Raw genomic sequence first — 72,089 nt, 5'->3', positions numbered from 1 at the left:
AAGAAGAAGAAGAAGAAGAAGAAGCAGTAATGGGGGCCAGGAATGTCACTATGAATTTTTTTTTAATATAAGCCAACTAAAAACAACGGACCCTTGTGAAAATGAGGTTTAGTTATTGCTGCTAGTCATTTTAAAATAAAAATTGATAGGGTTAAAAATGTTGTAATTGTAGTAAATTAGAAGATTTAATCAGTCTTTGTATATACAAGGAAATAATAAATATTTGCTCCTATTTCCCAGGGTTGTTGAGAGAAGCACATGATTGTGAAGTGCTTAGCATGATGCCAGGCTTATGTGGGAATTCAATTGAACGTGGGTACTTTTCCTAATTGGCATGGAATGTTAAGAAATTTGCTGATATATTTCAGGAATTCAAATTATAACTGAAAAATCATAGACTAAACATTTAAAGCACTTCTGAAAACAGGCCTTTGAAATTCCTTAAAACAATTCTTAAGACCTAGAAAAGGGGCAGGTAGGTGGTGCAGTGGCTAAAGCACTGGCCCTGGATTCAGGAGGACCTGAGTTCAAATTTGACCTCAGATACTTCACATTTACTAGCTTTGTGACCCTGGGCAAGTCACTTTACCCTCACCGCCCTGCCCCCCACCAAAAGACCTAGAAAAACCTAGCATGTGATAAGCACTATATAAATTACTATTCTGTGAAAATACTAGGGATTATAAGATAAATGGATTTCTATGAATAGATGAATTTGAAATGCATTTGACCAAATTAATATCAGGTAGTATATTTTGTTTTAATAAATTAGAAAATAATAATAACTCACCATTGGGAGAAGAAAGCTGCCAAGTACCCTTCCAAGTTTTTTGGGTTTTGTTTGGTTTTGGGTTTTTGTTGTTGGTTTTTGTTTTTTGGGGCAATGAGGGTTAAGTGACTTGCCCAGGGTCACACAACTAGTAAGTGTCAAGTGTCTTGAGGCTGGATGTGAACTCAGGTCGTCCTGAATCCAGGGTCGGTGCTGTGCTACCTAGCTGTCCTCAAGTTCTTTGTTTTTAACAAAGATTTTAATAGCCCTTCTTGACTAGGTATTATGAAACTCTGAAGCACTGTTGTTTGAAGGAACTAAGACCTTTCCCAGCCAAAATGGAGAGATATATAGGTGAAGATTATTTGGAGAATCATGAAATTGTACCTTGAATCCAACTATTTACTCTGTGAGTGAACTTGTGTTATTGTATATAGATATCGCTCCTGACACTTTTTAAGACAATAGCATCCTGCCCCCTACAATGAGGCTTAGTCAAAAAAGTGGAAATAGCATTTAGAATAAGGCTAAACAGGTCTCCTAGGTCTGGGTTACTGAGGAAGGTAATTCACTCCTCCCCAGAGTGTGTCTATCACTAGGTATAGTTCTTAAGTGGGGGGGCCATTAAGCAAGGGTGGGTTGTCCAGGCACCACCCCAGGAGCAACTTGATGACTTGTCCAACTCATGTAGCTTTTAATCAGCTCGAATTTCAAGTCACATCTTCTGGTGATCATCTGTTGGTTTGCACCCACCCCTCTTTGAGAGTTTACAGGAAAAGATTATTATTATGCCCAAGACAGTCCTTGACCAAGGTCATTTTCTTATAAAAAAATGTTCTGTTATTAGTTTCTTAGCAGAATCTCATCCTCCTAAGGGGAAAATGAATTTTGAAAATTAATTTTGTTTATAAAAGATAAGAAGGAGAAAGATTGGATAATTATATATGCAAAAATGTAAATTCTTTGGTCTAGAGGTTACTAATTTGCTGTTCATATTAGTGCTATGAGGTTTGAGCTAGCTCTCCCTACTTGACCTTGTTATTATCATTGCAAACTTGTATTGTATTAAGATCTATTTTGTAAGAAATGTTAACAGAAAAGGAGATCTTTACAAATGACCTGAACCAGAGAAGCAAATGTGTTAGAAGCTGTTCTGAAGCCCTACCCATTCCAATGTGCCTAAGAGAACTCTCCAGAGGACCAGAGGACTTCATCAGTTTTAGAAACCCGGCAAGTGTATATGAGATGAGATGTCTGAACCTCCAGATATGATAAACTGATAAAATGGACAGAAGGGAATGGGTTACTGAGAAGGGGGTTGTGCCATTATCCTCTATAAGGTCTATTTGTCAAAGGGGACTGCCCCCAGTGGTTTCTGTCAATGCATCAGTCAATTTTTCTCCCTTTTCCCCTCACATGTTAACTTTTCCCTCTGATTTTGCATCACCCATAGAGGACTTCCCCCACTAGATTGTTTCTTTCTTTGGATTGAAGAGGGAAAATGACAGCTGATTAATTAGACCCCCACTTTATTCCAATCAGTATTAATCAGTTTGATATGATTCCATAGGGATAGTGATTATAAGTTCTGCATATACCAAGCCCAGCATGGCAGAGGTTACTCAGTGACATGGCAAGTCCCTCAGCTATTTTTGGTGCCCCTCATCCCTTGTCATCTCTCTATTGCCCAACATGGAGAGATGGCCATGAGCACGTGGCCAACAAATGGCCCTCTTTGCTGGCCTGTGGTTTTCCTGTCTACTGGCCCATTGACCCATGTGGATGTTTTGACATCTATTTATCAGCTCAGCCCATGGCTCTGCTTGTTGTAGGACCTCCTAAAAGGTCAAGATAGGTCTGTCAAGGTCTGCTCATCTGTCAATCAATGGGATTTTGCATTTTGTGTAGACCCTCCTGGGGAATCAAGGTTAAGATCTATCAACGAAATGAGACTCATTTTATTGTGCCTCTTCTGTATCATCTGGGCATCAAGCACTATAAAACTAAGGCAATGTAGGAAGGAGCATCTTAGATGATAAGGAAGATTTGAGGTCCACTGAATTAGAGGCAGATATAGACCCTTTAATAAAGTGCTATGGGCGGTGGGGAGCTAGGTGTCAAAGTGGATAAAGCACCAGCCCTGGATTCAGGAGGACCTAAGTTCAAATCTGGCCTCAGACACTTAACACTTACTAGCTGTGTGACCCTGGGCAAGTCACTTAACCCTCATTGCCCCCCAAAAAATAAAAATAAAAGAATAAAGTGCTATCGGCTCAGAGCTCTCCCTCAGTTTCTTTTATTATAGGTTGAACAATTTTGGACCCCACACTACTACAATTATTATCTCATTCAATCCTCACAACAAAGAAACTGAAGTAAACAGAAGTTAAGTGTCAAGGGTTACACAGCTAGTAAGTTTCTGAGGTTCAATTTGAATTCAGGTCTTCCTGACTCCAGACCCAGCACTCTATCCACTGTGTACCATGCTGCCCATAAAACTGGGGCACTTTGTCCGACAAATACACATAGAATCCTCGGGAAGAATGGGCTCAAACTCCAAGTAAAATGGTAGAGATTCATTTGTAGGATATATACGTGGCAAGGGCAACTCACAATCTCTGGTTCTTTGGGGCCTAGATGCCCATTCTGTCTTCACAAAGTCATCATACAGTTTCCCTTAGGTGCAGCATCTCTGCTGGGCTTGACTGGGTTCCCATCCCATCCCAGATTCTGCTTCTCTCCATCACCTGCTCTCTTTTCTGCTGACAGAGGTCTTATTCCTTGAAATTGTTTCAAGTCTTTTCGTATCCAGTTTATGTCCCTCCTGATGGGTGCAATGTCTCCTACTGGTCCAATAGCTCTGTTTTAAAGTTACATGGATAATGTGAGTGGGGTTGGTGAAAAGAGAGAAATCCTTCTCCTTCTCCGTCCCCTCCCCCCACATGAGTGCTTCCCTCTCAAGAGCCTCATTCTTCCCCCAATCCTGAATCCCATCTTGCAACTGCCTACAGGCTCAGCAACTTAGGCTCTTACTGGTCCTTGGAGGTGCCCTGTTTTCTGCTCCTTTTAATGTGCTCAAGTAACTTATTTCTATCTCATGAAGACAATGTCACAATTTTACAGTTAGCTTAATATCTTGTTACCATGTTAAAGCCTCATCTGATCTGTAAATAAACCCTATGACTTCATCCACTGGGTGGTACAATCACACGGCCCATCCCTCAAATGTAATTACATTTAGCTACTTAGGGCTGGGACTGTTGCTATTAACAACCTCTCTGTTGCTAGAGAGGGAAGAGAGAGAGTGCAAAGTCCAAGGTGTCTGCACCGCCATGGAAGATTTAAGGGTCTTTCCTACTGAGTAAGAAGCCATGAATAGGTTACACTGTTGAAGAAAGTACTGTATACGTGAGACCACCGATCCAGCATAGCCCAGAACTCTATTCTGGTCCCATTAATTTGGGATCTGAGGGAGCAAACAGTCACATCGTCCTGTGGAAAGAGAACTAAATTCTAGGGATACAGAAGGCCTGGGCTCTTTTCCCAGCCCCAACACTAACTTACTGTGTGTTCTTAAGTAAGTCATTTGTCCTATATGGGCTGGTTTCTTCCACATACAGTGAAGAGGGGACCTGACTAGGTAATCTTTAAGGTTCTTTCCAACTCCAGTGTCCAATGTTCAAAGGCTCTTTCTAGCTCCAAGGTCTGATGTTGTAAGGTCCTTTTAAATTCTAACTTTCTAGTTAAGTCAAGTCCCTTCCAGCTCTGGCGTTCTCTGTTCCAAGGTCCTTTCCAATACTAACTTTCCAGGTTGTAAAGTTCCTCTAGGCTCTGGCATTTCCTATCACAAGGACCTTCCAACGTGAACATTCCGTGCTCTGTGTTTTTTGTTGTTACTGTTTTGTTTTTGTTTTGATGTTAAGTCTCTACCAGCTCTCATGTTCTATGAATGTATTGTTTTCCTTCAGTAGGAATGGGGACTAAGAGCTCTTAAGGAGCTGAAGCCCAACAAATTCCACAATTGAGCTGAATGGAACATGTCCCTTATTCCACCACATCAGACAAGACCTAAATCAAAGTATTACCTCAGAGACAGACATGTAGACAAAGACACAAAAGACTGCCTGCTTTGAATTTAAAGATGGGCTATGGGGGCAGCTAGGTAGCACAGTGGATAAAGCACCAGCCTTGGATTCGGGAGTTCCTGAGTTCAAATCCGGCCTCAGACACTTGACACTTACTAGCTGTGTGACCCTGGGCAAGTCACTTAACCCCCATTACCATCTGAGAAGACCTCAGAAAAGCAGAGACACCAGGGACTGAAACAAGTTTTTCTGACCCCTTCTCTTAGAAGCAAAGTAGGGAGAGGGAGGAAATGGAGGAGAGGTTGGAGCAAATTCTCTCCGTAACCTGCAGGGTATAAAAAGAATATTGTAGGGGGGCAGCTAGGTGGCGCAGTGGATAAAGCACAGGCCCTGGATTCAGGAGGACCTGAGTTCAAATCCAGCCTCAGACACTTGACATAGCTGTGTGACCCTGGGCAAGTCACTTAACCCTCATTGCCCTGCAAAAACAAAACCAAACCAAACCAAACCAAAAAAGAATATTGTAAAACAATGTGCACAGATGAAGAAATGAAGAAATGTAAGTTACAATAAGAGAAATTTGATGCTAGTCACTAGGAAGACTTTCCAATCAATAGAAAATGGTTGGGTCATCGAAAGGGGAAAGAGACCCACATGCGCAAAAATATTTATAGCTTGCTATGTAGGTTTTTCTGATCGCAGTCTCAGATTTTTTTTAACTCATAGCCCCAGGGACTATTTTTTTTGTATATATATATATTTTGTATATATATATATTTTTGTATATATATAAAAGAACTGTGGAGTATAGATGCTGAATGAACCATACTATTTCTTTTGTTTTTGGTGCTGATGTTTTTCTATTTTGAGGTTTTTCATCATTGCTCTGATTTTTCTCTTATAACATGACTAATGCAGAAATATGTTTAATGTTATTATGTGTGTATGTATATATATATAAAACCTATAGTGGTGGTATTGAAGCATGGGAGGGACCCTTGCCCTGGTCATGTGACCAGTACATCTTCCCTTTAAGGAGCCCCATGGTTCCTTGATAACATTTTATCCCTGTTCTTTTGATCACTTCTTTGATTATATGTTGCAGTCGGCTCACACTCACCACACTCACCATGTACCTTTCCATCAGCCTCTGTAGGATATCATTTTTAATTCTCTGGAGACTATTGTATCTCATGTCTCAAAACCATACATCAACACAAGCAGAATGGTGGTTAAGATTATAAGTATATTCTTGTTCTGCCATTTCAGCCATGTCTGCCTCTTCATGGTCCTATTTGGGGTTTTCTTGGCAAAGATATTGGAGTGGTTTGCTATTTCTTTCTCCAGTTCATTTTACAGAAGAGGAACTAAGGAAAACAGGGTTAAGTGACTTATCCAGGGTCACACAACTAGTAAGTATCCGAGGCTCAGTGCTCTATATCACCTAGCTGCCCTGCATCACCAGCTGATGTTATAAGAATAGCTTTAACATGTAAATAATAATAATAAATACCATGGAGATGTGTTTGGTACCTGTAGGAAAGCAAAACACGTATCACTAGCTCTATCCTATCCCTCTAGTTTTGCTAGGTGAAATTCCCTGAGTGACTTGCAAAGCTCTAGGCTAGAAACCCAGCCATGATGGGAGTTGAAAGGAGTCAAACAATACACTGAGCTTAGAAAGTGGAAGCTCAGGTGGAAAGCAAAGGAGTTTAAAAAAAACAAACAAACACAAGATTAAGTTTGGCCTAAGACTGGTAGTAGGCAGCAATGGGTCTGACCCCCCCCCCCCCACACACACACACACACACAAAGCTGAAATAGTCCCTGGGGCTATGAGTTTAAAAAAATCTGAGACTGCGATCAGAAAAACCTACACAGCAAGTGAAATTCAGTAGAATACCAGTAGATGGCAGTGGAGAGTTATGAGATAGCTGCTCGGCGGTGGAAATCAACAGACGCTATCAATGGTTCCTTGGAGAATCAGCAATTGGCAGCATCAGAGGCAGAGGATTCTAGATGTGGCAGCCTTGGAGTATGAGTTGTCCTGGCTATATGTGTGTCCTACTAAATTTTCTTTTGTTCTCCGCTGTGCTCTTTTTTTTCTTCCTCCCTCCCTATCCCATCCTATAGAAGGCTACAACTAAACACTATATATGTGTGTTTAATTGTTTAGATATTGTTTAATTGTATACACACATATATACATACACACTGTATGTGTGTACATACATGAATACATGTACATATATACATATATGTAAAATCACACTGTACATATTTCTAAATTATGAGTTCTTTCTCTGGAACTGGATAGCATCTTCCTTTATAAGTCCAAGTCTTTCTATGTTTTTCTAAAATCATCCAGCTCATCATGTCTTACAGAAAGCACAGTGGTATTCCATCACAATGATATACCACAACATGTTTAGCCATTCTCCAATTGAGAGATATCTATCATTTTAACCAATCTGATAAGTGTATGATGGTATCTCAAAGTTGCATTAATTTGCATTTTCCTCATCAGTAATGATTGAGCATTTTTTCATATGACTATATATAGTTTTTATTTTTTCATTGAAAAACTGCCTGTTTGTATCCTTTGACCACTTATCAGTTGGGGAATGACTAGTATTCTTATAAATTTGACAAAGTTCTTTATGTATTTGAGAAATTAGACCTTTAAGGTATTGTCTTATGAACATTTTTTTTTCAGTTTTCTGTTTTCCTTCTAATCTTGGCTACATTGGTTTTATTTGTACAAGAACTTTTAATTTAATATAATTGAAATTGTCTATTTTAAATCTCACAACTTATTCGTAAATTGTTCTCCTATCCATGAGATAAGTGAGATGCTCCATGTTCTTCTAATTTTCTTATGCTATCTCCCTTTGTATCTAAGTCATATATCCTTTTTGACCCTATCTTGGTATGTGGTTTAAGATATTGGTCTATGCCATATTTCTGCCAAACTACTTTCCAGCTTTCCCAATGATTTTTACCAAATAATGATTCTTATCTCAAAAACTTAAATCTTTCTTTGTCAGACACAAGATTACCATAGTCCTTTACTACTGTGTACTATAAGTCTACTATATACTACTAATCTACCTTTCAATTTCTTCCAATACCAGATAGTTGTGCTATTTACTGCCTTACAATATAGTTTGAGGTGTGGAACTGCTGAACCAATGGCCTTTAAATTTTTTGTCATAAGTTTCTTTGAAATTTTTGACCTGCTCCACACATATTCCTTGCCTACATGTAGTTTCTCTTTCACCAGTGATGTGGGAGAATATATCTTTTTATAAAGACAGACCCAGAATTTTTCTTGGCATTTATTTTGCTATGCTATTTAATTAATGCATTTTGCTTAGGCCTCATTAGTTAGTCTAGTGAACATCAGTAGGCCCTTGTGAGCTGTAGTTTTATATAGATCCAGACCTAAAGTGTGCCTTGAACCCTGAGTGAGTTTTCAGGAGGCTCACATTTGAGGGGGAGATAGGCTACACAATAATAAGACCTCACATTTCTGTGGCACTTTAATATTTACCAAGAATTTACCTCATAGGAACCCCATGAGTTAAGTTGAAAAAATATTATATTGGTTTTATGATGGAGGAAAACTGCACCTCAGGGAAGAGGAAATGGCTTTCTCAAAATCATACAACCAAGCAAATGCCAGAGCCAAGATTGGAGCTCAAGTCTTCAAGGTCTCCTGTTTTTATACTTCCTTCCCTAGACTTGCAAGATATTGCTTGGGTATTCCTTCCCATACCAGAGGACCCCCAAATCCACCCCACTCACTTAAGGTATGTCCAGGAAGCAGAGCAAAAAGGCTGAGACACCTAACTTACTTCTTGTCAGTTACTTCTGTGGAAGGAAGTGTGGCCACATATGCAAATAGAAGGCTCTGTGCTAGTAACTGGAAGTGGAAGTATCTTCCTTACGTTTGGCCAAAGAAGAACAAATGGGATAATGGGCATAAAAGTGTTTTGTTAAATGCTTCATAGGTATGAAAACTAAAAGTGTCAATTGATAAAGGTAGAAATGAACACACAGATATTGGCACCATCACATACTAGTCCTGTGAACAGATGCAAGCACCAACCTTTATCCATTAGAGGAAGATACTCCTCCCCACAGGGTTCTGCTGAGAGGCATAACTGGGTAGGGATCAGAAAATGCATCTCCATGTTGTGTTAAGGTATCTCAAAGGGTAATTCCAACCTCCTTTCCCCTTAGTTACCCACATTTTCACGGATTACTGCTCATCACATCTTTGTAAGAACTCAATGGAAACTTACATTCTCCAGGAAACTGTTAAGTGTCAGAGCCAGGATCTGAACCTAGATTGTGACTATTTCCAAGTAGCCACACACACCTTCAGCTACATTTCAACATGAGCTTTAAGGAGGCAATGCCAGCTTTGCAGGCTGAAGCTGTTGTGAGGAAATCCCTATTGAAATGGGAGCTGTTAATAGTATTACCTATGAAAGGATTATCTCTGTGGGAGTTCCAGCCATGAAGTAGGCCAGAGGTGAAGTATTTTAGGGCAGAGGCCATGTCCCCTAAATATTACTATGCAGATGACCATCTACTCTACTGAAACATAGGGCCAGGTTCCTGAGCTAGTCCAGTTGAAGAGAAAGGGGAGGTGGGAGGCTGGAAGAAAGGAGACTTCTCCCAACCTGGACAAGAAGGAGCCACCTAAGCATCCTCTCTCCCAATGGTCATCACCCAACCATCCCACCCCTGCCTAGACCTGGAGGATTTCCATTTATAGGAGCAGATACTCAGGGCTCTGAACACTTGACTGAGTCTTTGGGAGAGAGGTTTTCCTCTGGCTACTCAATGCTGGATGCTGGAGTCCACAGGGCAAGGAGGAAGGGAGTGAAGGGTGATGGTGGGGTAAAGGCTGCTTGGGTATTACTAGTGACAGCTGTCTCTAGAAGGATCTGGGAGGAGTCTGGAAGGGCCTTCTAGAATAGGGATTAGGGGTAGTGATCCAGAGCCTCAAGGACAACTGAGCCTGATGCACAATCTTTCCCCCCTCCCAGGCCCCAAGCCTTCCTCTTTCCTCCTGCAGAGGCCAAACTGCTCTGGAGGAAGTATTGCTTGGGGCAGGGGAAACAGGGAAGGGGGATAGTAAAGATCATGGAACCTTAGAGTTGGAGGAAACCACGGTCCAGAGAAGGAAAGTGACTTGTAGCAGAGTTGAGATTCTTTTTTAACAAATAAAAAAGGCAGCTAGGTGGCGCAGTGGATAAAGCACTGGCCTTAGATTCAGGAGGACCTGAGTTCAAATCTGGCCTCAGACACTTGACACTTACTAGCTGTGTGACCCAGGGCAAGTCACTTAACCCCCATTGCCCTACCAAAAAAAAAAAAGCATATAATGAATTCCTGGGGGCAGCTAGGTGGTACAGTGGATAAATCACTGGCCCTGGATTCAGGACTACCTGAGTTCAAATCTGACATCAGATACTTGACACTTACTAGCTGTGTGACCCTGGGCAAGTCACTTAACCCTCATTGCCCCGCCAAAAACAACAACAAAAACAAAATCTAAAAGTATTTTATTATTTTCCAGCTACATATAAGGATAGTTTTCAACATTTGTTTTCATAGGATTTTTAGTTCCAAATTTTTCTCCCACCCTCCCTTCCCCCCTCCATCCCCAAGATAGAAAACAATCTGATAGAGGTTATATAGAGCTGAGATTTATTTTTAAAATAACTTTTCATTGATATCCTCTGTTTCTTACATAATCTTTACCTCTTCCCCTCCCAGAAAGTCATCCCATATGATAAATTGTATTTTGTAGAAAGGAAAAAAATCAGCACAACTGATCAATACACTGAAATGGTTCAAAACCATATGCAATGGGTGGCAGCTGGATGGCACAGTGGATAAAGCACTGGCCCTGGATTCAGGAGGACCTGAGTTCAAATCCACCCTCAGACCCTTGACACATTCTAGCTGTGTGACCCTGGGCAAGTCACTTAACCCTCATTGCCCCACCAAAAAATTTTTTTAAATTAAAAAAAAACCAAAACCATATGCAATGTATAACACTTGTGAACTTCCAATCTCCATGAAGGGGTAGGTTGGGGCCTCTCATATTTCCATTTAAATCCTGCTTGATCTTTGTAATTTTGTTACATTCACTTTTGACTTTTTGGTGTGTAATTGTTCTTTCTATTTACATTATTATAGTTATTGTGTATGTTGTTTTCTTGTGTCTGCTTATTTCACTCTTCAACAGTTCACATAAATCTTCATGCTTCTCTGTAGTTGTCACACACATAATTTCTCACAGAACAATAATATTCCATAAAATTCATGTACCACAATTTCTTTGGCCATTCCCCAGTTGATATACCTCTACTTTGTTTTCAATTCTTAAGTATCACAGAAAGTGCTGCTATAAATATTTTGGAATATATGGGGACTTGCTCCTTATTGATAACTTCCTTGGGGTATAAGCCCAGTAATAGAGTCTTTGATTCAAAAGGTATGAACATTTTAATTACTTTATTTGCATAATTCCAAATTGCTTCCCAAAATGGTTGTACCATTTTGTAACTCCACTAAAAATGCATTAGTGTGCCTATTATTCCACAATCCCTCCAACATTAACTATTACCATTTAAAAACTATTTTGGGGGGCAACTAGGTGGCGCAGTGGATAGAGCACCGGCCTTGGATTCAGGAGGACCTGAGTTCAAATCCAGCCTCAGACACTTAACACTTACTAGCTGTGTGACCCTGGGCAAGTCACTTAACCCCAATTGCCTCAATTTAAAAAAAAAAAAATTAAAAAAATAATAAAAAAAATAAAAACTATTTTTGCTAATTTTCAGGGTATGAGGTGCAACATCAGTGTTATTTTCATTTTTCTCTTTTTTTTTTTTTTAAGTGAGGCAATTGGGGTTAAGTGACTTGCCCAGGGTCACACAGCTAGTTAAGTATTAAGTGTCTGAGGCCGGATTTGAACTCAGGTACTCCTGACTCCAGGGCCGGTGCTCTATCCACTTCGCCATCTAGCTGCCCCCATTTTTCTCTTATTAGTGATTTGTAGTATTCTTTCATGTGATTGTGAATACTTTACAATTTTCTTTTTGAGAAATGCTTATATCCTTTGATCATTTCCTTCTTAGGGAAAGGCTCTGTGTGTGTGTGTAGGTATGTATGTGTAGGTATGTATATACACATATATCTACATATGTGTATAAGATACCAAAACCTTAGAAAAGAAATTGGATTCAAAGATTTTTTTCTCATTTAGCCACTTCCCATCTTATATTAGGCACAATAATTTTGTCTGTGCAGAAGCTTTTCATTGTCAAGTAATAAAAGTTATCTTTCATTTTTTGTTTTCAATTGCTTCAATCTCTAGTTTGGTTAAGAATATATCTCCTGGGGCAGCTAGGTGGCGCAGTGGATAGAGCACCGGCACTGGAGTCAGGAGGACCTGAGTTCAAATCCGGCCTTAGACACTTAACACTTATTAGCTGTGTGACCCTGGGCAAGTCACTTAACCCTCATTGCCCTGAAAAAAAAAAAAAAAGAATATATCTCCTACCCAGAACTGTGAGGGTTATATAATCTGTTTCTCTTCTTCTTGTTTTTTTAAATAATAGGATCTTTAATATTAGGATTGTGTGTTCATTTAGAATGTATTATGGAATATGGCATAAGGTGTTGGTACAAGCCTAATTTCTGTCAGACTGCTTTCCAGTTTTTCCAGCAGTTTTTTTTTAATTAAAAAAGTTTTTTCCTAAGTAATTTATGTTTTCCACTTTATCAAAAACTGGCTTATTGAGTTCTATTATTTCTGATTCTCTATCGATTTATCTCTCTATTCTTTAACCAATACCAAATGGTTTTGATGAGAGCTGCTTTATAATATAGTTTAAGATATGGAAATGCTATTGCCCTTTTGTCCCTACTTCTTTTCATTATTTTTCTTGGTATTCTAGATCTTTTTCTCTCCTTCCATTCAACTAATCCTGTTCATTAGTTTTTAAATTTCATTTTTTGTGCCCCTTTCCAAAAATAATTTCTCTCATTCTTTTCATTATCCATCTTCTCTAGACATTTTTTGATTCATGATTCCTATAATTATCTGGTCTCTCTCTCTTTTCTCTGTATTTTAAATGTGGTCAAAGTTTCTAAGACATTTATTCTAGGCTCTACCCTCTAGGCCAGGGTTTCTTAAATTTTCCACTCACGACTCCTTTTCCCCTGAGAAATTTTTACACAACCCTAGGTATATAGGTATGTAAAACAGGTATATATAACCTTTACTGTTGCCAAATTTTTCATGACCCCCACATTCAGTTACACAACCCCATATGTGGTCACTACCCACAGTTTAAGAAGCTTTGCTCGGGGCAGCTAGATGGCTCAGTGGATAGAACACCAGCCCTGGATTCAGGAGGACCTGGGTTCAAATCCTGCCTCAGACACTTAACACTTACTAGCTGTGTGATCCTGGGCAAGTCACTTAACCCCAATTGCCTTACTAAAAAAAAAAAAAAAAAGCTTTGCTCTAGGTACTTTCTCCATGGATTTCCCTTTTCCACTGTGTTGCATTCCCCTTACAATGCCAATTGTTTGCCAATGCAACAATTATTACTGGTTTCAGAGAGCATAGTGCCCCATGGTAAGGCCCCTCCCTCAACACATTCCTGATTAAGCAGCCTACTGCTGATCTTGATCCTTCTCTGGATACCTTCCCCCTACCCCCATTTGCCTCAAAAATCACCTCCCTAGTTCCATACTCTCCCATTCCCCCATATGTCAGTTGCCCCTATGATTTCCAGCTGAGGTAGGAGGAGTAGATTTTTCAAGTATCAAATTCCCTATGGCAAGGTCCCCATCTCCCTTCACAGACCATTTCTCTTCCACCATAGGAGCATTCATCAGTGGAACCTCCTATGCCTAAAGCAATACCTCCTTCCTTTCCTCCCCTTTTAACTTTTTTTGGGGGGGCAATGAGGGTTAAGTGACTTGCCCAGGGTCACACAGCTAGTAAGTGTCAAGTGTCTGAGGCCAGATTTGAACTCAGGTCCTCCTGAATCCAGGGCCGATGCTTATTCACTGTGCCACCTAGCTGCCCCTCTCCTCGTCTTTAAAATATGTCCTCCCCACACCCCTATCCACTGCCTCGTAGGCTCTTCTCTTCTGAGACCACAGGGATCACCTTACCCTCATTGCTAGCCCTTAGTTTGACACCAGCACATCACACATTATTTTGTATTCTTTTGCTCTCTTCTCTCCTTTCATGTACCCTCTCATGCTGTAATATAGTCCCACCAAAAAACATTGATTCACCTGTCAGCACACTGTCACCTGTTTGTCCATAATGCCCAATGCCTGCCTCTTCATTACTTCCAACCGACTTCTTCCTTCACCCCTGTTTCTTTCTGTACATTTAGAAAGAAGTTTCTTATTAGTCTCTCTGCTGTCACTCTGTTGCTGTCCTTGGCTGCTGCATTTATTCATTTCTGCATTTCTATTGTTTGAGGTGTTCAAAAAGTAAATAATCTCAGGACAGCTAGGTGGCACAGTAGATAAAGCACCAGCCCTGGATTCAGGTGGACCTGAATTCAAATCTAGCCTCAGACACTTGACACTTACTAGCTGTGTGACTCTGGGCAAATCACTTAATCCTCATTGCCCCCCCCCCCCAAAAAAAAAGAAAAAGTAAACAATCTCTTCAGGTCTGGTTCTCTTTCTAAAAATATTCCAAATACTTATTTATTATTAAACATCCATCTTTTATTCATTTATGATTAAGCTTAGATTTGGGCTACATCCTGAGCTCCATTGCTCTTCAGAACACTTTATTCCCTTCCCTCCTATGTTTCCTGGAGGGTGCAGAATAGTCTTGCCTTATTCAAATTTCCTTTCCTTTGCATTTGTATGTCTTTTTCCAAAATGCTTGTAGAAATTCTTGTTCCTGAATTGAACTGTTAAATTTAACTACTATGTGTCTTGGAGTTTGTAGACTTGGCGATTTTCTTCTGGAGGTGATCTGTGAATTCTTCCAATTGGAATTTCAGTTTCTTTGTCCAGAAGTTCTGAGCAGTTCTTTTCTATTATTTTCTGTGTTAAGTTTTTCTGTCCTGTCATGTTCTTCTGTGAGATCCTTAGGTTGCCTCTACGAATTCTGTCTTTTAGGGAAATATGTTTTACTCACATAGTAAATATTTTCCTTTAACGTTATTGGGTTTTGCTTTTCTTCTAAAATGTCCTTCCCTTCTCTACATTTTCATTAACAACCACTTGTTCTCTCTTTTGTTTCTTTGCTAAGACTTGCCATCTCACATTTCAGTTTTTCTATTCTGCCCATTATTTTTTTCTGCATAGGCCTTAAATTCTGCTCTCATAATTCTCATGTCTCTTTTGAACCACTTGGGAACAATGTGTTGTAATTCTGTGTTCTCCTCACATTCCACAGTGTCCTCTGTCTCATCAAGTATCGGATCATTTCCCTTTTGTTTGGTAGTATTTACTCATAGTTGCCTAAACTTGTTTACTAGATCTGGAGGCCATATATCCTTCTGTTGTTAATGTTTCCCCTGATGATTTCTCTGCTTGTGTTTAAGCTCAGTGAGAAAGTAGGCAGCAGGGAAGGAGCCAATGGATAAGAAGGGATTGAAATTGAGAAAAGAAAGGAATTATCAAGGAGTATGAGTTCCTGGGGGAAAGAGGAGGCAGTGATAATAAGAGCACAAATAGGGACCTAGTCTTGGAGCAAAGAAGAAGGGATTTCTAGATGACAAAGGGGTTTTGAAGTGTGGAGGGGGAGAGAGGAAGGAGCTCATGAAGGATGGCCTCAGTTTTTTAGAGCTACAAGTGCCCTTAGAGATCATCCTATCCAACCTCCTTATTTTACAGATATGGACACTGAGGCCTAGAAGAATTCAATTTAAATCAGCAAAAAAGCCAAACCTGGAAACCTGGTCTCACAAGGTAACACAAATAGGAAGTAAGAGAGCCTAGATTTGAACCCTAATTTGAACTTCTTCTCACTGAATGTGCTCGAAGAAAGACTGAATGATCACTTGAGACTAAGTTTATCCTTCCTTATACATTCCTAGGATCCCCCAGGGTCGAGGACAATGCCAAGAACTAAACAACAATAATAAAAACAACTCCCATTTCTATAATGTCCTAAGGTTTGCAAATTGCTTTCCTCTCATCAACCTTTTGAGATAGGCAGTGTTGAATGTTATTCTCTCCATTTTACAGATGAGAAAATTAGGCCTAGACACTTGCCTATGATGACAGAGCTAGTAATTGATTGGAGCAAGATTTGAATCCAGGTCTCCTGACTCCAGGTCTAGCATTTTATAAATCCAGCATTCTATTCATTATAGCTACCTCCCTTATTTAAAGAAGTTCTTGGGGACAGCTAGGTGGTACAGTGGATAAAGCACCAGCCCTGGATTCAGGAGAACCTGAGTTCAAATCCAGCCTCAGACACTTGACACTCACTAGCTGTGTGACCCTGGGCAAGTCACTTAACCCTGCCCCACCCCCCCAAAAAAAAGTTCTTGTTAAGTACTGAAATAATGTACTTAATATTGGTCTTACTACTCTGAGAGCTCTAATTATTTGGGGGATGATGAAATGTCCTTATTCTATTTGTTACATCTGTCTCATGATTCATTACAAGTCAGCACTAGCTTCACTGGTCCACTTTTACTGAATTTTGCCAACGCTGAGGATAGTGTCTCAGGACACTACCTTGTCATGCACAGAGTAGGTGGTTAATAAATGTATATTTGAGTTGTGCATTGACCCTGGGATATTTTCAGGGGCAGGAAACTTTGGCAAAGACATTGGTGAATGGAGTTTCCACTCCAGAAATTCCTTAAAGTAATATAATCACTGGTTCCAATGACAGAAAAGGGAGTGAGCTCCCGAACTCATGACACAATTGCTCCAAAAAACATCCACATAAGCATAGGAAAATGCCCAGAGCAGCAAAACTCACAGAAGAATGTGCTGAAATCATCTTCTAACCAAGAACGGCTTGGAAGGTCAGAAGGAGGGAGCTGCTGTGCTGATACAGGAGTCGGGCCCAACCCCACAGTCACCCTGACACAGATCCAGTCTCAGGAAGACCTCACCAGAGAAGGAGACCCCCAGAGCCTCTGAATCAGCTGAAGCACCAGTGTCGTCTGGAACTAAGCTCACAGTCTGGTGAGAGGGCTGAGCCCTAGGCAGGGGAGAGACTACAGGGGTCTATGCTGATGCTAAGGCAGAACTTGGATTTTACACTCCTGCTGAGAACCAGGTGGTAGGCTCGAGTAGAAATGGCCCAGGTGGGGGAGGGGCACAGGCTCATCAGAGCTAACAACCAATGACAGAAAAGGAAGGAAAAAAGGAAATAATTTCCTCATACACCAAAGCCCCTTCCTATCATAAAGAAGGGAGGAATTGGGGAGGGGGGGGACAGGGAGGATGATAATTGAAGGAGGAAGCTGGTGTTTGAGATTCTGAGTTTTTCCTGGTTTCTCCTGAGTTTTTCCTGGTTTTTTACAGAACCATTCTTTGATATCTCCTTTGGAAGTGTCCTCAGAAAACCCTCTATGACTCACCATCCCCACCTGGACCTTCCTCTAGAAATATAAAGGGATGGTAGCAATATCCTATGAGGCTTGGGTAAGACTAGAGTTTTTCATTTGACTTGCAAATATCTAGGTTTATGAAAAGGGGATTTTACATAATTATTTAGTTTGGAAATGATCACTGTAATCATCTTTGCTAACACTAGCAACTCTTTAGGAAGTAACTTTAGAAATCACGATGGTTTTGTATCTTTTTATGTGTTATTTTTATTACTGTCTGGGCAAGAAAAGCATACCATTTGACTGGTGCACAGTTTACAGAGGCATGAATATTCTGCTGGTCTAGAAATAAGGTCATGAGAAATCAGTCCAAGAAGTGCCATTATAGAGTGGAATGATTCAGGCTTCACTTCCACAGGACCAAAGTTGACAGTACTTGAGCTTCTTCAGCTAAATAAAAACTAATGACTGGGGCAGCTAGGTGGCGCAGTAGATAAAGCACCAGCCCTGGATTCAAGAGTACCCGAGTTCAAATCCAGCCTCAGACACTTGATACTTACTAGCTGTGTGACCCTGGGCAAGTCATTTAACCCCTGTTGCCCTGCCAAAAAAACAAAAAACAAAAAAACTAATGACCATATTATTTGGTTCTCAAGAATAATTAGGGGGACAGCTAGATGGTACAGTGGATAGAGCACCAGCCCTGGAGTCAGGACTACCTGAGTTCAAATCCGGCCTCAGACACTTAACACTTACTAGCTGTGTGACCCTGTGCAAGTCACTTAACCCCAATTGCCTCACTAAAAAAAAAAACAACAAAAAAAACAAAAACAAAAAAAAGAATAATTAGGAAAAATAGGAAGCCATCAGATGGCACTTTCCACAGTGAAGTGCTTCATCCCATCCCGGATCTCTCCAGTAGCAGTCAGTGTTTCAGAATCTATATTCATAAAGGGTAATATCTAATGGTCTTTGTTTCCCTAACCTCCACAGGAAAGTGGTGTACTTCTGGGAAGCCAAAAGGACCTGCCCTAATTGAATTTGTCTTTTAAAGCAAAATAAATACAAGGTGAGACAGCTAGGTGGCACAATGGATAGAACACCAGCCCTTGAGTCAGGAGGAGCTGAGTTCAAATACGTCCTCAGACACTTCCTAGCTGTGTGACCCTGGACAAGTCACTTAACTCTGGTTGCCTCCCCCCCAAAAATCTTTCTTAAAAAAAAAAAGTTGGGGCGGCTAGGTGGTGCAGTGGATAAAGCACTGGCCCTGGATTCAGGAGTACCTGAGTTCAAATCTGGCCTCAGACACTTGACACTTACTAGCTGTATGACCCTGGGCAAGTCACTTAACCCCCATTGCCCTGCCAAAAAAAAAAAAAAGTTAATCTGAAAATCAATTCCGGAATTGCTCATTCCAGCTCTGAGTCTGAAATTCTAATGGTTGTCATCTAAAATGAACCTCCTCTCCCCTAGGGGCTAGACTAGTAACATTCAATCTGGTATTCTCTCCTGGCTGAGAAGGGTTTAGCTGATTTGATGTTATACCTTGGTCCTTGTTCTGGTTCTGTATTCTAGGAGGACTCAGGAAGCAGGAACAAGGGGATAGCAGTGCAGGAAGGTCAATTGGGTTTGATGCGAGGAGCTTCCTAACAATCAGATTCATCCAAAAATGGAATAGGTTACCTTAGGAGGCAGAAGGCTCCTCTACACGGCAAGTCTTCAGGGGATGTTTGGGGGGTCAGAGTGATATCAGAGAATAGATTTGATGTGGGATGGGTTTAACTGATCAGATTGATTGTGAGTCATCCCAAAAGAATTACAAGATTCAGTGACTCAGTTTCCCAAATTTTATTGCAATACTGTGAGTGACTACAGGGAGAGCATCATGGAGGTCTCTCAAATAGGGAAAGAAAAGACAATTATATTTATAGTATGGATAAATTGATTATTAGTGTCATTATAATAATCTCCACCTTAGGGAGGTACAGGGGAGGCCTTATCCTAATTTGGAGTTCCTGGGGGTCCTAAGCCAACCCCCAAGGCAGGTACCTTTTTCCGTGGAGGTGTGTTTCTGGGGTTTACACATCATAAGGTGAATCTGGGGACAAATTTGAGCTTTTCTGCACATGTTCATAAAAAGCATACCTCAACTTGCCAAGGTCAGAATGTTCATTCCCATGTCTAGTTTCTGAATATTGTCATTTATCCGTTAGAATTTCTATAGCCTGTCTCTATGTCTTTGTTATAGTTAAAGTCTTCTCAAATTGTGTTAGGAGGACAACTACTTTACTCTGTGTTTATTTCTGCTGCTCTGAGACAACGTTCTGTCTTTTTTGTGGAGGAAATTTAGAGAGCTGAAAGTTGTCTGACCTACTCCACCATCTTCCCAGAACCCTTCCTCTAAAGTCAACTCAAAGATTCTGTAATTCTATGAACTCACCAAGGGCAACTAGGTAGAGTAAATTGAGCTGGGAATGAAGTAGGCATAGTTGGGGCCCCATAGGAAATCCCAGCCAAGGACCCACTGATCAGGAGAACAGGCCCTAGAGTAGAATCATCCCAAGCAAATCAAAGTGGAACAAAACTCTCACCATCATCTTTTTTCATTGTTCCATCTACCTTGAGTCTTATCCCTTTTGTCCTTGTCTTTTCTGCAACAGAGTTTTTAAAGCCCTTCTTATTATCCTGACTTTCCTTACTAGTCTCAACTCATTATGGGCGTTAGCACTGCTGATGCTATTGTAGTTGTGTTTCATTACTGTCCCTTGCTTCCATCTTCTATATGTCTTTAAATCTATACATTCCCTGTATATTTACATTGGTCCTTTTAGACAATTCCCTCTTTTCCTCCTTGGAATTATTTCTCTTAGTGTCTTCAGAATTTCCTTATTGAGAACTTCCCACCCCACCTGGGCTATAGAATTTTGGATAGAATGCCAGGCCAGGAGTCAGGAACCCCATCTTCCTGAGTTCAAATATGGCCTCTGACACTGTGTGATCTTGGACAAATCATTAACCCTGTTTGCCTCAGTTTCCTAATCTGTAAAATTAGCTGGAGAAGGACATGGGAAATTACTCCAGTACCTTTGCTAAGAAAACCCCAAATAGCACCACAAAGAATTAGACAGGACTGAATAATAACAACAACAAAACAACAGAGGTCAACAAACCATGGCTCCTGCAGATCAAATCCAGCCTTCTATTTCTTTTTGTACCACCTATGAGCATAAGCTAAGTTTTTATATTTTTAAATAAAATTTTATTGTAATTAAAAAGGTAAAAACCATTCTTAGCTTCTGGGCCATACCAAAACAGGGTAGGTGGGGGCAGCTAGGTGGTGCAGTGGATAAAGCACCAGCCCTGGATTTAGGAGTACCTGAGTTCAGATCCGGCCTCAGACACTTGACACATACTAGCTGTGTGACCCTGGGCAAGTCACTTTAACCCCCATTGCCCCACAAAAAAACAACAACAACAAAACAGGGTAGGCAAACCAAATCTAGGTCTAAAGGATCCTACATATGCTTTTCCTTGAAAGCTTTAAAATCTTCTCTCCAAAACCCTAAAGTATACATCAGACCATACCTGTCTTCTCTCTTCTTCTCTATCACAGACTACAAGGTAGGTCATTCCCACCCCCCACTCCCTCCCCCACACAAAATCACCATCATTTCTACTTCAACATTCAATTCCTAATTGTTGGTGATACTCAGATCCAGAATAGCAGGTCTCCTTGGTGGTTCTTCTATGTTTTGAAGGATGAAATTATTACTAAGCAAGCCACAACAGTATCGACTTCTCTGATAGACAAAGAGATAGCTCCAGTAGATGTCTGGATATCTGAAACCCCCATAAGTCCCTCCAGGCCAGGTTATATGTGTGTGTGTGTGTGTGTGTGTGTGTGTGTGTGTGTGTGTATCTCCTAAACTTTCCAACTACTTCTTTATTCTGTCTGGAGGCTTGATGGCATACTCTGATAATAATATTCCTTCTGTTTTAGTCTTTATTGTTCCTTTCAAGTGCTCACAACCATGCTTCCTACCTCTGGTTCCTTGATTTCTTTCCTTTTCTTTTCTTTTCTTTTCTTTTTTTGCGGGGCAATGAGGGTTAAGTAACTTGCCCAGGGTCACACAGCTAGTGAGTATCAAATGTCTGAGGTCATATTTGAACTCAGGTCCTCCTGAATCCAGGGCTGGTGCTTTATCCACTGTGTCACCTAGCTTCCCTCACTCCCTAACATCTGAACTCTATCGTTAAGGATAACTATTTAAAGCCATGATGATCTGAGGAAGCTGCTCCCCTAAATTACATCAAAGAAAGGTGTTCGCACATCCTAAAGGAACCATGTCTTTACAATTTGTTTAACGCCTTTTGAATATATTCTGAACTTTATGTTGAGGCAGGGGTGGTATTGAAAAATCAACTTCCCTATCTAAAGATAACTCCTAAACCTGTAATGCTATTCCATTCAACCCCAATTTATTTATCGTGTTACTTTTGAACAGGGTAAACTGTTCCAGAAATATAACTGTGTTTCAATTATAGATCTCATCCCAAGTCTCAGTGATACTGATAACATTAAATGTGACTCTGAATTAGCATCCCTATTTCAGCTACTTTGTTACCCAAAATTTATTCATTTGTTTACAGACATCCAAGGCCATGGTTTTATTTCTGTCTCTTTTCTCATATTTTGTCTCCTGGGATTTTTCTGGGTATCCTTAATGATATTAACATTGTAGCCACTCTGTGTGGCCACTGGTAAGTTGATATATGTAGGCTAATTGACCCCCTCTCTCATTTTCATTTAAGTTTAATATCCTTTTTTTTTTAAGTGAGGCAATTGGGGTTAAGTGACTTGCCCAGGGTCACACAGCTAGTAAGTGTTAAGTGTCTGAGGTCAGATTTGAACTCAGGTACTCCTGACTCCAGGGTGCTCTATCCACTGCGCCACCTAGCTGCCCCTTAATATCCTTTTTATTGGCTTTTTAATACTCTAGGAAAGTACATTTTACTATTCCTTGTTACATGCACTCTATCCCTGACCAGAAGCTTGTTTTTCCTATACTTACACTGTAGTTTAGAAATCCAATCACTCTTCTCAGACACTATCTTCTTAAGCAGGTGTTTATTTCTAAAATCCACCTTTCTGTTTTGAAATCTTCATCTTCAATCTGCAGCAGTGATTAAAAAACAAACAAACAAATAAAACACCTATGCCTCTAAGGTCTTAAGTGTTTGCCCAAGACTTTATAATCTTTAGCAATACCTCCTGACAATATCATTTGTCCCCAAGTGAATCACCCAAAGTGGAGAGCAGTCATTAGGTTTGACAAGTTTGGAGAGGCTCCCCTCAAAGCCCTGTCTTCCAGGAAGATAAGATGATTATTATGGACTGCACGGATAGCTGCTCAAACATACCTCCATAGAGAGTCACTAAATCATATTATTGCTCTCTTCTTCCTCTGTATGGTACTAGATGGCCCCTGTGGGTCCACATATCCACATCATCATTTCCTTAGAGGATAAGTAGCAGCTTCCTCCCCAGAGGATCCAGATAGTCCTCGTCCCAAAAAGTCTCATATCTGTTACTCCTCTCCAACTCTTACCCACTCCTATTCTTTCTCTTTTCTCATTCTTCTACCCTCCAATCTCCTGACATAGGTTAAGATTCTCCTCTTTTGGATGATAGAACATGCTTCCCCCTCCAGATCGTTCTTGTTCATCCTTCATTCTCTTTTTTTTGTTTGTTTGTTTGGGGCAGGGCAATGTGGGTTAAGTGACTTGCCCAGGGTCACACAGCTAGTGTCAAGTGTCTGAGTCCAGATTTGAACTCAGGTCCTTCTGAATCCAGGGCCAGTGCTTTATCAACTGCACCACCTAGCTGCCCCCTCATCCTTCATTTTCAAAGAGGACCAATGGCATCAGGAGGGTGATGTCTTAACTTGCCAGTAAATTGGATTGAAGTGAGACAGAGCTGGGCAAAGTCATCAGCCTCACTCTTTCCTCCAGAGTCATTGGAGTCCAGTGGCAAGACATAGGTCAGGATGACTGGTGATCTCTCCCACCCCACCCCCAACCCCTGCCCCCGTAGAGAAGTCACAGACTCAGAGCAGATTGAGACATCATTTGTTTTGACACAGTCAGTGATTTGCTTTGCTTGACTACACATGTTTGTTACAGGTTCTGTTTTTACTTGCTTTCTCAATGGCAGGGAGTGGGAGTTGAGAGGGAGAGAATTCAAAGCTGAAAATAAAAACAGAATCTTAAAAAACTCATGGCAGGACAGCTAGATGGTGCAGTGGATAGAGCACTAGCCCTAGGACTAGCACTAGCACTAGTCAGGAGGACCTGAGTTCAAATGCTACTCAGACATTTATTAGCTGTGTGACCCTGGGCAAGTCACTGAACCCTGATTGTCACAACAACAATAACCCCAAAACTCATCAGACTGAACAAGCAAAAAAAAAAAATTGTAATATCCTCCTCTGATGATCAATTGTGAATGACTTAGCTATTCTCAGCAATACAATGATCCAAGACAATTCCAAAGGATACAAAATGATGAAAAATGTAATCCACCCCCAGAGAAAGAACCGATAGAGCCTCAATGCAGACTGAAGCATACTATTTTTTTTCACTTTCTCTATTTTTGTAGGGTTTTTTCCCTTTGGGTCTGTGTTTTCTTTCATAATGTGGAAGTATGTTTTGCATGATTAAACATGTATAACCTATACCAAATTGCTTACTGATTCAGGGAGGGAAGAGATAAGGAAGTGGGTGAGGGAGAAAATTTAGAACCCCCAAATTTTTTAAATGAATGTTAAAAAATATATGTACATGTAATTGAGACAAAAATTAAATCTAACTTTTAAAAAATGAAAACTGTTTCTCTCCTCAGATTCTTCTGTATTTTTACATTCATGGTCTTCTATTTCTTCAAGGAATACTTCATTCTCACTGATAAAGGCATTCTCAGAGCTCCTTTACCTTCTTCTCTTCTAGGAGGTAAATCAGGCTATTCTTGGAGCATAGATAACAACTACTTGACCGGGAGGAAGAACAAACATTGCATTCTGTGCAAGCTACCGCAAATTTCTCCCTACTATGCATAATTTCTGGAAGACAGATCCTCAGTCCTTTGTCCTTGTCCTTCTTGCCAGCAGCTCTTGTGGCCGGCTTCCCCAGAAAACTGCTAACTGCCTGGGGGTGGAGGAGGGAAGGTCCCCTCCAGAGGTATCATTTTACTCATATCATTTGCATGTTTTCATATTAACAATTTAACAATTTCAATGTAACCGTTTAACAATTTAAAAGGAAACCCATCCAGAAAAGTTGTGATTTCTCCAGTATTGTAGGTTCAACATTGACAAACCATCTTGGAGACTTCACTAATCCAGCGGATTAATGTTTCAAGACCATGGCATCTTCCTGGTTTTGCTTTTGTTGTTCAGTCTCATATGACTCTTCCTAATCCCATTTGGGGTTTTCTTAACAAAGATACCAGAGTGGTCTACCATTTCCTTCTCCAGCTTATTTTACAAATGAGGAAACTAAGGTTAACAGGGTGAAGTGACTTGTCCAGGATCACACAGCTAGTAAGTGTCTGAGGCCGGATTTGAACTCAGGAAAATGAGTCTTTCTGACTCCAGGCCCTGTACTCTATCCATACTGCACCACCTAGCTGCCTTCTCTTCCTTGGTGGTTAAGTACAAAAGCCCAGGACACAAAGAATCAGAGGCTCCTCAGGCTTGTCCCACCAGAACAGTCATACCACCAGGACCAATGCAGAGGCAGTGGAGCTGTGCTCAACTTAAACCAATGTGTATCCTTGCTGAATAGCATTTCATGTATTATTAAGTGAACCTCCTTTTGTCAAATCTTAGATGGTCTATCCTGTGGTGTTTCATTTCTTTCCAGTCTAGACCAATGGGAATCAGGCTTGACCCAGAGCATCAAAGTCACACAGCTGGTAAGTGTTAGAGCTGAGACCAGAACCCAGGACTCCTGACTCCAAGTCCAAACAATCTCTATTAGACCATCCTGCCTCTTAGATGATGCTTTACTATCTCACCTATCCAGCTGTGTAGCTAAGCAGGTGGCACTATTAGAGGGAAAGGGAAGGAAGCACTCCCAGGTGCTACCTCCTGATTCTAGGCCTGGTCTTTGTAGGGAAAATAAACATGCATGGTATGACCCCGGAAGTATCCAGTGATGCCATCTGCCCAAAACTGGCTCCTCCCCACCATCTGTTCTCATTTATTTCTTTTGAGGTTTAAAATCCTTTTGGCTCCCATTGTTGCCTATATTCTTGGAGGAAAGGCCCAAATATTCTTGGAAGAGAGGCCCAAGAGACCTAGGAACATCAGTGCCTTCCAAACCACCTGTCCTTTTTCCAAACAAGCCCCTGAGGCCAACATTTAGGGGAGCAATCTCTGTGAAGAAAGGAATCAATAAGCCAAGACCAATAATGCCACCTGCAGACCAACTGCCACCAACTAGGCAATAAATGTGCCAGGTAGATCACACTACTGCCACCATCTCAATTTCCACCTTCCCTCAGAGACAGCCCAGTGCCCTGAACCCCAGAACCCCAGAAATAGAAGTCCTCCCCACCCCAACAATCCTGCTTCCAGTCCAGCTCTCACAGCTATTGTCCAAGGAAGAGATGCTTGGGGATTTATGAATTGGCAACTGACTCTTCAGGTACTGCAATTGCTGCATTCTCAGAAGACCCAGATTTATTGCTATTGCATCCTCATAACCACAGGGCCTTTCCAGCTAACTTGAAGCTGAGACCTCCCATATATGTTGTCTTGCCCTATGAGGAGGTGAGTTCTTTGAGAATGGGAACTGTCTTGCTTTTCCATTTATCTCTTTTTTCTATTTGTAGCCCCAGAACTTTACACTTTAGTAAGAGCTTTTTCATTTGCTCATTCTTTCATTCATTCATTCATTCGTTCATTTGTTCATTCATTCATTCATTTCATTTCATGACGTTTTGGGAGGATTTGCTGGTCAAAGCAAAAACCCAAGACAGAGGTAGGGGAATATGAGAGAGCAGAGAAGGGCTCTGAGAGTAGAAGTGAATGGATATCTACTTTATTTGTTTTTTAATTTAATTTAATTTTATTTTATTTTATTTTTTGGTGAGGCAGTTGGGGTTAAGTAACTTGCCCAGGGTCACACAGCTAGTAAGTGTTAAGTGTCTGAGGCCGAATTTGAACTCAGGTCCTCCTGAATTCAGGACCAGTGCTTTATCCACTGTACCACCTGGCTGTCCCGGCCACTCTATTTTAGATCTTCTCCTAAGTGAAAGGAAGGTCCCTCATCTTGGTATTAGATCTGGTTTCTAGTCCTAGCTCTGCCATTGATTTACTATGTGACCTCTGGCAAGTCATCCCCACCCTCTCCATGGGCCTCCTTTTCCCCATATATAAAACAAAGGGATTGGACTAGATGGTTTCTGTGGCCCCTTCCATCTCCTATATTTTAGGATTCTGTGTTTCTTGTTTTCTCTTCCCATAACCCCCATGAGGAAGCAGGAGATGGTTAGAGTTCACCCAGTAATGCTTGCCTAACAGGCTGAACCCCTACTTATGGAGCAACCAATGGTACCATGAGGAGTTCTACAAAGGGTATGACTAGCGAGCACTTAGCCACAAATAGATATCCTAGGGTTCTGGGATTTGAGAGTGTCTCCCTCCCCACCTCCAACCAATACCTCCTTCCCTCAGCACAACCCTGAGGGCCTCTTTCTTCTCTCAGACTAAGGGCAACAGACTATAAGGAAGGCCTCAGGTGGAAGGATCCAGTTGGGCCAGATCCTAGGGAATAGAGGTTAAGTAGAATAACACCCCTTCCCCTTATCTGAAACCCACCCTCAGGGCAACCTACTTCTGTGTTCACTTTGCTCAATGTCAATGAACAGCTCATATGCTGTTGAGCCAGGATTGTAGGCTCGAGTGCTTGTGAGAGTGCGAGCACACACACACAAACACACACACACACACACCACCACCACCACCACCACCACCACCACTTCACCACAGCCTGGCCTGTGGCTGGCTAATAATGTCCAGGTTCCCAGAATCCCTTATTCTTCTCTATAAGAATACTACCGGGAGCAGCTAGGTGGCACAGTGGATAAAGCACTGGCCCTAGATTCAGGAGGACCTGAGTTCAAATCCAGCCTCAGATACTTGACACTAGCTGTGTGACCCTGGGCAAGTCACTTAATCCCAATTGCCTCACAAAAAATAAAATAAAATAAAATAAAAACAAGAATACCACCTATATGGCCTTGAAAATCTACTGACAACATTGGGAGGGCTATGGAAAAGTCAAGCATATTAATGCATTATTGGTGGAGCTGTGAATTGGGGGGTGGGGGAGTGAAGATTGTAATTATATGGGAGAAAAAAATCACTAAATTCTTCATGCCTTTTAACCTAGAGATCCCACATATAGACCAAAGAGATGGAAGAGAAACAAGGGTGCAAAAAACAGAAAAATATTCATAGTAGTACTATTTGTCCTACCATAAGCAAAAAACGCCAAAACCTAACCTGAAACCAAAGTAGGGACCTATTGATTAGAGAAGGGGCAGCTAGGTGTCTCAGTGGATAGCACACTAGGCCTGGAGTCAGGAAGACATCTTCCTAAATTCAAATCTGGGGGGCAGCTAGGTGGTGCAGTGGATAAAGCACCAGCCCTGGATTCAGGAGGACCTGAGTTCAAATCTGGCCTCAGACACTTGACACTTAACTAGCTGTGTGACCCTGGGCAAGTCATTTAACCCTCATTGCCCTGCAAAAACAAAAACAAAAAACAGATTAAAGCTAATTTCAAATCTGCCCTTAGATGCTGGCTGTGTGACCTAGGGCAAGTCACTTAACCTCTGTTTGCCTCAATCCACTAGAGAATAAAAAAGGCAAACCCCTCCGGTATCTTTGCTAAGAAAACCCCACAGACATTACGGTCCACAGGGTCATGAAAGGTCAGATACAACTGAACAACAAATGTGCCAGGCACCGTACCAAGGATACAAATACAAAGAATGAAAGAATTCCCACTCACAAGGAGCTTACGTTCTAATGAGAGAGCCTAGAGAGGGTAAGTGACATGCTCAGTCACAGATCTGGTCAGGGGCAGGATTAGAACCAAAACCCTGGCATCCTGATTCTTGAGTCCAACTCTGTACCACCAATAGATTTTAGCCAGAACACTAGGCTGGGAGTCAGGAGGCCTGAGTTCTAGTCTAGACTGATATATGACTTTCAAAGCAAATACTTTCCTTACCGCTCCCCCCCCCCCCCGCCCCTGCCACCTTATTTTTCTCCTCTGTTAAATGAAAGAAGAGGTTAGTAGGGGCTCATCCATTGGAGAGCAGTTGAACAAACTGTGATGTGTACATGCAGGCTGGGGAGTAGGGAGGCTACTATGAGGAACTCCCTCTTCCAATGCAGGTCAGCACCTTCTCTTAAACTTAAGAGTCTTAGAAAGTTGCCTGGAGGAACTATGGTTAAGTGACTTGTCCAAGACCACACAGCCAATATGTGTCAAGAAGGGCAGACCTGAACCCCACTCTTCCTGGCTCTGAGGTGGATGCCCATATCTGCCATGCTGCATTGCCTCAAGATGAACGTATGAGAGTATTATTGTACGGTGCCACAGGACAAACATGACAAATTCAGAGACTATCGAAAAATTTGCCTGTAACGAAGCAGGATGAAATAATCAGAACCAGGAAAAGAATTATACACAGTTATTAAAATAATGAAGATTAAAAGATTACTAAAGGGGGCAGCTAGGTGGCGCAGTGGATAAAGCACTGGCCCTGGATTCAGGAGTACCTGAGTTCAAATCCAGCCTCAGACACTTGACACTTACTAGCTGTGTGACCATGGGCAAGTCACTTAACCCCCACTGCCTTGCCAAAAAAAAAAAAAAAGATTACTAAAAGGAAAGGTCAAACTCTGAATAACTTTTAAAATCAATTAAGGTCCCCCATATCTGATCTGATAACAAAACACCCTCTTGCCCCTCACAAAGAGGCAGGGGATTAGGAGGGCAAAGCATTGTCAGACATAGTCCCTGTGACAGCTTATTTTTTTTTATTATTCCAAGCAAGAATTCAATTGGTGTAGTTTCAGGGAGGAGGGTGGGGAATCCAGCATCCATGTAAAAACAAACAAAAAATCAATAAAGCTTGTTTTTAAATACAAATTAAATAAAATGTTAAGATGAGGAGGTTGGACAAGGTGATATACAGTCCCTCTGGGCTCTGATTGCTTGTAACTCTGTTCTCTCCTTCCTAGACTAGAAGGGGAGATTTCCAAAGGTAGGAAGGGCACCTCTTCCTTCTTCCTATTCCCGACAGCATTGAGCACAGGTGCAGTCAGGGAGATGCACCAAGGGTGACATAGTAGAAGAAACACTTCCTTGAGAATCAGAGGACCAGGGTCAAATCAGGCCCCACCACTGACTAGCTATATGACTGACAGCCTCTCAGAACCTCAGCTTCCTTTTACAAAATGGGGATAATATAAAGAGGAGCGTGGTGGTGGTAGTGGCAATATTTGCACTGGAGTTTTGTGAAAATGAGATTAAATAACTGGTAAAAAGTGATTTTGTTAGCCATAAAGCTCTGTGTAAACGTTGGCAATTACAATGAGCCTTATATGGTGTGTCCCAATATCCAGGAACTTATCTGGGTTCTAATCCCATAACTGGCACCAAAGGGCACCACAGCCTCAAACCAAGGGTCTGGCAGAGTGCCTGATCCATCTCTTGTAGTACGGAGGCCAAGAAGACTTTAGAGTTTCTGGGGGAGTTAGTGGGGTGCCAATTAACTATGTGAGCATGTGCCACTCAACTCCAATACCAAATTTTTCCCCTCCAGGGGTACCTTAGGTCTTATAGCAGAGACATGCTGCTCAGCCTTAAACAAGAAGAGGATTGGAGATAAGGGAGGCGAAGATGAGGATAGAACCTCATAGGTCAGGGAGCCACATTTCTATATCCTACAGTCAGGGTTTGTCATTGCCCCACTTTGTTCCCCCCAGGTATATGCTAGTATATACCAGGAGAAACCTTGGAAGTGATCCCAACCAGCAGCTAGTGCAGTTGGGGCCAGAGAAGGATGGGGATTGGGGTGGGAAGATCTGGCTCTCCATCTAGTGAGTCTATTGGGCAGTCTCCCAGGACCCTCGGGCCTTATGATGAAATAGCTTCTCCCTATCCAGAGCTTCCCAGGACCTGAGGCAGATTCTGAGAACTGCTGGACACCTTGGCATCAGGGTGTCTTGGAAAGAACATTGGAATTAGAGTAAAAAGACCCAAGTGAGCTTCTTCATCCATTAAATGAAGACTTGATGGATGCTATGCCTCCTCTCTGCTGTCCTAGCCCAGCTCAGACTTATGTGTCCCCCTGCCACCTCCCACCCCTTATTCCACCATACTCTTCTCCACCTTCCTGTCAGTGGGCCTTGCTCCATGAAAAGCCTCCAGGTCAGAGGACATATGGACCAGTCTTCCTTGGGCATCACTCCGAGCATATCTAGATGTTGGAAGCTTTTCCAAAGTGCCTTTCCATCCATTGTCTTATCTGTTCTTTTTTTTTTTTTTTTGTGAGGCAATTGGGGTTAAGTGACTTGCCTAGGGTCACACAGCTAGTAATTGTTTAAGTGTCTGGGGTCGGATTTGAACTCAGGTCCTCCTGAATCCAGGGCCAGTGCTCTATCCACTGTGCCACCTAGTTGCCCCCTGTTCTTTCTTTATAGCAACCCTGAGAGGGAAAAGGGTAGGGATTGCTATCTCTGTTTTACAGATGAGGAAACTGAGGCTCAGAGAAATGAAATGGCTTGTCCAGTTATTTATGGGAAAAGACTAGGAACTCAAGTATCATGGAGAGATGGTCGTTAAACATTTACCAGCACACTGTGACTCAGTTTCCTCAACTGTAAAAAAATGACCTCTTAGGTCTTTTGTAGCTTTAAATCTATGATCCTGTAGTCCCTTATTTTCCAAATGAGGAAACAGACTCAGAGAGGTCAAATAAATCAAGTTGTTGTTGTTTGTTGTTGGTTGTTGTTGGTTGTTGGTTGTTGTGGTGGTTGTTGTGGTGGTTGTTGTGGTTGTGGTGGTGGTGGTGGTGGTGGTGGTGGTTGTTGTGGTGGTGGTTGTTGTGGTTGTGGTGGTGGTGGTGGTTGTGGTTGTGGTGGTGGTTGTTGTTGTGGTTGTTGTGGTTGTTGTGGTTGTTGTTGTTAAAAAGTGACTTCCTGTTGGGGGCAGCTAGGTGGCGCAGTGGATAAAGCACTGGCCCTGGATTCAGGAGGACCTGAGTTCAAATCTGACCTCAGATACTTGACACTAGCTGTGTGATCTTGAGCAAGTCACTTAACCTTCATTGCCCCACAAAAAACAAACCAAAAAAAAGTAACTTCCTGAAGGTCACACAGGCAGGAAATAATAGATGCAACATCTGAACCCAGGTCCTCTGATACCAGATGTAATGTCCTTTCTATCACATTATGTAGCTACCTGCCCTTCAGAAGCATCTATATTCTCCTGCATCAGCATGAAACCTGAAGGCTATAATCTTTCCACGCCTTGTCTCCAAGCAATCTTTTATGATCATAGGATGGTCCCTCAGTTATGCTTCCTGGTGAAGCTTCACTAATCTAAATCAGAGGCATCAAACACACAGACCTCAGCCCAAACACAGCCCACAATACTCCTTCATGTGACTGGAACCAGCTTAAAATCTGATTGGGAAATATTGAACAAAACAGACAAAAATATAATAAAACATATATAAATGTTAATGTGTGGCTTTCTAAGTCAATATGTGACCTTAAGATATCTTTAGGTACTATTTGGTGACCCCCATTTCTATTTGAGTTTGACACCATTGACAACTTCTGCCCAATGCTGAAGACAGTGCTGAATTAGGATGTATACATAATGCTTTATGTTTCTATAAAATGAATTAAAATATTATCTGTACCTCTGGAGGGGACCCATGAAATAGAATGTTTAGAGCTGGAAGGAATCCTACAAATTGACTAGTCCAATCACCTCACTTTACAGATAGGGAAACTAAGGCACCTTAATCTCTATTATTTGTAGGCAAGGGAAAAGGACCTATGATTTTTTTTTTTGCGGGGCAATGGGGGTTAAGTGACTTGCCCAGGGTCACACAGCTAGTAAGTGTCAAGTGTCTGAGGCCGGATTTGAACTCAGGTCCTCCTGAATCCAAGGCCAGTGCCTTATCCACTACACCACCTAGCCGTCCCCAGACCTATGATTTTATTGGTATGGGGAACACCCTCTACCAATGCAGGTTGGCGCCTTAAAGTCTTTGAGAGCAAAGTCTAGAGCATAGAGTTAAAAGGACTTTCCCAGGATCACAACATATGTCAGACATGGGATTTGAACCTTAATACTTGTAGATCATTTTAAAAACATAAGTATTTACATTGGGCAGCTAGATGGCGCAGTGGATAGAGCACCAGCCCTGGAGTCAGGAGGATCTGAGTTCAAATCTGGCCTCAGACACTTAACACCTACTAGCTGTGTGACCCTGGGCAAGTCACTTAACCCCAATTGCCTCACCAAGAAAACAAACAAACAAACAAACAAAACCCATAAATATTTACTATCTCATTTAAACCTCAACAGTTTGGGTAGGCCAATAGGGAAGATCTTATCATTCCCTTTAAAAAACAAAAAGACCAAGGTGCAGAGAAGGATGGTGGTGTATCTGATCGGTGGCCATCAGGGCTAGACCTCAATTCTCCTGACTCACAACCCAATGACCATAACCAGTGCCTCTGCCTCTGCATGCCCCTACCTCAGTGGACACCCTCACCTTCCAAGCCAAGGCTACCCAGATGCCCTTCAGGAGTGCCTTCCATCCTCCAGGCTTCAGGAGCTCCAGAGATGATGCCAGCTTGCAGGTGAGGCTAAAACCTGGGAAGCCCAGAGAATAATCTGGCTTTCAGTCTAGTGGGGTTTACCCAATCTATGCCCAGCCCCTCCAGGCTACCTGGGCCAGGGGCTTGCCAGCTACCCCAAGGGTAAGGGCTGGGCTCTTCTTGCCAAAAACTCCTTGCCTGGGGGTGGAAGGTAGAGGAACATTTCCTCTTCCAAGTCATACGATGGGTATGACCAATCCCCCATCTACCTTGCCCCAGGATATAGTTCCCTGCCTTCTCTCCCCACTTTTCTTGAGGATATAAAACCAATCCCAAGGGCTCAAGCTCACTGATCAAGCGTTATCTACCAGTGCCACCATGAAATTCACCATCATTGCCCTCTGCTTCGCCCTCAGTCTGGCTGGCATGACCAGCTCAGAAAAACTTTTAGGTAAGTATCATCCCCCTCCCCAGGAAAAAGAATCATGGCAGAGGCTGGGGCTATTAAGACCCAACCCATAAAATGATATTATTTGAGAGAGCGTTGATATAGAACAGTTTCATGTGAAAAACACTGGGCTGAGAACCAGGAGAACTTGGTTCTAGTCTGACTTAATGGGTTTATAGGTTCATAGATTTAGGGGCCTTAGAGTTCATCTAAACCAATATTTGGGTATCTTCTCTCTAAACTTCCATTTTCTCCTTTATAAAGTGAGGGAATTGGATCAGATGACCTTCCAACTCTGACATTTTATATTCTAAGATCTCTCCTAAATCTGATAGATTATAACTCTAAAAAGAACTCTGTTGAGGCCATTTGCAGAAATCAAACCAGGGACTGGACAACTACATGCTGCTCTTTGGGAAGTTATCTGAGGGCCATTGAGTATATTTTGCCTGTCCAAAAACATATACCCTAACTCCCTGTCCCCATAGCTAGAATGCTGAAAACGGGGGTTGGGGTGGTAGGATTAAAGATTTAGAGCAGAAAGAGACCTTAGAGGTCATCTAGTCCAAAGTCATTTTAGAGATGAGGAAACAGACCAGCCCAGAGCAGATCTTTGTTTGTTTGTTTTTGTGGGGCAATGAGGGTTAAGTGACTTGCCCAGGGTCACACAGCTAGTAAGTGTCAAGTGTCTGAGGCTGGATTTGAACTCGGGTCCTCCTGAATCCAGGGCCGATGCTTTATCCACTGCGCCACCTAGCTGCCCCTGCCAAAGCAGATCTTTAAAGACCTCATGGTCTTCAAAAGTCATTATGACATCATAGAATCATGGGATGTTAAGGTCTCTCCCAACTCTAGAATCCAGTGATCATAGAGTTGGCAAGATCCTTAAGATATAGAGCATTGACTAAGCAGGAGGAGATCATAGATCATAACATGTAGAATGGTAGGCAATAGAATGTCAGCTCTGGAAGAAGCTAGAAGCATCATGCAAGTAAAAGAAGACCATTCTGGGAGTTGGAGGACTCAGCTTCACATCTCTGTTCTGCTATAGTCTACTTCTGACTTTGGGCTCCATAACTACACCCACTTTAGACTTCTATTCCTTCATCTGTAAAAAGAAGGAGGTTGCCACTAAATGAGCCTGAAGGTCCCTTCTAGATCTAAATCTATGATCCTTTCAAGATAGGATATCAGAATTGGAAGGTATCTTAAAACGTGGAACAAAGAAGTCTAGGAGGGACTTCAAAACACAGAATGTCAGATTCAGAAGGAACCTTGGAGATGATCTGATCCAAGCCCCTTATTCTAGAAATGAAGAAACTGAGGTGAAGATAAGGGAAATGACTTAGCGGAGGTCACTCGAGGAGTAGCTGTCAGAGCTAGGATTCAATCCTAGGGATCAGGGATCCTGATTCCGAACCCACGATTATTTTTTCAACACCAAATAAATAGTTGTCACCTTTTCAAATGTAAATGACAAATCAAATCAACAAATATTTGCTGAGCACCTACTTTTTGGGTCAGGAAGTCTTTGGTAGATTTAGCTGAGAGCACAGTCCTTTTTTGGGGGGGAAGGGGAGGAAAGAAAGTGTTGAGGAGGTGATGGGGGGCCACAATAGGGTAGATGCCCTGTAATAGAGGAGAGTGACCAGGAATAGTATAGGACAGGAATATCTCAGATGGAAGTGGGAGGTAGCCAAAGATAAGTTATTGATTCCATAATTTTGCCAGGCTTCACCCTAATCTAAGGAGAGGAATTCTTTTTGTGCAGAGAACAATCCAGGCATCTCAAGGAAGAGTCTCTCTCTTCACCAATAATGCTTCCTTAGGTCTCTGGACCATCACTGCCCAAGTCAGAGCTAGGATGGACCTTTGGATACAGAATGTGACAACCAGAGAGTCCTTAGAATAGTAAAACCTAAGAAATCCAGACTACTATTCTCAACTTAAAAGATCATAGAAATTAGAGCTGGAAGAGACCTTCACAATCATCTAACCCAAACCTCTCATTTTACAGAGGAAAAAAACTGAGGCCCAGATAAAATGGAATCACTTGTCCAAGGTTATACAGGTAGAAAGAATAGCAGAGTCAGGATTCAAACCCATACCCTTTGATTCCAAATCAAGTGTCCTTTCCACAGCCTTTCTTAATGATATGTTTAGTTCAACAAAAGTGCATTGGCACATTCAAATAATATGCATTGGGTCTGTCACAATCATAAACTGCCTTCTTTTGCTCTTAATTGTTGTCTATATGGGTGTGAGTCCATTGGTATAGGGAATCCCTAATGGGGAAAGCCCCACTCCAATGCTGGTTGGCATTAACTCTGTGCCTGAATTTTAGAGTTGCCAGGGACCTTTATACATCCATGTCTGTCTGCCTGTCTGTTCATCCATCCTTTCATTAATCCATCCATCTACCTATACTATGTTTGTACGTATATATCTATATATGTGTGCCTATATATGTATATAAGGGTAGATCTATTTTGAAAAGTCTCTAATGAGTATAATTGTCTATTTGTTTTCTCAACCTCTGGTTTCATTGGTGAAGGGAATTCTCACTTCAGAAATTCTATCAAGGTAGTTCATCAACCATTCTGCACCTTACACTCATAGAGAGTTGCCTGGGGAACTGATGGGTTAAACCACTTACCCAGGGTCACTGAGTCAGAGGCAGGACCTGAATCTATCTCATATCTTCCCAACTCAGAGGCTGACAGCTGTCAGTCCACACAACCTCTAAATGTTAGTAAATAAAGTTAAGAATAGAAATATCAAGGTTTTCTTAACTAGTTGTAGGTGGACATTAGCAGATGTTTAAGGGCATTTTAAAGTTCACATGACATAGTGACTATAAAGTTTGCGTGACATAGTGGACTCAGAGCCAGGAAGATCCAGGTTCAAGTGCACCATCTGACATATACTGGTGATGAGAGCCTGGGTAAGACTCTTAACTGTGTTCAGTCATTTCAGCAGAGTCTGATTCTTCTTGACCAAATTTGGGGTTTTCTTGACAAAAATACTGGAGAGGTTTGTCATCTCCTTCTCCAGCTCATTTTACAGATGAGGAAACTGAGGCAAACAGGGTGAAGTGACTTGCCCAGGGTCACACAGCTAGTAAGTGTCTGAGGCTGAATTTGAACTTAGGTCTTCCTAAGTAGAGGCCTGGCACTCTGACCACTCTACCACCTAGCTGCTCCTTCAGAAAAGGTGCTTACCTATATTGGTAGAGGGAATTTCCTTTCTGGGATTTCCCAGAATTGATTAAATCCAAGCCCATTCCTATCTCTATCCTATTGGCATTAGCAATTATTTAAATGGACTGACCAACTAGTAATGTAGATTATAACACCTATTCACAGATCTATAGACAGAATTAAGAAGGATCCTTAAAATTACCCAATCTAATACTGAGCCAAATCATGAATTCCATCTACAATGTCCCCAACAAATGGTCATTCAGCCTCTACTTGGTGACCTCCAGTGAAAAGGAGCTTATTCTCCACCAATGGACATTAGCTGAGTGTTTATATAGTCACCCTCCCACCCTCTTCCTTCCCCACATCCACAGACCAAATCCCAGTGATCCCCCTGGAGAACCCATCCCGATTGGTTCCATCGTTATGCCTGCTCTCACCTCAGAGAGGCAACTGCAATTCTCAGATTCGTCGATACTTCCACAATGCAACCTCTCGCACCTGTGAGGCCTTCATCTACAGCGGCTGTAATGGCAACGGGAACAACTTTGACTCAGTAGAATGCTGTTTGAAGACCTGCAGACTCAACTGTAAGTGACCCTTCCCTACTTCCCTTATGCCCACCTAGCCCCAGAATAATAACAGAAAAGGTGATGTGGTTTCTAAGGGTGATGGGGAGAAGGGCGATAGCGATGACAAGGACAGCAATGGTGAGTTTATAATGATGATGACGGAGGGCATTTTGAGGAGCATGATGGCAGTGACCATGGTGGGGAAGGTGGTGGTAAGTCTCATGTTGATGAAGATGACATGGCGTTGTTGGTCACTGAAGCAACTGTGATGGCAGATGTCTGACAGAACCAAACAGAGCAGGGGTCTGACTACTGGCTTTCACTCAGGGCTGGTGGGGTGACTGACTGTGACTTTCATTACAGAGAACAGGAACAAAAATAACTGAAGCTGATACCGACCATTCTGGAAGCAGCTAGACTGCCACATCCCTTCCCTGACCAGCCCTACTGCCCTCCAGACTCTGAGGATGGTGTCCCACTTCTCTCCCTCTATGATTCACTCTTCTGGTACAATAAAGCATTAAAAGCACTTTGGGATCTATGCCTCCGTCCTTCACATCCTGAAGAGAACATCATGGGCTTTGCTGCTCAATCCTACCTCAAAACCCCTGAATGATAATGAGTAGCTGAAAGTACCCCCAGAAAATCTGTCCTCTTTCTGATCCAGGTGACTCACACAACTCAGGATGGCCTTCCCAGCCCCCACTACCACCTCCAAGGTGAAAGGAAAATAAGGAGAAACCCTGTCTGCTCCTCCTGGCTAATAACCACCTGTGAAGCACAAACCAGAAGCCCCGGGCAGCAGCCACCAAAATGGCACCAGCCACTTCCACTGTCCCTCATCTCCAGGGACAGATCCATGCTGCCTACTGCCCCCAAAGGAATGCATCGGGGTTGGCTATGCTGCTGGAAGGCAGAGAAGCTCAGGAACCCTATGGCAAGCCAAAGGCATGACCACCACATGGGGGGATCCAGGGAAGAAAGCAATTAGAATCCTATAGAATTTTCTTCTTCAGATTCTAGGATGTCAGAGTGAGATTATGTAGTTCCAACTTCCCCATTTCACAGAGTAGGAAACTGAGACCCAGGGAAGTCGTCATCATCATCTCTACATTCATGTAGCACTTTTAAAGTGTTTTGATACAATCAGTGGATCACACAGAATTGAGAGTTGAAAGACACCTCAACAGCCATCTAGTCCAACCCATTCACCAAAGGAATCTCCACTAGGAGTGATCCTCTATCCACGGTTAGACAACCTCCAAGGAGGCAACCCAATCCACTTTTTTTTTTTTTTAGTGAGGCAATTGGGGTTAAGTGACTTGCCCAGGGTCACACAGCTAGTAAGTGTTAAGTGTCTGAGGCCAGATTTGAACTCAGGTATTCCTGACTCCAGGGCCTGTGCTCTATCCACCGCGCCACCTAGCTGCCCCCCAATCCACTTTTAAGTAACTCTAATTGTTAGGAAGTTTTTCCCACCAGCAAAGCTAGATTGCCCTCTTTGTAACTTCTACCCAACACTCCTAGTTCTGCCCTCTGGGTCCAAACAATGCTTAATGTCTCCTTTACAGGACAACATCTCATATACCTGAAGACAGCTATCATTCCCCCACACACACCCAGTCTTTTCCAAACTAAATATCCTCATATATCAGAGACCATAGATCCCTCAGCATCCTGGTTACCTTCCCTTGGATACTCTCCAGATTATCAACAGCCTTCTTAAATTGTGTTGTTCAGACCTAACCACAGTTGTGTAGGTGAAGCCTCATGCAAGCAACAGAGTACAGTGGAACCATCCCCGCCCTATTTCAGGAAGCTAGCCCTTCCTAACACGGTCCACAATCCCCACGTCTTGTTGCTGACTCATATTGAGTTTGTCTAGATCTTTTTCAGAATAAGTACCATCTCTCCTTACCTCCTGTGTCTCATGCCTCTGAAGCTGATTATTTTGTAGCCAAGCATAAGACTTTACATTTATCTCTATTGGAGTTCATTTTCTTGGAGTCAGTCCAATGACTGTCATCCAGTATGTTCATTATTCCTTCCAACTCTGTCCTCTGCAAATTTGATGAGCCCATATCTCATTTGAGCCTTGACAATTTGGACACAGAAGTAAAGAAATTATTTTGATTTTAAGAGAAGAAGCTCATAAAGGAAAAATGACTTCCTAGAATGTGATTCTAAGGGTTCTCGTAACAAAGAATTCAGAGTTGGGACAAATCTCAGAACACAGAACTGAGAGCTAGAAGGGACCCCAGAACATACGATTTGGAACTGAAAGAATCCTTCAAGATAATTGAGTCTAATCTCTTCATTTAGGAGATTGAGGCAAAGAGAAGTGACTAATCTGATACTTGACAGTGTGGCCCAGCCTCCTGGCTTCCATAATACCTTTCGTTCTTATAGCCCCTAAAAGTTTGATGAGTCTAGGTAACTGGGGTTCTCTTTTATCTTTTTGGGGGAGTTCTTTGCCCCCAAGGACCCTCCCCCTCACACTGATTGGCTAAGTGGCTGCCCAGACATTTGACCCTGCTCCCTGCCCCTCCCACCTCTGCTTTCTGAATGCCTACTAGGGTATGCATTCTACTGCTGGGGACGAAGGGGATCACACAAATAAGAAAAGATAAATACTAATAGAATATTCAAACAACAGTTTAAAACGAGGATAGAAGGGGCAGCTAGGTGGTGCAGTGGATAGAGCACCAGCCCTGGAGTCAGGAGTACCTGAGTTTAAATCCGGCCTCAGACACTTAACACTTACTAGCTTTGTGACCCTGGGCAAGTCACTTAACCCCAGTTACCTCACCAAAAAAAACAACCAAACAAAACAAAACAAAAACAAGGATAGAAGAGTTCATTTTATAGATGAGGAAATAGAGGTCCAGAGAAGGGGAGTGACTTGTCTTAGATCACACAGTGAGGTGAGTCGGAGCAGAGCTAAGATTCAAATCTAATGCTCTTTTCTCTGTTTCACAATGTCCAGTCATTTAGAGACAACCTGAGCTCATTGCTCTACGAGGAGTAGACAGCCAGGACTGTTCAAAGGACAGAGAGAAAGAAAGAGAGATAGATCCAAATGGACTATGATCAATCAATCAACAAACATTTATTAAGCACCTGCTATTTGCTAGGCACTGTGCTAAGAACACAAAAAGAGACAAAAGACAGTCCCTGCCCTCAAGGAGTTTACAATTTAATGGAGACTGTGACAGTCAGGGAAGGCTTCCTGGAGGAGGGAGCAAACTGAGCTTGAGTGGAAATGTGATACATTGGATAGAGCACTGGATTTGGAGTCAGAAAATCTGTAATATCCTAGCTCAGCCCTAATGATCCGTGTGACCTTGAACAAGTTATTTCCCTTCTCTGGATCTGTTCCCTCATTTATAAAATTAGAGGGCAGCTATGTGGTGCAGTGGGTAGAACATTGGGCCTGAAGTCAGGAAGACTCACCTTTCTGAGTTCAGATCCAGCCTCAGACACATAGTAGCTATGTGACCTTGAGCAAGTCACTTTTTCCTGTTTCCTTCAGTTTCCTCATTTGCAAAATAAGTTGGAAAAGGAAATGGCAAACCAGTCTCTATGTCAAGAAAACCACAAATGGGGTCATGAAAAGTCCAACACAACTGAAAATGACTGAACAACAAAAAAAATTAAATTAAGGGGACAACAATGTTTCTCTGATGTTTGCTAAGTTCCCTCATCTGTAAAATGAAATAATAAAATAAAATAATACTTGCACTATCTACCTCCCTGGGTTGCTGGAAGGAAAGCATTTTGCAAACAGGAATTAATTTAGAAATGGGAACTATTATAATTCTCTAAATTACCTTCAAGCTCATCTAAATCCTATGATCTATAATTGTTTCACTTTGCTTTTTTTTTTTTTGGTGAGGCAATTGGGGTTAAGATGATCTATAATTGTTAACCCGGACCCTGAAGAATGGGTAAGGTTTGATTAAAAAAAAAAAAGGGGGGGGGCAGCTAGGTGGCACAGTGGATAGAACACCGGCCCTGGAATCAGGAGGACCTGAGTTCAAATCCGGCCTCAGACACTTAACACTTACTAGCTGTGTGACCCTGGGCAAGTCACTTAACCCCAATTGCCTCACTAAAAAAAAAAAAAAAAAGAGCAAGTGGATGTGAAAGCCAGAAACAGGAAAATGCCGGGAATGCTCTGGGAGAAATCAACAAACATTTATTAACATCTACTAATTTCTAGACACTGGAGAGACAAAGACAAAAAGGAAACAATCTCTTCCTCCAAGATTGGAACTTACATTTTCTCAGGGAAACAATCTATTATAGAACCACCTTTGTGGCCACTCCCCCAAGTTAAACAGACTGGCTGGTCACCAGAAGGCAATGACTACTACTTCCCGCCCCCACTTCTACTCTTGGAACCTTGGGGGCTTGGACATGGACATGATTCTAGTTCAGTCACTCAGGAACCCTCACCGGTGTGCTTCTCATTATCAATCAGAACCAGGGAAGGGGAAGGAGGAAGGAATAAGCATTTGTTAAGCTACATGCCAGGTGCTGTGCTAAGCTCTTTACAAATATTATCTCATTTGATCCTCACAATAGGTGCTGTTACAGTCTCCATTTTACAGTTGAGGTAACTGAGGCAAACAGCGATCTAAAATGACTCGCCTAAGGTGTAATAAAATTAAATCTGATGGTTTTGAGATCAACATGACAGTCTTCCCTTAAGTGGGTTTGTAGCTTAGAGAATCTATGCATGTTAACCATTGTTGTCAAAATAGGCCTGGTAGGGGCAGCTAGGTGGCGCAGTGGATAGAGCACCGACCCCGGAGTCAGGAGTACCTGAGTTCAAATCCGACCTCAGACACTTAACACTTACTAGCTGTGTGACCCTGGGCAAGTCACTTAACCCCAACTGCCTCACTAAAAAAAAAAAAATAGGCCTGGTGGTCTTGAGCCCATAGTAATGATCTCCCCTTAAGGGAGGCTATAAGTTTATAGAACATATTGAAAAATAGAGATAATGTTTTTCAAAGGTTAGTGCAGCTATGTGTCCCAAGTAGTATTTTGTCTATCACCAGCTTGATTTTCTCCCTGATAATAAGTCCCCAAAATAATATTTTGCCTTGATCCCTCATGTGCAAACTGGCCAGCTCCAGAGGGGCACCCACAATCAGAGTGTAAGAACTCCACTCTCAGAAGGGCACTGCAGAGCGCACCCTCCCCTCCACTGGAAGTACATCTTTGTGCTGGAGCACCCCCTTCTTGTTGAATAGACCTGCAACCCTATGCTCCCCAATGCAGTGCCTCCCTGATGTGAGTTATACTCTGTTAGTGTGTGTGTCTGAGTTGTAAATTGGACCCCACTTCCCTCCTCTTCCCAGTTGCTGGCAATAAAGCTTTGCACTGAATTGATTCCCATTGTTTTACATGTTATTCTCAGCATCTGAATTCATTAAGGTGCTGTTTTTGCCAATGTCTCTGGCACTAGGCTTGGTATGATATCCACTGTACCAGCTAGCTGCCTAGTTAAAGTCTATTAGCTTTTAGAGAACAGATTTACAGAGGCAACTAGGTGGTGCAGTGGATAGAGCACCGGCCCTGGAATCAGGAGTACCTGAGTTCAAATCCGGGCTCAGACGCTTGACACTAGCTGTGTGATCCTGGGCAAGTCACTTAATCCCAATTGCCTCACCAAAAAAAAACAAAAACAAAAACAGAAAACAGATTTACTGAAAAAGTGTAGTAAACACTGCAACAAACATCACTACATTCACACACACACACACACACACACTGTTCCACAAAAGGTCCCTGGAAAAATGGACAGCTACGTGGTACTGGGGATAGAGGTCTGAGTCTGGAGTCAGGAAGACCTAAATTTAAATCCAGCATCAGACACTTCCTGGCTGTGTGACCCTGGGCATGTCATTCAGATGTTATAACTTCTTTTCTTTCTTTCTTTCTTTCTTTCTTTCTTTCTTTCTTTCTTTCTTTCTTTCTTTCTTTCTTTCTTTCTTTCTTTCTTTCTTTTTTTGTGGGGCAATGGGGGTTAAGTGACTTTCCCATGGTCACACAGCTAGTAAGTGTCAAGTGTCTGAGGCCGCATTTGAACTCAGGTCCTCCTGAATCCAGGGCCGGTGCTTTATGCACTGTGCCACCTAGCTGCCCCTTTTCTTTCTTTCTTAAAATTTTTATATTTTTTTCTAATTACATGTAAAAATTATTTTAACATTTGTTTTTAAATTTTTTGAGTTCTAAAGTCTCTCCCTCTCTCCCTTTCTTCCCCCGACCCCATGCAAAGACAAGCAAGTTGATATACAGGTATAGTTATGTAAAACATATTTCCATATTGGTGATGTTATCAAAGAAAACACAGACCAAAAAAAGAAAAAGAAAAAGAAATAAATAAAGTTTAAAAAAAAAGTATGCTTTGAGGAGGCAGCTAGGTGACACAATGGATAAAGCACTGGCCCTGGATTTAGGAGGATCTGAGTTCAAATACAGAATCAGACACTTGACACTTACTAGCTGTGTGACCTTGGGCAAGTCACTTAATCCTCATTGCTCTGCCAAAAAAAAAAGGAAAACAGGGAAACAGGGAAATGGGGTGGGGGGTGGGGAACAATATGCTTTGATCTACATTCAGACTCCATAGTTCTTTCTCTGGACATGGATAGCATCTTTCGTCATGAGTCCTTTGGAATTGTCTTACATCACTATATTGCTGTATAGCTAAGTCATTCACAGTTGATTATCACACAATAATGTTGTTACTGTGTACAATGTTCTCCTGGTTCTGCTCATTTCACTTTGCACCAATTCATGTAAGTCTTTCTAGGTTTTTATGAAACCATTCTGCTTATCATTTCCTATAGTACAAGGTTATTCCATCACATTCACATGTCAAAACTTATTCAACCATTCCCCAACTGATGGGTAGCCCCTCAATTTCCAATTCTTTGCCAGTACAAAAAGAACTGCTATAAATATTTTTGTACATAGAGGTCCTTTTCTTTAAAAAAAAAATCTTTGGGATACAGACCTAGTAGTGATATTGCTGGATCAAAGAGTATGCACAATTTTATAATCCTTTGGGCATAGTTCCAAATTGCTCTCCAGAATGGTTGGATCATTCCAGAATGGTTTGATACAACACTGTATTAGTGTCCCAATTTTTCCACATCTTCTCCAACATTTAGCATTTTCTGTCATATTAGCCAATCTGATAGGTGTAAGGTGGTACCTTAAAGTTGTTTTAATTTGCATTTCTCTAAATGACAGTGATTTAGAGCATTTTTCACATGGCTATAGATAGCTTTGATTTCTTTCCTTTTTTTGTGGGGCAATGAGGGTTAAGTGACTTGCCCAAGGTCATACAGTTAGTGTCAAGCGTCTGAATCCAGATTTGAACTCAGGTCCTCCTGAATCCAGGGCCAGTGCTTTATCCACTGTGCCACCTAGCTGCCCCTAGCTTTGATTTCTTTGTCTGAAACTTCCTGTTCCAAAGAATTGGAATCAAAGGAATGCCTATCAATTGGGGAATGGCTAAACAAGTTGTGGCATAAATGAATGTAATGGAATACTATTGTGCTGTAAAAAACAATGAGCAGGAGGATTTCAGAGAAACGTGGAAGGACTTATATGAACTGATGCTGAGTGAGATGAGCAGAATGAGGAGAATATTGTACACAGTAACAGCAACATTGTGTAATGATCAACTGTGGTAGACTTGGCTCTTCTCAGCAGTTGCAATGATCCAAAACAATTTCAAAGTACTCATTATAGAAAATGTTCTCCACATCCAGAAAAAAAGAACTGCAGATCCTGAATACAGATTGAACCATATGGTTTCTACTTTTTGGTTGTTGTTGTTGTTGGGTTTTTTAAAAAGGTTTTTCCCTTGTGGTCTGATTCTTCTTTCACAATATGACTAATGCAGAAATATGTTTAATGTGATTGTACATATATAACCTATATCAGATTGCTTTTCATCTTGGGGAAGCAGTAGGAAAAGAAGGATCAGAGAAAAATTTGGAACTAAAAATCCTATGAAAACAAATGTTGAAAACTATCTTCACATGTAACTGGAAAATAATAAAATACCTTAAGAAAAAGAAAACTGCCTGTTCATATCCTTTGACCATTTATCAATTGGGGTATGACTAGTATTCTTTTTTATTTTTAATTTTTTTTTTTGGTGAGGCAATTGGGGTTAAGTGACTTGCCCCAGGGTCACACAGCTAGTAAGTGGTATGACTAGTATTCTTACAGATTTAACTCAGTTTTTTATATATTTGAGAAATGAAACCTTTATCAGAGAAGCAAGTTACTTCTTTTCTCTGAGATTGTTTCCCTAACTGTAAAATTAAAGAGCTAAACTAATCCATAATCACTAATCTATATTTTGACATTCTAAGCCCCCTTCCAATTCTTCCATTCTAATACTCTATTACGATGCTCCACTCATTCTCCTAGTGCCGCCCTCCCTAACCCTTGAAAATATGGCCGGCATTTATGATCAAGAGTGCAAAAAGAGGGGCAGCTAGATGGCGCAGTGGATAGAGTACCAGCCCTGGAGTCAGGAGGACCTGAGTTCAAATCCAGCCTCAGACACTTACTGGCTGTGTGACCCTGGGCAAGTCACTTAACCCCAATTGCCTCACCAAAAAAAAAAAAAAAAAGAGTGCAAAAAGGATAGAAGTAATGGTTGAATTATCCACAACCAAAGCAAGGGATTTCAGATGGTCCCTGAGCTGGCAGCTGGTGTGTGGGATCTTGAGAGCTTCCTGGACATGTAACTCCTACACTTACTCCCAGCAGCACTTTCCAATGGGACAGGAAACTGGAGGAGGCATAGACACAGTGTTCTGGGACTTGTGGTCCTGCTCTGATCAGACACATTCTCTTCCTGCTCACATATCAGTGCCCCGGCAGTGGTATGGTGTGGGTGGAAAGGGTTGGGTGAAAGGTATTCAATTACACTTAGTCTCTACCCAAAGCACCATGAAGCTCATCAGCCTCCTCTTATTCTTTGTGCTTATCGGCCCCTGCTTGGTTCAAACAGGTGAGTAGGGAAATGTGACAGGGGGGAGGCTAGAAATAAGCTAAGCATCCAACCCGCTTTGTGAGGTCAGGATAGCAAAGATTCTTTCTCGTATTTCCCCTTAAGCCATTACCTAATGGCACAGTTGCTGTCTACCTTCTCCAGTCTTGGGGGGTCGGGAGGGTGAAAAGGAACTCGAAAAATAAGAATAAGATAATAATTAATTGATTAATAATAAAATAAAGTGCTAGGATTCTTAGAGTATAGAATGTTTGAACTAGAAGGGACCATAAGACACAAACTTCAGAACTGGAAGTGATCTTGGAAGCCATCTAGCCATCAAAATTCTCATTTTATGGAATATTAAAATCTGGGGAAAGTGATTTGCCATTAATCACTCAGGAAGTCATTGGGGGAATTTATCCTAGATCCTGGATCTCCTGATTCCAGCTCAGTGGTCTTCACTCTACACAAAGCTGCCACCCCTATGCAGGAGTTTCCATCTGAAGAGCTGCTCTCCTCACTCCTTAAGTGTAGAAAAGCCCCTCTTGACTCAAAAGGGGCCAAAGTGAGCCTAGAATCTGAACATCTCACTACCATGGTGCCACTACTAAACTGTTGGGTCAAGATAACATCTCTTCCCCTAAGATTCCTCATTGGTAAAATGGAGATAATAACATTTATATCCCCCTTCCAAATAGAGCTGTTGTGAATGTAGCACCTGAAGTACTCCCCTCTCACACATAGAGCTGCTGATTCTCTCTCTCTCTCTCTCTCTCTCTCTCTCTCTCTCTCTCTCTCTCTCTCTCTCTCTCTCTCCCCTTCCTTTCTTTCTTTCTTTTTTTTTTTTTTTGCAGGGCAATGAAGGTTAAATGACTTGCCCAGGGTCACACAGCTAGTAAGTGCCAAGTGTCTGAGGCTGGATTTGAACTCAGGTCCTCCTGAATCCAGGGCCGGTGCTTTATCCACTGTGCCACCTAGCTGCCCCCAGGCTACCAATTTTCAAAGTGTTTTATGAGTCCTCACCTATTTTTTTTAATAGCTCATAAGCCCCCATCAATGTGTTTACTTTTTTCTTTAGTCAGTCAAAGGATATGACTAGCACAGGGATTTAATTAAATGACATAAGAAAAATCCCAATACAACATTCTCCCAAATAAGCAAGGGCCACACTCCCCCATAAATAGACACATCATTTGTAAAGAGAATGAGGTTATCTAGGAATCACAGGTGAGGGGGCACACATTTATAAAACACATGTGGTCATGGCTGAAGGGGGCAGTTCACACCTCTGACAAACACAAGTGGCCAGGGGCAACTCATACCTCTGACACTGCAGAGCCATTACAATCTTCTGGTAATGTCATTATGGTCATAAGCACTGTGGTCCCTAATGGATGTGGTATCTCAACTGAGCATGTTGCTCCATTGGTCACAGATGATGCAATGATGACTAGGCTGGTGAATCCTGGGCATGTGGTTTCAGCTTCCTGCTATCAGTTTCTGGCCCTGTTCTCTTTAGGGCCAAGTGCTGTCCAAATGCTACCATAAGACGGAGTGACTAGAATCTCTCCCTAATATCAATTAATCAATAAACATTTTAAAGTGCCTACTATGTACCAGGCACTGTGCTAAGTATTGAATAATAATATAATAAGGATAGCCTTGTAGCTTATTAATCTGCCATCCTGAGCTAATAAAGGCCAGGCAAGGTGCTCATAAGCTACAAAGAAATCTTCACCTCTGTGCCTGAGCTGAGAATATAGCACTGTTGCCTTTATCATGTAACAAAAGCTAATTGTTTTCACATGGAGAATTGGTCATAAAAATGTCCAAACTGTCTCCTTCCATCAGGGGGGTGCTTTGTAAATTGTATCATCATACATAGTAAGGTGAGTTGTCATGATCATTAATTATTGCCTTACCTCCAACTCCATCCCCACCCTGAAGGTATCCCCAATTATTGCAAGTTGCCTTTGAGTATGGGTCAGTGCAAAGACAAGCCCCAAGAGGCAGAAATCCAATCCTTCTACAATTCAACCGCAGGATTTTGTGAGGCCTTCACCTATGGGGGCTGCCAAGGCAACAGAAACAATTTTGTCACATTGGAGAGGTGTGAGAATGGCTGCAAAGGGTCCAGTGAGTCTATTTCTCCCCATCCACCCAGACCCAGCATTTTGTGCCTGGGCCTAGATTTCAAAGTTGCTCAGGGCTGGGGGCTGCCCCAGTGGGTCTAGTGGGCTTGGGGAGGGGGGTGCTTAAGCAATTTGTTCATCACAGCCACATTCCTCTCCCTGGTTTCCATCACCATTGCTCCCCAGTCAACTCCAAAACTAGGGAGTCTATTTCTTCCCTCCTCGCTTCCAACCCTTCTCTAGGACATTTTACAAGCCTGGAAGAGCCCTGAGCCTTCTCAAACCACGTGTTTTTCAGAAAAGGGTAGTGGAGTCCAGAAAAGGAATACATGACTTGTCCAAAGTCACACAGCAATGGAGGCAGCTAGGTGGCACAGTAGATAAAGCACTGGCCCTGGATTCAGGAGGACCTGCATTCAAATTTGGCCTCATACACTTGACTAGCTGTGTGACCCTGGGCAAGTCACTTAACCCTCATTGCCCCCCCCAAAAAACCCCAACAAAACAAAAACAAAACAAAATCACACAGCAAGTCAGGATAGCAAAGTCTAGGTCTCCTGCTTTCCAGTACAGTGTCCTCACTACTGTACCTGGTTGCCTCAGTTGCCCAGGTAGTGATAATGACTGGGTATGAAAGGGTTATATTGATGTGGGATGGAATTAGGGTCAAATTGATTGTGAGTGTTCCCAAAAGAATTACAAGACTCAGTGACTCAGTTTCCCAAGTTTTATTGCAATACTATGAGTGAACACAGGGAGAGAACCAGAAAAGTGGAAAAGTATCTCTGGAATAGGGAAAGAAAAGATAGTTATAGGGGACAGCTAGGTGGCACAGTGGATAAAGCACCAGCCCTGGATTCAGGAGTACCTGAGTTTAAATCTGGCCTCGGACACTTGACACTTACCAGCTTTGTGACCCTGGGCAAGTCACTTAACCCCCATTGCCCCGCAAAAAAAAAGAAAAAAAGAAAAAAGAAAAGATAGTTATATTTATAGTATAGATAAATTGATTATCAATCTCATTATAATAATCACCACCCTAGGGAGGTGCAGGGGAGGGCTAATCCTAATTTGGAGTTCCTAGGGGCTTGAGCCAACCCCAGAGGTGGGTACCTTTTTCTGTGGAGGAGTGTTTTGGGGGTTTACACGTCATAAGGTGAATCTGGGGACAAATTTGGCCTTTTCTGCGCATGTCACTTTTTGATTCCCATGGCTAGTTTCAAAATATTTTCATTTATCAGTAGAATTTCTATTCCCTGTCTGTGTATCATTGTTATAGTTAAGGTTTCTATGACCTGCCTCTTTATGTTCTTGTTATGAGTGGTGATTAATGTGGGTAGTGAGAAACTAGGCCCTGACTTGTATTAATGAAGACTCAAGTCTTAAGTTATCCATTAACTGGGGTCTGAATCCATCTTAGAGCTCAGATCTAAATTAGAGCTTGGGTCTTGGGTTTTTCTGTTAACCCCTTTTTTGCCTCCTACATCAATATCACTTCTCTTCTATTGTTTACTCATTTATAAAGTGAAAATTATAATCTTTACACACTACAGATTTCATAGAATTGTTATGAAAAACTTTTGGAAACCTTAAAGCATTATAGAAACATGAGGAGTTAATTCAGGATGAATGAATGAAGTAGTATTTATTAAGCACTTACTTACCATGTGTTGTGGATACAAATACAAAAGTGAGACAGTCCCTGCCTTCAAGGGGCTTATATTCTAAAAGGAGGAGACAATATGTGTATGTGTATGGGGGAGGGAGTGGGGAGGATGGAACTGGTGACCAGGGAGGAATATTTTATTTTTGAAAGTCACAAGGCTGATGATACTCTCCAATAGTGATGTTACTATTGATTTGATTGTTGTTCCAAAGCTGGAGGGAGGGAGGCATGGGAGTATAAAAGCCAGCAGGGATGATGACAAGACAACATAGCCATGAGTGACTAGAACAACAGACTCCCCTACCACATAGCCCTTGCCTGTTCCACGTTCAAAATGTCCAATCTTCTGTCCTCTCATCACCTCAAATCTTCAGCCCAAATCCCACCTGTGCTTTAAGGCTCAACTCAAGCCTCACCTGCTCCAGAGTCTACTTAGATCCTTCTTCTCAGTTCCTCTACCACTGATCCACTCTGTTGTCCTTGTTGGGTCCTAGTAATGAGCACTGACAATCTACTATTACTTAGATAGAGTGTTATGATGTTCTTTTCACATGCATGTATTCTCTCTCCACTAGACTATGAGCCCCCAAAGGGCAAGAATGGTCAATCAACAAATGCTCATTAATCATTTAATGGTGTTTTCCTCCTTTGTAATCCATTTTCTTGCCATATTTAGAGCTGGGAGGGACCTTACAGGTCATCTGGTGCACCCTCCTCAATTTACCCCCCAAAAAAGAAAAAGAAACTAAGGCTCAGATTAGTTAGATGATCTACCCAAGGCTGCACAAAGTAGCAAACCTGGGATTAATACCCAGGTCCTACAGATGGAAATTCAACACTTTTTCTACTGCATTCCACTACTTTCCCACCATAGTATAGTCCTATAGAAGGTTTTAGTCAAGTTGGTGAGGATACTTTTACCCAGAGTCAATTAGCACCCTGGCTGGGGAGTCAGTAAACAAGCATTCACAAGATGTCTATGTACCTGCTGAGGCAGGTGAAAGATGAAATGACTAAGGAAACAAAGGTTCCATCTTCCAAGCACATCTATTATTAAGCATTGCACCCCAACTGCTTAACAAAGTGGGACAAGCTTAGTCCTGGATCATGAACACAGGGGGGGGGGGGCCGGGGATAGGCTTTTATACATTAAAAACAATTAATCGGGGCAGCTAGGTAGCACAGTGGATAGACCACCAGCTCTGAATTCAGGAGCACCTGAGTTCAAATCCCGCCTCAGACATTTGACACTTACTAGCTGTGTGACCCTGGGCAAGTCACTTAACCCCAATTGCCTCACCAAAAAAAATTTAAATTGGGGCAGCTAGGTGGCGCAGTGGATAGAGCACTGGCCCTGGAGTCAGGAGGACCTGAGTTCAAATCCAGCCTCAGACACTTAACACTTACTAGCTGTGTGACCCTGGGCAAGTCACTTAACCCCAATTGCCTCACTTAAAAAAAAATAATTTAAATTTAATTTAAAATAAATAAATAATAATAATTAATCAAATAAGGCCCCTTAATTACAAGGAAACAATACATTAGGTCACCTGATTTCTAATTGGATGAAAGATTAGGGACTTTCAAGTTGGTAGATGCGATTTCTTGAAATAAGAAAAGGAGGCGCCCCTCTCCCCTGAATTGTCTGTAAACAATCAAAAGAACACGAAAACAGTAACTGATTGATCAGTACAGGGCCAGTTTTCAGGTAAGACACATGGATTGCTTGAGATGTACAATTGTGAGAAAACTCCTTGCATCAATCATTACATCTGACTGGGTTTCTGGTCAGCATAATCTAGTTATGGGTCACTAAGCAGCAGGTAGGGGTTGTCCAGTTTCCCAGTCATGCAGGGATAGGTTCAAACAATACAATAAGGTTTTCTTTCTCCTAGTTCCCACAATTGAATAAAGTTTTCTCACGGTACAGAATTTGGACTAGCCCCATAATTGAATCCAAAGGGAACTGAGCTAGCTACAGAATTGAGTCACAAGATGGAATCAGTGTGATTCACTCAATTCTCACAATTACCCATTTACTGCCTAATCCCCTTAATTTTCTCACTACCATGTGGGAGGCACTGAGCTAAGGCTGGGGATACAAATGTTTCCAGCTCTCAAGGAAGTCATAGTCTAATGGGGGAGACAACACACAAAATATCAGTTGATTGAGCACCTTAAAAGCCCATCCTGTGTCTCCTCCATCATCCATCCCTCCAAACCCCTCCAGCTCATGGTTCCTCAATTCTGCTGGAAAGCAGAAGCAAGATAAAGTCAATTTCCAGAGTAGAGAAACTAATCCTGGATAGAGAATCTGAACAAAACCCTAGGAACCATTGCTCTATCACCAATTTGTTGTCCTGCCTTGAACATGTCACTTCATTTATAAAATCAAACTCGGTGATTGCTAAGAGCTCTTCTAGCTCTACTTTTCTAGGGTCTGCTTGAAATGCTGATCCACCAGTCTTCTTTTGATCCCTCAAAAAGGGCCAAAGGAGGGGAGAAAGCCTCCAGCAGTGGGGAGCAAGCTTGGGGCAAGCTTTTCAGGCTCTGAGAGCCAATGGAGTCCCACCCCAATACAAACAATCCTCTCCGAGTCATAGGCCTACAACACATATTTTATACTCATCCCCATTATTGTGGATGGAGGACACCACCATCCTCCCAATCCCTTTCACACCCCTGGAGTCACCCCGGATTCCTCTCTCTCTCCAGCCCCCAAATCCAAGCTATTGCCAAGGCCTGTCGATTTCACCTTTGCATCATCTCCTGAACACCCCCACTTGTCTCCTTTGACACTATCACGACTCTGCTGCAGGCTCTCATCACCTCACACCTGGATCATTGCACTAGCCCTCCTGGTGGGTCAGCCTGCCTCAAGTCTCCCAGCTCCAGTCCCTCCTTCATTCAGCCTCCAAAGTGATTTCCCTAAAACAGAGCTCTGACCTTGTCACCCCCTACTTATACACTGGAATCAGTGGCTCCCTATTACCTCCAGGATCAAATACAAAATCCTGTCTGTTGTTCAAAGCCCTTCATAATCTAGTGCCTCCTTCCCCCCACCGCCCCACACTGCTCAGTGTTCTTACACATTACAAACTTCCCAAGGACTATTCCATCCAGTGGCACCAGCCTCCTCCATTCTTCAGCTCCTGGCGTTGTCTCTGGCTGCCCCCCATGCCAGGAATGCTCACCCTCCTCCCCACTCTTGGCTTCCCTGGCTTCTTCTAAGTCCCAGCTTCAAGTCCTCCTCTACAAGAAGCCTTTCCAAACCCCTCTGTTAATGATGTCCTACTTGTTCTGCATTTAGCCCTATATACGGTGTGCTTGTCTCCCCCATCAGACGTGACTCTACAAGGGCAGGGATTGTCTTTTGCCTTTCTTTGTATTCCAGCAGTGAGCACAGTGCCTGGCACATAGTAGGTATTTAACAAAAACTTATTGATGACTGACACCTGGGTGAGGATCTTCCCTCTCTCTTCAACACCTCTCTTCTCCTCAGGTGCCTATGATTGGTGCCGACTAGCCCCTGAAACAGGCCCCTGCAAAGCTAAGATAATCAACTATTTCTACAACCCAAAACTGGGCCAGTGCCAAACTTTTACCTATGGTGGCTGTAATGGCAATAGAAACAACTTTGAGAATAAAAGCTCCTGCTTGAAAGCCTGCAAATACCAGAGTAAGTGCAAATGGTGCTGGGGATAACGATGAGGGTGCTGGTGCTGGTGAATGGTGATGGCGATGGTGATGGTGATGGTCCCATTCATGATCTTGCTAAGACACTTGCAGGAAGGAGCCTTGCAAATGCTTTGACTACAGCTCCCACTCCTTCACTGAGCCAATGGGGACTTAAGACACGCTGGGTGATGTGACAGCTAAGAGACTGACTAGGGAAATTTAGCAGTCCCCTCCCTCTCCCCAATCCCAGCAATACCAAAACAGTAAGAGGTCCAAGATACCTTTAACCCTGGGCTACATTGTGCAAGGTGGGGACCTAACGATTGCTCCATTGCAGAGACCAAGGCAAAAATGCAAATGAGAGAGCAGCCGCTGAACAGCAAGAAGCAAAGATCTGAGTCACAGCCCTGACTCCCCCAAGTCACCGTGGAGGGTCCCACCTCCCTGCACGGGCAACAATAAAGTCTTTCTAGCAATTTCAGGAGTGGAGCTGTTGTACTTAGAACCTGATCGTCCAAGGAGGCAGCCAGCCAATAAAACTGTCTCCTGGAGGAGGAGCTCAGAGTCAGGTCATATGGGATACAGGAAAGAATCTGAGTCACTAACGTGCTCTGGGACCTCAGCCCAGGTCCTTAATCAGTCTGGTGGATTCCTCCTCTGCAAAATGAGGGACCAGATGCTTTCTAATATTTTGGGGGGGGGGCAATGGGGGTTAAGTGACTTGCCCAGGGTCACACAGCTAGTGTCAAGTGTCTGAGGTGGGATTTGAACTCAGGTACTCCTGAATCCGGGGCCAGTGCTTTATCCACTGTGCCACCTAGCTGCCCCTCTAATATTTCTTAAAGCCTTAAAATTCTAGGATCTGTGAGGGCTACTCCTTTGTTCAAATTTAAGTGACCAAAATGACCCAGACTTCGTGGCCTCTTCAGTTACTGTCAACCCAGCAGGGGGGCTCTAGGTGAAACTCTAACCAATGACTCTAGAACCTGGAATTTTAGAGCTGGGAAGAAACCTGAGGGATCATTTAGTCCAACCCCTCCTTCCCCTCATGGAACTGAGACCCAGAATGAAAAAAATGACTTATCCAAAGACCCACAGCCATGGCTAGGAAACAGGGTCCCTCCCGTTAAGGCTCCCTAAGCCCCAGAAACAAGACCACACTGAGCCAGGGTGGCAGCCACACTTTATTCCAGACATCAGCTGCTCAGCAGCAAATAGCTCCACCCACCCTGTGTTTGGGAAAGCCCAGTCCTGCTCCTCCCACTATTCCTTCTGCCAATACTGGGGACACCTGGGCCTTCATCTGACTCTGGATCCTAGCAGGCCAGGCAGGTGATGGAGAGTCAGAGGCCACCAGATAAGGGGCTCAGAGACGGAGGAGGCTCTCATCTATGGAAGAAGGGAACATCTTGACAGAGCAAGAAGAGCAGGGTGGGTCACACAGGTGGAACGCCTCTGATTCGGCGAATAATATTGGCCAACCACCTGACCAGCCGGCTCCGTTTAGGCTCCTCCAGGTGGAAGGTGCGGGTAAGAAGGTTGTAAAAGGAGCCGTAACAGACAGCCACAACAGTGCAGGTGAGGCAGATGACGTTGTAGGGCATGCTGAAGTCTGGTGTAGGCAGGTTCACCAGCAGTGGCTCAGTGTAGAGTCGCACAAAATGACTGGAGCTGTCAGAGATGGGAAACCTGCGGGGGCGGGGGAGGGGGGGGGACACAAAGAAGGAAGAAAGCTCAGAACTCAGCCTCAGCGCCTTCTTCAGCTTCACACCAATAAGAGCCCATTCCATGAAGTTTTCCACTCTGTAAGACAACCCAGCCTTACCAAGCCCACAGGCACCACAACCCTCATATTACAGATTCACAGCTAGGGAAGGCCAAAGCACATACATGAATCCAGGTCTCCTGATCTCACCAGCCTCAGCTGTCTTCTCTATACCATCCTAGCCACCCACTGCCATCCAAAGCAATCAGCCTGGTACACTGGCTTTGGTCTATGAGGAACTATTTGGGAAAAACATGACCTTAATAAGCCCCAAATGTTTTTACTATTGTGCTGAGCACTCCAACCAACGAGCCCCTGGCTCCCAAGGAGTCCTAAACCAAAAAGCACTTGTGAAAAATGCCCTGACTGGAGTCTCTGCTCCCTCTGTGCCTGAGGCCTGAGGGAGGTGCCGCCCTCAGCGATGGCGCTATGATGCAGTGCGAAGCGCTCTGGCCTGAGCCTCCAGGCCTAGGACGAAATACCAGCTTTGTCCATTAATAGCTACATTAATAGCCAGCCTGAGCTGCTTATTTCTAGGTCTCAGCTTCCTCAGCTGTACAAACAGGAGCCTGGGCTAGATGGTCTTCCGGGTTCCTCCAAGCTCCCAAAGGCCATGCTCTCAAGTCGCCTTCAGCTCCGACATTCAATGTCGTTCAATTCAGCACACTTTGATTAATAAGCTCCTATCAAAGGCCCTGGGTTACACACTGGACATTCTATGTCCTGAAAATATCTTCCAGTCCTGACATGATATGTTCCATGCTCTGAGCTCTCTCCTAGCTCTGCTATCCTGTGGAGTCTTTGATGATAATAAAATAACAGATATTTAGAGCATGAAAGAATTACAGTGTACTATAGGTATACAGCTTATGTGATTCAATGAGAGTAGCCTAGATGACGTCTAAGGTCCTATCTAGTCCCGATTCTCTACTGTATGTCCCTTAAAACAACCCTATCAGGCAAACAGTCCAAGTAAGATCCATCCCACTTTGGAGATGAGTTAAAGGAGGCTCAGGTCTTGCAGGCTATGAAAGACACACACTTGCTTGGGTTGTGACATGCCCCTGATCAGGTGACCTGGAGATGGCAGGGCCAGCACTTGAACCCGGGCTTCTCACTCTGAATCCACAAGGTCCTGTTCCGGTCCAATCAAGATTTTGCTGGCTCTGCTTTGAGTCTGCTGTGGTTGGGGTTCAGCATCCTTCCCAGGCCTCTTCCCAACAGCACCCAAAACCCTGATACTGCTCTTTATTCCATCTGACCCCACAGTGGAATTGTATGAGGTTACTCCAAGGTTTGTGTCTCCAAAGGATGCTGGGTAAAGGGCAAAAAGGCTCTTTACCCCACCCCCACGATCCAGAAAAGGGATCTCAAATATAGGACCAGGTTGCCTGGACACCACATTCTCTGAAAGCAGAAGAGTACTGAGAGAGGGGCTTAGGAGTGGGTTATCCCCAAGGGATAAAAGTTGGACACTCACATTGTGCTGAAGAGTGGGCTTTCTTCCCAGTTGGCTGGTTTGGCTCCCACCAGGTTGGGCACCAGGGCACTCAGGACAGATGGGCTGCACGCAAATAAATAAAACATGTCTCTGATCCCCTTTTGGGACAAGGGTCAAAGAGGATGGGTGTGGGAAAAGGACAGGGCCAGAAAAGAGGAGGCTGCCCGACATACCTGACATAGAAACCATGATTTGGGTCAGGTGTGTACTCAGTCCACTTGAGCAAAGCACGTTCAAACTGGATGGAAACCTTGGTAACAGAATTGGCAGGCAGCTGAATGAGCATCTCTAGGAGGTGGGGGCGCAACCGGTCCTGTGCGGGCTGGTAATGAATATAACCTGGAGCAAGAGAGATTCATCAACATCCCTCACCTCATCCTGGGGGCTTACAGCAACCCCTGTAGTGGTGCCATCCTCATCTCGTTTCATGGCCATATTCTTAGGGGTTTGGGCTGGGACCTGAGGTGGTTTTCACAGATTACAAAGGTCTAGGGCAGTCCAAGAAAGGAAAGGGCGACTTCCTGAAATAGTGAATTCTCCACTTCTGATGGGCTTCCCACAAAAGCTGGATTCTTCTTAAGGACACTACAGAGGGACTCCCACATGGGAGGGACGTTAAACTAGCTAAAGTCCCTTAAAGCTTCAGGATTCCATGAAAGGGTCACTGATCAGAGAGAGATGTTCAAAACCAGGAGGGCAGTCAGGGGGAACCAGGGTCCTTACTTGGCTTGTTCTCCTTGCCCTTGGTGGTTATGGCCAGAGTATGAATGTAGAGCCGTAAGTACCAGGGCACGGTCTCCAGCAGCAGAACGGGAAAGGCTCGGTACGGGTGTGTGTTGTGCAGCACGGTGCTCAGCTCCCCACTCTGCAGGCCGTAGCCACTCACGTATCGTTGGGCATGCAGAAATGGAACGATCTGGGACTCTGTGGGAAGGATGGGGAAGCAAAGGGGTCATAGCGAGCAGGTCACTAAATGAGGCCTAAGCCAAAATGGGGAAAACCTACCATTCTCCATAAAGGATGGTGCAGTACAAAGAATTCAGAACTGGGGATCGTGAGAACTGGGTTCTAGTCTCGACTCTGGCACTAACTTGTTCTATGACCTTGGGCAAATCACTTCCCTGCTCTGGGCTGCAGTTTCTTCATCTGTAAAATGAGGGAGTTGGAGCCGATGGTCTAAGGCCTCTTCCAGCTTTTAAATTTTATGACAACACCCCAGTCTATCCTAGGGCCCCAAAGCCTAAGAGTACATTAGAAAAGCCTTGGGATCAGTGCTATGAGGTCTTGGATTCTAGCCCTGGCCCCATCCCCTGCTAACTAGCTCTGTGATCTTCAGTGGTTACTTAATCTATCTAGGGATAACAACCCATACCCAGCCTACCCCACAAGGATGTTCTTGGTCCTGGAGAGAGGGAGATAATAGACATAAAAAGAAAACAGACATGTATATTTGTTTATGACTACTGAGACAAAAGTAAAACAGAATTACATGAACAAAAAGGAGACACATTGAAGTATAAAGGAAAGAGCCCTGACTAGATGTAGTCAGGAGATGGGTGGAAATGTCAGCTCTGACCCTTAGTCACTTAACCTCTTGAACTTCATTAAGAAGTAATAACTAGGGGGCAGCTAGGTGGCGCAGTGGATAGAGCACTGGCCCTGGAATCAGGAGTACCTGAGTTCAAATCCGGCTTCAGACACTTAACACTTACTAGTTGTGTGACCCTGGGCAAGTCACTTAACCCCAATTGCCTCACTAAAAAAAAAAAAAAGTAAAAAAAAAAAAAAGAAGTAATAACTAGGGGGCAGCTAGGTGGCACAGTGGATAGAGCACCGGCCCTGGAGTCAGGAGTACCTGAATTCAAATCCAGCCTCAGACACTTAACACTTACTAGCTGTGTGACCCTGGGCAAGTCACTTAACCCCAATTGACTCCCTTAAAAAAAAAAAAAGAAGTAATAACTACTTACAACACTTACACCATTAGGTTGTTGTATTTTAAATCTTAAAGTGTTATATAAATGTGAGTTCTTATTATTCCTTCCTATCAACCTAAGAGGTCTTCCCCAGATTCCCCATAATAAAAGTCTCCAAGCCCCTCACCAATATCTTGGAGTTGTTTCCACTTGAGCTGCAGGTTAAGGCTTCGGGAGCCAGTGAATGTGGCAGGGTTAAGCAGATCATAAACAGCATATGTCTTCCGGTCTCCCAGGACAACTGCCTGGTATGTGGAAGTTGGGGGTGGGCTCACCTCAAGAGTCTCATTCTCCTAGGGACATAAGAATAAAGGTAGGTAGACCAACAGTACCTCCAGCCCTGAGGAAGATATGGGATGTACTGCACACTCAATGTGTATCAGTTTCTTTCTCTGTAAAATAGGGGGAAAAACCACTCATTCCCTATTTCAAAGGACCGTTATGAGGAAAATATTCTATTAACCTTAAAGGGTTATGGAAAATATGAGCTATTACCTGGCTGTTTCTGGAGATATCAACATAGACATGACTTTGTGAGGCCAAAGGACAGGCCTCAGTGATGGTCCGAGAAAACATCCGAAAGAGAGACCAGTCTACAGAGACAAGTAAAGAGCAGAGTTAAGGGAAGCACTTGGATGGGCCCATTCACTTAGGGGGATAGGGTAGAAGTCAGGGGTTATTACCTTTCTTCCCCTGGCCTGTGGTATAGGCATCGAACACAACCGTGAGAGTCTGCCTCAGCTCCCAGGAAACACTGACACAGTGGGCATCCTAAAAACCACAGAAAATTAGCCCTGGAAGGAACCTAGGGGCAAGACAGATGTGAGACAGGCAGTATTTGCCCATCCCTACCCAACTTCTCTGGAGGCCTCTGCAGAATCCTAAGATCACAGATTTAGAGCTGGAAGGGATCTTAGAGACCCTCAAATCCAACCCCTTTATTTTACAACTAAGAAAACTGAGGCTCAGAGATGTTAAAAGGTCGAAGTATCTGAGACAAGATTTGAATCAGGTGTTCCTTACTCCAAGTCCAGCATTTTCACCTCTCTGCCATTCCAGCTCAGGTCTGGTTGGCCAGGGCCTATTCCTTAAGAAGTGACCAGAACCCAAAAATGCCTCACATGATTGAGACATGGAAGGTATGCTCCATCTTTGGTGACTTACCCGGCACACAGGACGGATGTGCACTGCCTGGGAGTGATAGCTGGTGTGGAACAATCGTTCCGCCTTAAGAAGTACAGAGAGGCCTGCCTGGGGAGTAAAAGAGGAAAGAAGGTGGAACTTCCTCAGATGCTACCTGGCAATGTGGAAGGCATCTCTCCAGACACGTACCCTGCTATCCCAGAATGAAGCAGTGCTCCCCAGTTTCCCCAGTTCCTTGGTAATGCTCAGAGTTGGAGAGTAAAACTGAATACTTCCAAATCATTCAACTCACCTTGGAACTACAAGGCAAGAGCTTCTTCCATGGAGTGAGGTTCTCAGTGCATACCACCTCTCGTGGAAGGACAGCATACCGCAGGAAGTGATGGTTGGTACCTATAAGGGAAAAGATCAGAGCTCAGTCAGGCTGGTCTCTGTCACTTACCCCAAAACCACTCCAGGCAGACTCTAGATGATAGGGACTAGTGCTCTTCCTACCTCTCCTCCCCTCCCCTCCTCTCCCCTCCCCCAGGCACTGCTTCTACTTCTTTTCATCATCTCAAATATTAACTGCCTACTCTGTGCAGGGCATTACACTCAGCACTGGGGAAAACACAAAGTTTGAGATAAGACACAGTCTCTTCCTTCAAGGAGTTTACAGTTCAGTAGTGAGATCAGGCATTAACACAAATAACTATAATACATAATATTATAAAATAAGAGCAATGTGAGGTCTTACCATTGTTGGGGGCATTAGGCCCCATTTCACTAAGTCTCAGGAGGAAGACAAAAGTGAATTAACTCTTCTTTTCTTCCTAGAGTCCCTTCCAAGTAAGACTAGGAACTAGATGGCTCTAGGAGGGCAGAATATGTGTTCCTTCCACCATCCTCTGGGGTTTAAACTCCAACAGGAGGCCCAGAGACCTTTGTTACTCACTCTTCTCATATACAGTCTGGCTTTCAGGGCTCTCAACTGCTATTCTGTCCCTTCCTTAGGATGGATAATAACAACTGATATTTTTATATATACACATATGTAAAATATACAGTAATATATTTCTCTTTGATATATATATATATATATATATATATCATATAGTACTATATATATGTATTTATTTATATAGTAAAGACCTTTCCATCCATCATCTAATCTAATTGTCACAACAACCCTAAGAGGTTAGTACTACAGATATTAATCCTCATTTTTACAGATGAGGAAACTGAAGTTAAAAGAGGCTAAATGACTTGCCCAGCATGAGACAGAATTTGAACCCAGGTCTCCAAGGACTCAAATCTAGCACTATTTCCAATCCACCTCCAAGAGAGTCCTGACTTTGTCACTTAACTACTGAAGTGATCACTGGCCAGTTACTTTCTCTCTCAGGGTCACAGTTTCAATACAAGTGAGGTTCCTTCCAACACCATATTTTTAGGATCCTACATGGAAGGGTGAAAGGGTTATGGAGTCTATTACCAGGGGCGGCTAGGTGGCGCAGTGGATAAAGCACCGGCCCTGGAGTCAGGAGTACCTGAGTTCAAATCCAGCCTCAGACACTTAACACTTACTAGCTGTGTGACCCTGGGCAAGTCACTTAACCCCAATTGCCTCACTAAAAACAAACAAACAAACAAAAATTATGATCTAGTGAAGGGATTCTTAATCTTTTTAGTGTCTTGGACCTGATGGGTGGTCTGGGGAAGTCCATGGACTCCTTAGAATAACATTTTAAAATGTACAAAATAAAATTCAAATGATTACAATGGAAACAAATTACACTGAAATAGTTATCAAAATATGGTGTTTAAAAAACACCACATATCCTGGACCCCAGGTTAAGAACTGTTGATCTAGTCATAAGATCACAGATTGGAAGTTGGAAAGGACTTTGTAAGATCATCTAGTGTGACACCCTCATCTTGTAGATGAGGAAACTATGGTCTAGAGGGAATTAGTGACTTGGCCAAGGACACAGGGAGTTAGATTTGAAGTCATATACTCTGACTCCAAATCTGGAGTTCATTCTACAATATCACAGCCAGGGTCTCTGGGACCATCTCACCATTGGCCAGCCCCAAGGGTTTGAAGGAAGCAGTAGGAATAACAGTATTGGTGGAGTCAATGAAGTTGAGAGAGGCGCAGAAGATTCCTGAGAGGATATTACTGAGCTCCTTCCAGGATTTATCAACACTAGACAAAAAAGAAGGGGAAAATATCCTAATTCAGTCTTGGGACTGCTTCTATGTGTCTCACACACAGATCTGCCTCCCAGAGTGAAATCAGAGAAAAGTGTAGCAAAAAAACCCCAAAAAACAACCCTCCCCAAACCCAGCCCCCAAACAAAAAGGCTTGCCACCAAGGTAAAAAGAACAATGCCCTACACCAATCTCCCTATTCTGCCCGCTCCACTTATATCTCCCACTCCTTCTCAAAAGGCACCCACCCCTCCAGCTAAGTCAATCTTTTTGTCCTCTTGAACATAGGAATCTCATGGTCATCATTATCACCACCAAGAATAACCACTCAAATGTAAATGGCTTCTTTTTTCAAATTTATAAAGGGCTTTCTTCACAATAATTCTGTGAGATAGGGGCCACAAGTGTGATGTCTTTATTTTATAGAGGAGGAAGATGAGACTCCTGGAGCCTAAGTTAGGACCCCAGGATCTAGAGGTGGAAGGGACCTTGGAGAGAATCTAGTCCATCCCTTGCATTTTGCAAATGAAGAAAATATAGCAGAGAAAGGAGATAATCAAGGAAAGCAAGTTAAAAGTATAAGGCAAAGAACAGAAAAGACTGGAAAGAAAGTTGGAGAGAAAAAAAATGAAAGCTAGAAGTTAGGAGAAAAAGGTAGCCTAAGAAAGCAAGGTTCAATAGGTTTTGAGGTTAGAATTGGAGATTAGGGCTTTCTATTCACATACTTTAGGATTTTACCATCTTTTAGGTACCATCCTGGGAAATCAATGTTCACTATTCACAGCTCTTCACCCATCCCTATCCCATAACTCTTAGAGCTGTGATGTCCAACTCAAATAGAAATGGACTTAGCAAACCACAAATTGTTATCTATCTTGACTATATTTTTATGTCTTTTGTTAAACATTTCCTAATTCCATTTTAATCTGGTTCCAGGATACTCACAAGCTTTGTGGACTGCTTGGACCCCGTTAGACATGTCAGTCTTAAAGGATAAGTACAATCAATTTCTAGAGTATGACAATGGAAATTAATTATCTCCAACACAGTAATGTTCCTGATAGCTAACTGATAATATGCTACTCCAGACCTTTCCTGGAGGTGTCCCAAGTCTCCATGGAACACCGTGAGAGAATAAAAGTGAACAAGGGCTGATTTTCATTGACTAGGATCTTAATCTGATGTCACCAGAGTCTGAGGCTCATCTTACAACACCCCAAACAGCTGGGCTGAACAGCCTGCCCTATCTGCTGGCCCCCCACAGGTACTAGACACAATTAACTCCCAAAGCAGGGTGAGGGCACCTCCAGGAAGCCTGGACTGTCTCCCTTCCTTCACACCTAACAGCAGGCAGAGGTAGGCACTTACTCTTCAACTGTATCTTGGAACCAGACCCAAAGCTCAGCCCCAGCCGGGGCCTGCAGGAAGGGCTGGCCCCAGTAACGAGTCCTCCAGAAGCCTTGTGTGAGTGACAGATGTAGCTCCTGCACAGAGTACTTGGAGATTAGCTGCCCCAAAGCCTTGGGGAAAAGCCTGTAATGAGAAACTGAGAGGGAAAGAGATGAGTAGTGAAGCCCTTGTGGAAGGAAAGGCTGGCTCAGCCCTCTTTAAATGTTCCCAAGTCACTCCTCAAAAAGAAGGCCTGATCTGGCCTCAGACACTTGACACTTACTAGCTGTGTGACCCTGGGCAAGTCACTTAATCCCCATTGCCCCGGGAAAAAAAAAGGAAGGCCTGGCCCCCAGTGAGAGGGATGACATTGAGAAGAGGTAGGTCAAGTGCATACCTCCTTCCTTCTCACCCTCACCCCCCCCCCCGCCCCCATTAGTGACTCTGGTGATCTGGAACCACTCACCAACCTCATACCTTCAAACAAAAACCACCCCAGAGTTCGGTTCTTATTCAAATCCCACCCCTAGAAGAACCCTTCCTATTGTTTCCAATTCTACCCCAATATCTCGCCTGGTCTCCCCATTCTCCCCCTGCAATGACACGCCATTCTCCCCGCCCCTTCCTAACTGCCTCTTCCTCCACCAACACTATAACGAGGCCATTCTCCTACACCAAGCATTCCCCTTACTCTCGCCCTCAATCTCCACCTCTCGAGGAAGAGGTCCCCAGTCCCCCAAGAACCATTGAGACCCCGCCCCTATCGCCCAGAGGCCCCGCCCCCGAGCCCTTCCCAACCCGCTCCAACCATTGTAAAGGCCCCCTCCCATCAAGCCCCGCCCCCAAGCTGAAGCCCCGCCCCTTCCTCGAATTCAGAAGCAAGGCCGCCCTAAGGAATTACCGAACCGTCTCCCTCACCTCCCTCAAGCTGCAGCTCCGAGTCCCAACGCGTGCGGAACTGGAAGGTGGCAGACACGTCCCCGGAAGGGAGCGGGGTGAGGACCAGCTCCTCCCGCAGGCTATCCCGCTCTGGCTCTGCCCTGCTCTGGCCGCCTAACCCCAAGAGCAGTGCCAGCAGCAGGTGCAGCACGAGCGGCGCTGCCATGGCCATGGCCGCGGCCGCCTCCGCCGTGGCCGCCCCGTAGAACCCGCCCCCAAGGGCCCATGTCCAATAACGAGGATGAATGGTGGCGACTTCCGGAAGAGGCGCCGAGCACCCGGATTGGGTTACCAAGACGACAGCCGGCCGGAGGCGGGGCGCGCTTTACTTCGCGGAGGCTGCTGGGAGAAAGAAGACTGGGCTAGGGAGGAGTGCCCTCGTCTTTTGGGCGCTGGTCTCATTGTTCTGGGCCTTGTACTTGGAGCTCGCTGTTTTCTCTGGGCCCCAGTTTGCCTTCGTATAAAATGAGACCCAACTTTTTTTTTTTAATATGAAGACCTTACTTTTAACAAAAATTTCCCTCGCCTCTACCCCCAACTGAAAGAATTAATAATATCCCTGCCCACCAACCGTCGTCTTGAAAACGCCATTTCAGCTACCGGCTCCTGTAGAAAGCTTCCTACGTCAGTGCCTCCATTCCCTCTCCCTCCCTATAACAAACCCTCCACAATTAGACTTCTGATTTTACCACCCAATCCATCAACCAACACCAATGGGCATTTATTAATTGCCTACCATATGCCCGGCACTGTGATGAGTGCTGGTAATTTAAGAACAAAGAATGGAAAAAAACAAGAGAGGCTCTCAAAAAGGTGATATCCCAACAAGGAAGAAAAGTCCATCTATGTGCATGTGTGTGGTATATGTGTATGTATCCCCATCGATAACCTATATGCTAATACTGTCCATGTGTATGTATATATATATATATATATATATATATATATATATATATATATATATATATATATATAGACACGGGGTTAAATACAAGATAGGGAGATAGAGCACTAGCGATTTGGAGGATCAAGTAAAGCTTAAGGCACACGTTAAAAGAAGAGACTCAAGTGGAGATGAGGAAGGCACGAGTTCAAGGCATGAGTGGCAGCTGTGTAGTGCAAAGGCACAGATGAGAGATGGAGTTCCATGTGTGAGGAGCAGAGAGAAGGCCGTTTTGAGTGGGTCACTATGAGAATGAATGTCCAATAGAGCTGGAAAGGTGAGTTGAGACTAGTTTGAGTAGGACTTTAAAAGCTAAACAATTGCACGACTGCACATGTATAACATATTGAATTGAGTTCTTGTGGGGGGTTGGGGGGAGGAAGGGAGGAAGAGAATTTGGAACACAAAGTTTTAAAAAATCTATGTTACAATTTGTTTCTACATGTAAGGTGGGAAAAACCAAATTTTTAAAAAATAAATAAAACAAAACAAAAAAGCTAAATAGAGTTTATATTTTAACCTACAGATAATAGGAAGCTACTAGAGTTCATTGAATAGGGGAGTGTTGAGATCAGGTCTTATTAAGGAAAATCATTTTGGCAATAGCATTCCACAAGGAGTGGTAAGAGACCTGAGGCCAATTAGGAAGCTGTTACAATAACCTGGGTAAAAGATGATGAAAACCTGAAAAATTACATGTAGCATTTTCAGGATTGTGAAGCACTTTAAGGATTTTAGCATAACAACCCTGTGAGTTTACAGATAGGGAAACTAAGCCTGACTTACCCAGGTCACAAAGCTAAGTATCTGAGGCAGAATTTTAATTCATATATCCCTAACTCCAAGTACAACTTTTTATCTATAGTACACTTTAGCTGCCTCTAAAGTTAGTAAGTGTATGATTAAAGACTTTGGGTTGGATAGAAGAGATGGAAATACAAACAGCACAATTTGATAACTGATTTTGTATGTGGGACAAAGAGTAAAGGATAAAATATGGGAGATTAGAAGCAGGGAAATTTTGAAGGAAAGATAATGAGCTAAATTTTGAACAATACTGAATTTAAGATATGTCTGGGACATACAGTTTGAAATGTCCGATAGACAATTGATGATGCAACACTGAAGTTCAGGAGGGAGGGAGAGAGAGAGAGAGAGAGAGAGAGAGAGAATGAATGAGAATGAATGAAGACTCAGATCTTCCTGACTCCAAATCCAGGATTCAATGCACCTCACCTGTAACTGTTTCATATATATGAATCGTCTGCCCAGAGATGATGGTAAAAATCCATGGAAAGAAAAAAGCTCCCTCCAAAGTCAATAATGATCTTTTTTTTAAATAATTTTTATTTTTGTTTAATTCAGTTCTGGTGCATGTACAGACCTCATCAGCTTCCTAAAATGTTGTCTCCAAATGGAGGACACTAGGGAGCAACTTCTGGAAGCATTATGATGATGTAAGAGGGGAAGTGTGTTGGACAGACTGGAGGATGTATGAACATTCTGTAATTGGTTCTACTTGGCCTACCATGTGGTTGGCAGTACCCTTTTTCCAGCTGAAACTGTCTTGGCTACATTTAGTCTGGGGAAAGGAGGTGTCATCTCCACTCAACATCCATCGAGACCATATGCTAAGCAGGAAAGTCTTGGGGCCCCCTCCCCTCTCTCAATCTATATGGCCCTCCCAGAATGAAGTTTTCTTGACCTTTTCATTGATTCTTTTCCATTCTAGGTGCAGGAAATTGAGTCTCCAGGAGAGCAAGCCATGGGTAATCCAAGAGTAAGAAGCCAGACTGAGTTTTGTGGCCGATACAGCATCAATGCTCCACCAAGCAGGAATTACCTTCAGGACACCATCCAGCCCAGCAAAAGTACTCATCTGGAACACCGGCCCTGGATTCAGGAGGACCTGAGTTCAAATCTGGCCTCAGACATTTGACATTTACTGGCTGTGTGACCCTGGGCAAGTCACTTAACCCCAATTGCCTCACCAAAAAAAAAAATTTTTTTAAGTACTCATCTGGCCACCTTTGGATAATGAACTTGGTGGAGTCAGTGCTATGTAGGGACTGAACTCAGTTTTGAGCCTAATTTCCATTTCTTTGTCTTCTCCACCCCCTCCACTGAAATGGGATAGATTGGGGGGAAAGTTTTTACATTTTTTCTTGTTATATCTTTGAGGTAAATGTCCCTTTGTAAAAGTTAACCTGGTGCTAAGTGCTTAAGTGCTAGTCACTCTCCTCCTAATAACTGGGGGGAATAGCTGATGGGAACTTGAAGCAATATCAGGAGAAAGAGATACCCTTTGGGGTACCCTAGAATCCTGAAGGGAAGATATAACCTGGCCCTGAGTAGAGACAGAACATGCTTGTTACCTTTGTTATATTGAACTTGACAGACATGAACAAATACAAACATTTTTATATGAAAAAACCTCGGTACATGTACAGATGTTCTCTGCATGGTTTTGGTTCACTGTATGAAAACTTTGGGACCATTTCTGAACATGAAATAACCAATTGCTGAACGGACTTGGTGTTTCAGTATGATGTAATAGACCCTTGGTATACCTTTGGTTGTCACCCACCCCCACCAACTGGAAAGGGAAGGATAGTCCTTCGTCTGTTAGAAGAATTCAGTTTCCACCTGGCATTTTATGGGCTGTAGCTCTCCAGGTGGTAAAACATGAAATCAATGAGGAGACCCACATGACAGCTGACACCCGGTACCACAACTACCATTGCCTCTTTGATGTTTGTTTCTTCCTGATTATGAACACCTCGAGATAAATGAGATGGATTTGTCCTGAGGACCTTGAACATTTGAAAGTTTTACTGGTCTGGGAGTTGGCAGCAGCATTGTCCTGCTCAGCCCTTCTTCATAGTGATGGTGTCTGATGATAGGGGTAAGCTGCTGCATTGGGGAAGGCAGCCACCCACAGGTCCAAGTTTGGTGAATGGAAATACAGCTAGGTTGTGATTAATGTACGTTATAAAATGGTACCAGGTCTCATTTAATGCCAACCAAAATTCAGTTACTATGATATGTGTAAGCTAATCAGTTTGCACTTTCCTATCATTGGGTATGGATGTAATGTGCTGCTGCATATTATATTATCAACACTGCTGTTAATTTTTTTAAATACCTGAATAAAAAGGACAAAAGGAAGGATGTTTCAGATGGAAACAACGCCAGGACAAAAAGGAAGAGGCTTGTTACTACATTAGAACAAAATTTTGATGTAATTGAACAACATGAACATGGTCATAGTAACTTTAAAATAGGACAAGATGTCTGGCTGCCTGGATCTATAGTAAAAAAAAATATTATAAAACTACAGGCAAAATAAAAGAAAAAGGCAAATCTGTATCAGTTTTTTGTGGTTTGCAAACAGCTACAAGAAATAGAAGTGTTACAATGGTAAAAATGGAGTGTCTTTTAGCTGTGGGTATTGAAGATTGCAATCAAAAACACATTCCTCAAAGGGAAAAGGACCCACATGTACAAAAATAATTGTAGCAGCTTTCTTTGTGGTGGCATAGAATTGGAAATCAAGGGAATGTCCATCAATAGGGGAATGGCTAAACAAGTTCTGGTATATGAATGTAATGTGCTGTGAAAAATGATGAGCAGGAGGAGTTCAGAGAAACCTGGAGGGACTTTTATGAACTGTTGCTGACTGAGAGGAGCAGAACCAGAACATTGTACACAGTAACAGCAACATTGAAATTGTGAAGAACAATGGGGATAGACTTGGCTCTTCTCAGTAGTGCAACAATCCAAAACAGTTTCAAAGAACTCTTGATAGAAAATATTCTCAACATTCAGAAAAAAAGAACTGTGAATTATGAATGCAGATTGAACCATAGTATTTCTACTTTTGGACTGGTTTTTTTCCCTTCTTTTTTGAGGTTCTTCCCTTGTGCTCTGATTCTTCTTTCACAAGATGACTAATGTAAAAATATGCTTAATGTGAATGTACATATACAACCTATATCAGACTGCTTTCTGTCTTAGGTAGAAGGGAGGGGAGGGAGGGGAGGAGAAAAAAAATTGGAACTAAAAATCCCGTGAAAACAAATGTTGAAAATTATCCTTATATGTAACTGGAAAAAATGTTTTAAAATAAATAATAATATACTTTAAATACTTTAAAAAACAAACAAACATATTCCTCTTAGCAGAACCACCATTCAGACAAACACTTCAAATTTATTTATGGCAATAAAAGAAACTGGAAATGAAATGGATAGTGAAGAAACTCTTCCTGAAAACATTGCTTGGTTTGACTGTTTTAAAAATTGAGTTCAGTTGCATAAAATTAAAATTATTGTAGAAGGCGCCAGCGCAGGTTAGGTTGTGGAAGCTAAATATTTTAAAGAAAATAATCAAAGGCAAATCGATCAACAAATTTTTAATGTGGATAAAATGCACTTATTCTGGAAAAGGATGCCTTCCAGAACTTAAATTTCTAACAAAGAAAAAACACAACCTGGATGTAAAGTAGCTGTCCATTACCTAACACTTTTTGTTGGGATACAGTGCAAAAGGGGAATTTAAATTGTTTATCAGTCTCAGAATTCTCAATCTCTGAGAAACTTAGAACCATTGATTGCTTCTAGTTCATTGGTAGTCAAACAAGAAAACTTGGGTTACAAAAGCTGCTTTTAAAGACTAGTTTACATGTTATTTTAGCCCAGCTGTTGAAAGATACTGCAGAGACAACAATCTTGCATTACTGATTTTAGCTAATATTCACTGCTCTCCAAGTACACTTGGTTTGTTGTATGAGAATGTGAGCATGCAAATTTGTAGATAAAGATCACTGCATCTACCTGTATATATAAATGGAAATTTTTTTTTAAGTGAGGCAATTGGGGTTAAGTGACTTGCCCAGGGTCACACAGCTAGTAAGTGTCAAGTGTCTGAGGCCGGATTTGAACTCAGGTACTCCTGACTCCAGGACCAGTGGATACACTTCGCCATCTAGCTGCCCCTATAAATGGAAATTTAAAGATAGAGAAGGGGGCAGCTAGGTGGTGCTGTGGATAGAGCACTGGCCCTGGATTCAGGAGTACCTGAGTTCAAATCCGGCCTCAGACACTTGACACTTACTAGCTGTGTGACCCTGGGCAAGTCACTTAACCCCAGTTGCCTCACAAAAAAAAAAAGTTCAATCTATACTATTAAAATATTTGAAACAATAACTGTTTTCATATTGTCAATATAGGCTTATCTTTAGGTATGATATTCAGTGGTTTTTATTTTTTCATCTTTCAAATTTTTTGCTTTCTGTAGCTATTTGTAATAAGCTCGATTAAGAAATACATTTTTCTCATATTTTGCTTTTATATTAAATAGATAAAAAGTTATTTTTTAATATTTTCATTGCATATTTCCATTGGTCTAGAACCAATTATCACATTTTACATATGTATAGTATGAGGTCAAATAATGAGATCACTTCATGGAATTCATTATTGTGTAATTTAAATTTCTAAATATAGGTTCTAATCTGTCCCCCCAATTTTGGAGGGAAACTGACTAAAATCACTGATAAATGAGTTTAGGTTTTTAAGGGTTTATTGAAAGATAGTAAAAGAAAAGAGAAAGATTGAGAACAGAATTCCTATAACCTGGCAATCCTAGCTTTCCTAATCTCCTCCTTCTGAAGTCTTGTCTCCACCACTGCGGTGTCTCGAAGCCAAAGAGGCCAAGCTCCCCGTACTGCTTCTGCTTCCTCCTTGTTCTCCTCCCAGAAATGGAAGGTTCTTCAAGCTGATTGGTTGACTGGGCCTGAAGGTGGTCAAAGTTCAAAGTTGTTAGCTTCTGAGAACCATGCTTTATTAAGTACCCTTAAGTACCAGCCAGATGTCCTTAGAATCTAGTTAACTAGAATTCAGCCAGTAATCCAGTCAGCAATCAAGTCCAATTCCAGGTGGGCCCCTGAGTTATCTGCTAAATCTCATCTATCACATTCCATTATCTTGACACATTATTGACATTAATTGACATTAATTGAGGCCTATCTGTAGACTGTACTATATTGTAGACAGTATAGAGCAGTATTGCAAAGCTACTTTATGTTGTGATGAGACTTAAATGTTAGTCTCACATACCACTATAACCATAGTTATAAGCGGTTA

General features: G+C 42.6%; 2 protein-coding genes across 2 annotated transcripts; one reads left to right on the top strand and one right to left on the bottom strand.

Annotated features, from left to right (window-relative positions):
* Positions 1 to 33,742: 33,742 nt before the first annotated feature.
* Positions 33,743 to 54,329, top strand: LOC122739141 (BPTI/Kunitz domain-containing protein-like). Its single transcript, XM_043980987.1, is given in 6 exon segments — positions 33,743 to 33,815; positions 37,387 to 37,602; positions 48,566 to 48,754; positions 53,727 to 53,737; positions 53,840 to 53,972; positions 53,975 to 54,329. Coding segments are annotated over 6 exon segments (684 nt in total). The 3' UTR covers positions 54,037 to 54,329.
* A 931-nt stretch (positions 54,330 to 55,260) lies between these two features.
* Positions 55,261 to 65,221, bottom strand: PIGT (phosphatidylinositol glycan anchor biosynthesis class T). Its single transcript, XM_043986616.1, has 12 exons — positions 64,980 to 65,221; positions 64,041 to 64,218; positions 62,540 to 62,667; positions 60,772 to 60,872; positions 60,501 to 60,587; positions 60,020 to 60,107; positions 59,832 to 59,929; positions 59,464 to 59,629; positions 58,084 to 58,284; positions 57,534 to 57,699; positions 57,340 to 57,423; positions 55,261 to 55,783 (listed from the first exon to the last, which is right to left on the bottom strand). Exons 1-12 carry the CDS (start codon positions 65,170 to 65,172, stop codon positions 55,531 to 55,533), a joined length of 1,743 nt encoding a protein of 580 aa, XP_043842551.1. The 5' UTR covers positions 65,173 to 65,221; the 3' UTR covers positions 55,261 to 55,530.
* Positions 65,222 to 72,089: the final 6,868 nt, after the last annotated feature.

Source organism: Dromiciops gliroides, chromosome 2 (assembly GCF_019393635.1).
Source record: "Dromiciops gliroides isolate mDroGli1 chromosome 2, mDroGli1.pri, whole genome shotgun sequence".
Classification (NCBI taxonomy): Eukaryota; Metazoa; Chordata; class Mammalia; order Microbiotheria; family Microbiotheriidae; genus Dromiciops; species Dromiciops gliroides.
Note: the sequence above shows the minus strand (reverse complement) of the source record. Positions and strands in the feature narration are given on the sequence as shown.

What these genes read in the sequence shown, in the direction of transcription:
- PIGT (XM_043986616.1), bottom strand. Translation starts at nt 65,172, where the DNA reads ATGGCCATGGCAGCGCCGCTCGTGCTGCACCTGCTGCTGGCACTGCTC. An exon ending in TCTTGCCTTGTAGTTCCAAG is followed by an intron (nt 60,588 to 60,771) that starts GTGAGTTGAATG and finishes TTTACTCCCCAG; the next exon opens with GCAGGCCTCTCTGTACTTCT. An exon ending in GAAACAACTCCAAGATATTG is followed by an intron (nt 58,285 to 59,463) that starts GTGAGGGGCTTG and finishes TCCTTCCCACAG; the next exon opens with AGTCCCAGATCGTTCCATTT.